The sequence below is a fragment of the Polyodon spathula genome, chromosome 8, assembly GCF_017654505.1.
Source record: "Polyodon spathula isolate WHYD16114869_AA chromosome 8, ASM1765450v1, whole genome shotgun sequence".
NCBI lineage: Eukaryota > Metazoa > Chordata > Actinopteri > Acipenseriformes > Polyodontidae > Polyodon > Polyodon spathula.
In genome coordinates, this window is record NC_054541.1 from 38,555,598 (window position 1) to 38,627,686 (window position 72,089).

Sequence of the window (72,089 nt, forward strand, 5' to 3'; positions counted from 1 at the left end):
TGGCATCCTGGGAATATACAAGTTAGTTAAACAATGAAACAAAGATTTAAAACAACACTGTCAAACTGTATGTATTTTTGGCAACAAAATACATTTGGCAGATATACAAAAAAAAAAAAAAAACAGCTCTTAGTTAAACTTTAATTAACAATACAAAAATAAAAAAAGCCTTTCAGATGTTGACAACTGCTTTGTGAAAAAGAAGACAATCTCTCTATTTGTACATGTAGCAGGAGCTCGGTGCATTGTGGGAGCTGTAGTTCCAAAACAGAGACTTATGACCTAGTACTGTAAGCAAAGAAGCACAAACTATCTTTGCAGCAAAACAGACTAAGGCTGGGACCAAATTTTTTGTAAGGAACTTATTTGTTCTACTCATAAAATGAAAACACTATTAAATTCAGTTTTGTTAAGTGTGATTAATGGGTTGTCAAAGTTTTGATTTGGTCCCAGCCTAGGTTTCCTCTATGATGAGCATATTTCTAAAGATTTCTACTGTATATAAAACATTTTTTACTTTCTACTACTATTTTTTATACATATATATATATATATATATATATCAAAGAGCAGATATATATATATATATATATATATATATATATATATATATATATATATATATATATATATATATATACATATATAGATATTCAATATATATTCAGATACTTCAAAGAAGATCTAAGGTCCACATTTTTACCTAATTCTACCAATAACATTTCTATACGTTGCATGTGGGCCAATTTCTGTAGGTTTCTATGAAAATCAATATATTTCTACATATTTAGTTTTTATTAGGAGAATATGACATCCACACAAACTACAAAAACTGAATATAGTATTATGTGACAATTCAAATACAGTTATTTGTTGCTGTAGAGTTTTTGTTAATATAAAAAATAACATAATAGATTTGAAAATAGTGCATGTTATGACAGTTCAGCTTGGTCTGTACAAATCAATTTGTCAGTGCAAAGGCAGTAATTATTATACTCTACACGAACAACTGTTTCTTCCTGCATTACACATACTTTTGAACTCATGACCAGAGGCAACTTTCAATATTAAGCAATCAACAACTCAATTTAAGTTCACAAAAGGAAATGAAAAAACACAACATTTACTTGTGACTTCTGAGACCTGCAAACACCTGTGTTTAAAGTAAGTAGTGGTATGTCAAACTAACACAGTATCAACAGACTCAAAGCATCCATTAAGGATTTTATGACAGGGTAATAGTGCTTCAACTGTGATGAGTTAATCACAGGATTAGGGTGAAAAAAAAAAGAATTATAGAAAAAGGAGAGCATATGCTTTTAAATTATATTAAATTTAATTCTAATTACATAAAAGTTATTGGAGATTATTATTATTATTATTATTATTATTATTATTATTATTATTATTATTATTATTATTATTATTATTTCTCAAGTTGTGCCTATGTTTAACCCATTGATTCAATGCCCCATTGGGATTCTAAAAAGTCCAACATTGTTCCTAAAGCTATACTGTTGTTAATTTGAAATAAACGTGAAGAGATGTACTATAGTGTGAGGTGTACATGGGCTTGTTATTAGTCAGATATGGTCTTGTTAAATGGAATTAGTTGGTTACTTATTGGGATTTCTTTGGATTTGTCACAAGAGACACATGTGAATGGGTTAGATCTGATTGTGAAGTTTGCTTTTCAAGCACTGTGCCCTGAGAGAAATAACATTTAGACTCTACAAACTCATTGATAATGCTGTAAAATCTAATATGTTATGGATGTCACTCATTGTAGTAATGTGCATATGGTCACATGAAATATATCAACGTTGATGTGTACGTAAATCAGAGGATAAACGGTCCTGCTCAGGTGTACAACTCTCATTCCAATATGAGCACATGTTTATGAAATCCTAAGCTTCCCTTTCTCATTAAACCAATCACATCAAATTACAAATGTCAGCCAAACTTCCTTGAAGTCTACAGGGTTCCTTCAATTCCATCCTGCCATTGAAGTAGGATTATTCCAAGGTTAACTAACAATTTAACATTTGGATGATACAACTCTGCTCTGATATGTTGATCTGCTTAACTAATTCTACATGCACACATAATAAAGCATAATGTAACTACCAGCATAGTGTCTCTAACCTTCACCATGCATGCAGGGGAATGCTGTGTATGTGTAATATTAAATCAAAAAGTGCTGATGGATACACCTCAAAAAGTTTCCCCCTTTGGGACTGAGCCACCATTTGCTCAAATTTAATTTGACATGTTATCCCCAAATGAACATTAAATCACTTATGAAGCACCCCACCAAGAAGCTTTAGAAACCTCAGGAGGTTGTGGCCAAACCAAGGAGCCTAACATCCTGGTGTCCTCTTTGCCTGCTGCTCCTTGTGTCAATAATCCTTTGCTATACTAAACTGTTACAGTCTACCCTTAGCATTGCCATCACATCCATTCATTATCTGTTTAATCAATGCAAAATATAAATAGAATCTTAGATTCTAATGCTATACAGTTCGTCAGACACAATGCAGACCTCAAGTTTACATTAATGTAACCTGAAGATTACAATTAATTCCAATTGTACCTCTTTTCACTGACACGATAGACTCAGAGAGGTTTTGCCTTTTTAGGTATGGCAACAATTGATCACATAAAGAAAAAAAAAGAAAAAAAGAACCAGCTGCATACTTTGAGTCCGCATTATGCCTCTTTAAATGTTTCATCAGCACCACCGATAATTAAAGCATGTGTACAATGCAGATGCTTGGATTCTTATTCATGTGACCGACCTTAGCCACATTTATGTTGGGAAGGCGTGGTACCAATGTGCAGTATAATTATATTCCAAATATGAAAATAAAAATTGGCATCTTGTATAATTGCTTTTCTATTAACCTGTTAGGTGAAAGTGTTTATAATCATGAGAGAGCGCATGCAATATGTGATAATTAATTATAGGGATTGGATTCTACAGATGTTGAACTTTGTTTTTATTAAAACCCTAATTCAACGTGCCATAAACATTACAGAACTTCTTTATGCCAACCAATTAATTCAGTATTTGGATAATTAAAGTAAAGGGTCCTCCCTGCACTTACGTCATTTAAAACTATAACATTAGACTAGGCCACAGTGTCTGTTGATTTGCCCCAGTGAGAAAGTAAAACCCAAATCTGTAGGCGATGAAAGCATGCCAAGAACAGAAAAAAAACCTCTATTAAATCATAGGGTTATTAAATTATGACAGTATGCGGTTGAAATTAACATCTTTAAAAATATTTTTGTTTCCATATAATACGTAAGATAAAAGGTGAACCAATTAATTGTATTTGGTTTTAAATCATTTTATTTATTTTTAGTTGAGGATTAACTTGCATTTGAATTTATTTTGTTATTGCTGTCATTGTATGTGTATTTTGATATGGTAACCTTTAGCCAGTTAGCCAGTTTGTTATCTTAGCTGTGTACCTAATGTTAGTTTTACACTGAAAACTATAGGCCTCTTATGTGCAATAATGTTTGTGTCATATATTATGTTTCAGAAACTTTGACCTGGTAAAAACATACAGTACATGGTAATATAGGGAGATCATAGATGCACTTTCCTAGGGTTTACATAGAAGCTTTTCAAAAGTACCAAATAGCAAAACAAACAACATTATATACAGTATTAGCATTTCATCCATAATTATAAAATAATCAATGGTGGTAACAACACTATAAGAAACGTATACAGTTCAACAATAATTGTTTGATCAAATAACCAGCTCCAACTTCCTTACTTGGTGACCTAACCTAAATGATATGGTAAAGTACAGTAGTTGTGTGTTTATACCCAGGAACAGTTCACAAGTTATTGTTCTTAAATACATGAAGACGTAAAATTATTGTTGTATATCACATTGATATTTGTCTTGCTGAAAATGGTAGCATAAAATAAAGCTTAAAACAAAGTGACCTTGGAGACTGCAATTCAATTGTCAGCCTGTGTTAAATGTGCAAATAGGCAAACTGTGTGTATCATAATAAATGTCACCATCTGGATCATGTGAGTTCCTAACTATTGTTTATATAATGATAGTATTATTTATATTTGTTTTCTGAGGCTGTCAAGTTTTCTAGGCTAACTTATGAATAACATTTGCCATAGAACATGGTCTACCTTAATGATGCCTGTGAATGCTTGTAGTTTGAGATAAAAAATGCCTTAAAAAAGGAGAAAAGTTTTACCTCTGTTCTTAATAAACACCTGCTTAACTCTTCCAAAGATCTTTCCTGTCTGTTGCCAGAATGATTATTTCTGTGGATGGTCCTCCCAGTTTGACATCAGGGAGCAATTGGCTAATCCACAACTCCTCTGGCCTTGTTACCGTCCACTCTGGTTTTAGCCTGTCATGCTTCAGAGCCACAAGATTTATTATTTAAGCCTTAACAAGCCAACACATGTAGAAGAGAAATGATGAAAGCTGTCTCATCTGACTAATATACAGAACTCATTTTAAACCTACTCATCATATTTGATCAGCAAAAGATGTGTTTATAAAATCCTCCTGCTATTTCTTAAAAGGTTTCCATGGAGGGTTAAACATTTGAACTACTTATTTGTTTAACCAGATCAACACACACTGACTTTCTTTTCCAAATATAGAATTGACTTTGTTTAGGGAGTTGTGTAATTTAAATGATGTCCTTGTTTATTTCTTGATGGTTTCCAGCACTGCACTTTCAGCGGAAGTTAACATAGGTGTCACAAGAACAATTGACCTATAGAAACTGTAAGCAGTGTGCTCATCCCACTTGTCACACAAATATACACAGCTTGATTAATGTCCATAGCAAACGGTTCACAGTAGAAATGGTAGTAATACATAATTCAGTGTGCTTGTCCTCAAAAGGGACAGATGACACCTTCAGGAAATCTCCATCTGTGGGCTTGTGCATGTATGCACCCCTTTCTGAGAAATGAGAAAAATCAATTTTATTACAACCAGTCAAAGCAAACAGCAGTTTACAATGAAAGGAAATTAGAAAACAAAAACAGCTAAATGATTTCAATATTTCTGTCTTGAGGAGGTCAGAAACGATTTGCTTTCCCTGTCCTAATGTTTTAACTTTTGGAGGAAAAAAAGGAATGAAAAGTATGATGCTTATGATCTGCAGCATTGTGAACCTAGAACAATTTATTCAGTTCTATACTGTTGAATCTAATAACAATAACAGCTTTCTTTACTTCTGTTCTCAGTGGACTGAAGAAGCTGTTAGAGCTCATTACCAAATCAAGTATTGATTCTAGCAACAGTATTGTTTTATAATATTCTACATTTTGAGGTAGACAGCCAGAGATTTCCTCCTGGCTGTTCTTTCCCTGTCATTAGGCCACGTTACATGAGTGTTTGACTTTTTTTTTGTGTCTATTAGAGATACATGGCTATCTTTATTTCTGTAACCCGACGGTGTACTTTTATTTTGTATCACATTTTTATTTCATTAGCTTTTTTATCTCTTTATACCAAATATAGCATCCTCATTTGCGTTGTACTTGTATGACTGCTTCTGCTTAATAAAGAATTGGAATATTGGGTAGTATTGTTGATTCCAAAGAAATAAGTCGTGAAAATTCCACACCACATTTTATTTTGGGAGTGGGTTAAACAATGTTTGTGTTGTGCACTGTATCAAGCTGCCTCATCATATCCTCTTCCCTTATGGATATTTACACCCGAGCCGCTTTATCACTGCAATGGACATAAGTGGAGGATGGACACGGGTTTTGCTCAGAAATAAGTAATTAGGAGAAATTACATTGGAGTATAGTTATACACATTTAAACACAGAACTTAGTAGTACTTTACAAGTTGCTTGACAGTTGTTTGGAAAGCTATTTGCAAGTGTATTCTGAAGTACAGTACCTGTAACCACCTGAATTCCCAAGGCCACAAAGCAGTCTATCAAACATTTTTAATAACTGTTTTAAACAGAAACTTGGTAAATGCAATCTCTATGATACTTTACAAACACATTTATATCCGTGTATGATTAGCATTATGCAAAGTTCTAGGGCAGACAGAGAAAAAAGTGTGGTCATTGCAACATCAATCTGCTAAAGGAAATACTGCAAAAACCCAGAAACAAAACAAAAAAAAAAACATTAAAACCATCTTTGGACCATGGTAACTTACATATTCCATTTGACTTTTATAGAAGTTTTAGGAAAGGACTTGAATGAGCTAATTAACATTTTCACGAGAAAAAGTTTATATGTGCAAGTGGCCATTGATTTCACAAGCTTTTCCTGGAATCTCACAAGAAATTGAGACTTTCACAGTAAAATACTGAGATTGTTTTTTGGGACATTGTAGCTTTCCCTGCCAAGTTTCATGTGCTATCTGATATTTGTAAGTACCATATTTACCTTTAAGTATTTATCAGCAGTTATTAAATAAATCCATTCAAAACAAGAAAATATATCCTTCCCTCACCTTTACAAGAAACTACCAATCAAAGACTACCGATACACACTGTTTGGGAAGTTAATTTTGGTTTTAATAAATCATTGCCACTTTATCTGATTAGTGTCTAAAGATGACTTGGACATCTAAGAAAGAGCTATATTGGTCTATAAACAGATTAACTTAGTTTTTTTGTGTTACAATCATAAAAGCTTCAGGTTGATCGATTTGGCACAAGGAGCTACCAGTAACTTACTACCTAACCTAAGGCCTAGGTTTACCTTTGCATTTGGTCTCATGCAGAATGACTTTGACACACTCCCATTGTCTCTTTTGATTATGGATGGTGTTCTTAAAAGATAATCAGCTACCTGAGCCCATTTATAAAATTGGAGGCTTTTTTTTTATTATTCAAGCAGCTTATTTAATAGTGCTAGTAAAGAAGTTGCCATTTAGTTTTTGAACAAATGGAAATATTTTGATTTTGCCGAAATGAATTAAACATTAAAACATTATGTAGAAAACATCTACAGTTGTGACTAGACAAATGCATCTCCCCAGAGAGTCTGGTAATTGGTTTAACATCTGACCCATTAAATCTTTCCGGATCAAAAAGTTTTAAATGTCCACCTTAACCTCCAGACTTATAACCCTGCAGTGCAGCCACTTAACAGGATAAAGGTACTCTATCTAGCAGAACATGCATCAGATTGAAATGAAAAATAAAAATATATATATTTTCTTTTTGTTTACACCTTTCATTCAGGTCACAAATTAAATGATTTGAGAGGTCTAAACTTAGTCAAAGTGATAAATAGTTGAAATTCCAAAACTTGCATCAGAACTAAATAACTATCTTACCCTTGGAATGAATGCTCCAAACCAGATTAAATGAGGTGCATTTGTATGATCAAGGGGTCAATTTTAATGATCTAAACATTTGCAAATTTGTAAAACTGCTGTATGTAAGACCTCTTTCATCCATGTTTCCCTCTGTATTTAGTGATATTATTAAGGGTATTGATAAATCATACTAATTGACAAAAGAAGAAGTTGAAGGATGCAGTATTTACATGTACTGCAGCTTAGATCTTAAATAGACCCCATATATAATGCACTAATAAGTTACCAGAGGGCTTCCAAACTATGTAGTTATGCATTCTATCACATGTGTATAAATATACATGTGTATATATATATATATATATATATATATATATATATATATATATATATATATATATATATATATATATATTGCAACATGTTAAAAGTGATAGACTATAAAATACTTAAAGCTACAATATATGCATTAACAATATATACATACATTTTGTTTTAAAACAAAATGTATTAGTACCAAAACTCACACAAAAGATTGGAAGAGATACAATGCAATGGTCCTTAGAAAATTATCATAAAGTGTATATATAATATATATATATTATATATATATATATATATATATATAAATTTACAATTAATTAGTAGTATATAAACACAGCATGTTAAAACGCAGTGCCAAGTTTCAAATTCTGTTTTCATAGGCTTTTTTTTTTTTTTTATGTATTCAGTATATATACATATTTGCATGAGACTTCACATCCCCTAAAACTATATAATTATTGACGGTTTGGAGATGTTTTTTTTTTTTTTATGCTATCAAGCTGTGAAACTAAATTTGTCATCTGCTCTCTAGATGGCAAGGAATGACTGGTTTTCTATCATAATCCTCTTCCTCTATCCTCATAAGTAAATGGCTGCTGCAGTAGCACATACAGAATCAACTTGATTCACGTCTGAAGTTTTGAATTTCAACAGTGTTGGCAATCATTATTGGAATAATGTTACCGTACATATGCATATTAAGATAGTCATAGAGACAAGAAATGCATTTTAAGATTTGGGAGACTTGGCCTTGCCTCTTCATAAATGAGATGCCGCTTGGGAGAAATGTACCAGCCTTCCCCAGAGGGATGAGAAACAGTGATAAGGTGGTGGAGGTGCGAAGAGCCATGAAATGAAAGGCAAAGTATAGGGTTTGTTGAAGGAGTGGCTTATCAGTGAGCCTCTCAGAACCCCTGCCAAGCTTTAATGGAATTTACCAAAACATTCTTCATCACATTTTACCATCTGTCAATAACATAGTAAATACCTATGGGATGAAAATAACAGGTGGTGTGATATGCATGATTTTGTTAACAGATGTATTGCCTATTGAACACAATCAGAATGGACTATGCTTCAAATCCCATGATTGGAATCTACCTGGTTTAACCCTTTGAGTAGTGAGTTCTAAAATGCAATTTTTTTTTCTGTCTTCTGCATGCGCTTGATTATTATGAGCATAGCGTACAAACAAGCTGAAAGCTATGTGTTTGTGTGTATGTAATGAATACTGACGAAATACAGATACTATTTATTTATTTATTTTTTAGTCATAGGGAAATGTTTTGACTAAAAAATAACATGTAGGCAATAAACAATAAACAACGGGATGGAACAACCACAACAACATGTCCTAACAAAAAAAAAAAAAAAAAAAAAAAAGGTGAGAGAGACATGAATAAATCATATCTGGGTAAACAGGTTGTTAGGGCGGAGGGAGTGAGAGTGTCTAATGCTTCAGCGTATGATACTCCTTGAAGCATGGAGCAACGCAGAGCTTGGTGCCGCCTCTTCGCTGTCACTTGATATTGATTGTAAATATACTTTGCTTATGTCTTCACTGACACACTCATTGACATCCGACTCAGTGGAAGAATTGTATGTTTTTTAATTTAATTCGGAATCTAAATTCAGTATTATTACCAATATTTCTTTCTCACTGAGCAATTTTCGCCAGTTTACAAACACTGACATTTTTGTGACTGGGTTTATTATACATAATTCAGCCAATATCTGGCAGAGGGCACAAGAGACCAATAAAAGTTGTTACAGAAACCTAGTGTTACAATATTATGTCATCAGGGGTTTTGTATGCTCAGTAATTCAAGTTTAAAGTTGTAGAACATACTGGTATGTTTGTACTCCCTGGGGACCAGACAGCAGCGAACATACCGGTACGTTCGTACTACTCAAAGGGTTAAGTGATCAAGACCAGACATAGCATAACATAGCATTGTGCATAACCTGCCTGACTGGTATTATACCAAATTACATGGTTTCTAGAAAAATCAAGCTGTCTAAATTACTGTAATATATTTCTTATATGTTGATTAATTATAAGTGTTAACCGCTTGGTATTAAAGTATAGGCTGTGTCGCTGAATAAAATGATCCCTACGTTCATTTCATAGAAACAATTCTCTATAGCGCCCTATACTTTATCACTTAATACAATGATATACATACAAATTCATACCACATCTGAAGTGACATTGTTTGCTCTGTATCAGCCATAGCTCTGAATCACAGCCAATGTGCTTCTATGATAAGGCATGGCAGTAGCTAAAAACTCTCTTATGGCTGTTCTTCTATCCTAAAATGTATTTAGTTTTTGTAACTACTACTTACAAAGATCAGATAACATAAGTGTACTGTATATATCTGAATATAATACCATAACTACAAACACCAAGAAAAAAAGAATTAATCAAAAATAGAATTTATCAATCTTCTTTGTAGTTTTCTTTGTAACAGGAAGGCAGCCTACTGTATACAGTATACCAGTGTGACTTGTATACTGATGTGATTGTGTGGCACCATGACCGTTTACAATTTAGAAAATTAAAAAGAACAACTGGTTTTATTAAAAAGTTTCAAAAAAGGTTTATTTAAAATCAACATTGTTTCCTTGCTTGAATTACATTGTTTGTTGTTAACCTTTTGTAGCATACACTCTCATAATCTTTGTGTACATCAAGCAACAGGGATTGAACAGTGCAGTCTAAATAGTATGCAACAAAGGGTTCATATTTCACTTTAGCATGCTCAAAAAAAGTATACATTGAACAGATGCACTTTAAATATAAAACTTATTCTTTTGGCTTATACACAGGTGTGGCTTTTGCATCAGCCACATTACAAGCATTCATAAATGCTTGGTTATTTATATTACATAAATGTTTCTAAACTGTTTCACAACTTTTTGGGGTCAATGTGCAATATAAACTAAACATTAAAAATAGATAAAGCTAAAAACATACGCATTCAGAATGCAGGATTATATAAGAACTTATTTGCATTAATATTAATTATTTTATTTGCTTAATTTAATTAAGTGCAGTATAGTACAAGCCAATGGACAGTGCTATATTGTAGTTACTGCAACGGGTGACAAGCAAGCAGAAAGCAGACTTAAGACTTAGCCTGGTAGTCTAAACATGAAGAGCAGTTACGACAATTAAAGACTCAGAGCAAGATCAGTAACCTTTTTAAACCAGCTCGCTTTGCCTCTGAACAATGCTAATTATGTACAGTATACATTTTGACCATTGTTGGGACATATTTGATTTGTATTACTGTATTGCATTTTTCAAATTTTTGAATAGCGCAGAGATTTCCCAAACAGTAAACTCAATTTCGGTGAATCCATGTTTTTCACTAATCCGGACTCAAATCAGTCCCGATCTACACGGATTAATGAGGGTCTACTGTATAAGTAGTAAACTAGTAAAAAGGGTTATCTAAAACTGTCAACTTCAAGTCATTAATATTATTAAAATTAGGTCAAATTTGTAAAAAAAACACTTTTAAAGATGTAACTGTAGTAATTATTTTCAAATGTGACCATGTTGTATAAAACTATACATGTTTGTATTACAATATAACTTGACTACTTTATTAACAGGAAATGATCTACACTTGTTAGTAAGCTTAATATTAACTAGTAATGAACAATAAAAAAAATCCCATTAAAATAAAGTGTGGCCAGTCTAACAGAAATCACCAGCCAACTTTCTCTAAATATAAGCTAACACCAAACTATTAAAAATACAGCATTTTTGGAGATTTGCCAAGTTATAATGGGAATTTATAAAATCTAGGCATACTGTATAACGTGAGTTTGAAAACGTGATGTGTTTCTGGCCTTGAAATACATCCACACTACCTGTATAAATAATTAATTGTGAACTAATTTGAAGAACACTGGAAATGCACCGTTTTAAAAGACTACTGTGTGGGTTTTAACATTTGATTAGACCAATACTGAAACTGCAGTTGATTGAAGGCATCACCAATTAAATGTATACATAAAAATAGCTGATAAAATTTCTAATTAACTGAATCGTCTTCATTATGTACAGTCAAAATGTGTTTGGTCAGCTGAACGGTTTTTCATTTGTCATACAGTAAATACAAAAACACATTTGCAATATATAGAAAACAATTGCTTATTTTTATTTAAAAAAAAAAGTCTTCTGCATGATAATACTTTCCTTGACCAGCTGCGAAATATCACCTTGAATTTGCACAACAATATTAAAACAAGTTTCATACCAACAAAACAATCTTGTTGGTTACAGTTGAGCTCCAATTGTTAGTCAAAAAAGCACCTGTGAATGCTTGGTCTCACATACCCTTCGAAAAAGTGTGAATATATACAATTACACAGCATGAATACAGACCAAGATGTTAGCCTTTAAATTACAGATGTGTTAAACAAAATAGTTCCTTAGCTTGAAAGACATTCTTCAGGTTGAAGGTCCCTTTAGTTGATGTCCAGTTGAAGCGGACTTATCATACTACAATTTTATCAACTACATATCCTAAGTTTTTCTTCAGGAATGTGCACAAGGTGATACAGTACTGATGTGTATCGTCTTGTTGGGTGATAACAAAATACCTGAGATGCAAATTAATTTATGTGTCAGCATCTTCAGGATTGCGGCTCGGGTGACGAGTGTGGTGTCTTCTGTTTCTGCTTTTCTTTATCTCCTGCATGTGTTTCCATTTGCCAGCTGACCCTCTGTGCTTTTGCCGCCTTCTCTCACGGTGCCACTTTTGCTCACAGTAGTCATCTAAGGTGAAGGTAGGGCTACTTAGCAGCTGGAGATAATCTTTATATCTGTTGCGGGACTCCAGTGTACTATCTCTGGCACGTCCCTCTTCATCTTCTGCCTTCTGTGTGTTCTCCATTTGCTCTTTCTCAATGACCTTTAAATTGAGTTTCACGACTGTGTGGGTGAAGGTGTGCTCTTGGGCAGTGCAGTAATATGTCCCTGTATCCTTTCTGTGCAGCGTTCGGATCAGGAGGCCCAGCTCTGTCTTCATTACTCTTTCATCAGGCTTTATCTAAAACAAAAACACACGATGAATGGGCAAGAGTGTTCAACTCAGAAAAGAGGCACTTCTTTCCCAATACAACAACTTTAAATGGTGTTAAAGTTTCAAAATACAAAATGGCCTACATACATTAAGACTAATTAATTAGTATAATCCACATGTCTTAAGAGGTGTATTGCTACTGAAAATATGACTACATGTTTTTTTTTTGTTTGTTGTAATAAGATCCAACAGGTTCACTATAAAGTTGCTTGCCCTAGAGATTAGGGCTTGGTGGCAGAATACAGATTAATGTTTATGTCACACTCACAGTTTGGGGGACATTTTGACAACCGATAACAGTATAGGGGTGACTATTCACAGGCAAATGAGGTATTCATTTGGTCACAAGCTATTGTTATTGTAGATATAGCTGTTCAAGCCAGGAATCTATATGGAAACAAGCTATGTATTTATCATTTATTTGCAATCTTTCTTTCTCTTGATTTAGAGTGTTAATGAACAATCAAACTGAGCAAGGCAATTGGACTAGCAGGTTAAAGGAGCACAGGCTAACACTGCAAACCAAATGCCTCTACAATAAGATGGCATAAGACAGACAGTGACAGCATCAGGTAAAGGGTCAGCACCTTCTGAACCATTTTTTATGGCCTGTTTAGATAGCTCCCTCTTTACAAATGAATCACACGTCACGGTCCTGTCAGAGCTAAAACAATACAGCTGCCCTGTAGGAAAGAAGAAGCTTCAAAGCATACTTCACCTCAGCCTCGGAGGTGAAAGATGGAACATACAGAAAGTTAGCTGACAAAATTTTTTTTAAAAATGTGCCCTGTAATTTTAAGTTATAGAATTAACCAAATCAGCACTAGCAAGTTTAAGGACTTTCACCTTGAAAGTTAATAGGAAAGTTTCAAATTGAATACTTTGAAATCGATGGTGCATCTTATCCCAGAAAAGAATGGTGTGATTTTTATTAACATTTTTATATGCCACTTCCTCAGCACTGCTAAAATTGACTGCTGGTAGTGTTTACAGTGAACAGTTTGAAGTTTCACCCATGGCTGCAACCTGTCAGTAACCAGCACTGTGGGTTGAAAAAATGTGTGCAGGATATCTCAAGTTCTTGTGTTCCATCCCCAGGGTACAACCACACTCCTCAGTTTCAGACTCTTAGCAGGACTGGAATGTATGGTACGAAACAGGGCTGACACACTAAGAAGCATAGTACTGAAATGTGCCAAGAGCATTACACATATTTTGAAAGAATTCCAAAATACAGATATATAAACTACATGTAGTTTACTAATATTTACTGCTTTCTATAGTTCTCTACGTTATCATTTTTTTTTTAGCTCACATATTACATAATGTAACAAATGAGTCCAGTGAAGCTAAATGTAATGTTATTGTACCTATGTTTGGAATTTAGTATCCAGTATAACTTTCAATTAATACAGTTCATTAAAAACAATACAAAAAAAAAACAATACAAAAAAGAATAGTGTTACTTTTTCCCCTGGAATCACACTACAGAAAAGGGTCACTCCTTCCTTTACATAAATCTTTAAAAACATATTAGATGTCTACAAAACTCCCAATAAACCCAGTAAGTTAAACATTTCACGTGCTGTTCGGAGCAAGTATATTACTAATTATATGTTATATGTTACCCATTTAATTGCTAGGAACTTGGGAGTTTCCAGTCATAACAGCTCTGACAGACTGGGGCACCATCTGCTGGACCGCAGGCAGTAGACCAGTGAAAAATAAATAAACGGTTAGGTCACAGAAAATGCAAAGGCTTTTGGGCCTGCTTTGTTAGAATAAGTCTCCAAAACAACTTCATGACAAAAAATAAGCTGAGAACTATAAGATGGCTAGATATTTGGTTGTGTTTACTAAACAACTGATAATGATGAGAATAGTACACGCACTGTTTGGATCCAATGCTTAAATGGCTATGTGAAGAGGTATATTGTGGTGTAGGAAACAGCAAAATGATCCACTGACAACCTCAATTCCAGTCCAGATCCTGTCTCCTCCCATATGCTATTCAGAGGAGAATTGAGATTCAGAGCCAAGACCTGAAAGGTGACAGGCAGGAGACACCCAACTGAGTCAACTGCTTCCGATCCAGCCCAATGGTTTCCTCCCCTTTCCTTCCCTTAAGGAAAAGTGTCTGTGTTTCATAATCTGATTGTGCAGCAGTTATTCAGGGTGAGACATTGCCCAGAAGATGAGAAATAATTCTTTAAAGTTCCATTCAAGTATGCTCTCTTGGGTTTTCCCACACAGGACTGGATTGTAAATGGGTGGCTTGGGAATGCTAAGTAGGATTATAAGAATTTGTAATCTAGTGTTTTTATTGTGGCACACTTACACCTGTGTTAAGAGACAATTATTTTCTTAGTTTGAAATATCGATGGAATGGGATTTATCATTTTTTACAAAGGCCACACCAATTTGCATATAATTACATATGAAAACTATATAACTCATCTTAAAATGTACTATTATAGAATAATATATATTATTATCTATAATAATATATAATAATAATAATAATAATAATAATAATACACCCTAGACCACTGTTGTCCAATACGTTAGCAATTTCTATTGGACAACACTGACCTAGACGTTTACTTGCTCATAGAGTTTGCAGCTCTGCTTCCATGTTGTGTAAGACAATAGACAATGGGCACTATGATTCCCATATGATATTTGCGTAATTTGAGACGCTCTCAGGATGCCACTTTGGATCTCCAAAAGTTTACATTTGGGCAACACCACGTCAAACTAGAAAGTATAGGAAATAAAAACCTAGATGAACAGTTATTTATGGGCATCCTCAAAAAAATAAAACAGTGAAAAAATAACCTGAGTGATATAGATTAAGAATGTATTTTGTGAAAAAGTGTTAAAGAGATATGTACTCTGCTATACAATTTTATCCTGGTTGAAATCCCTGTGTTTAATTCAATATGACATGCCACTAAATCACAGCAAGGCGCCTTGAAAGTTATAATCACAATCATAAACCATTGAGTTGCTACAAATTAATTTAACAATCAATAACACTGACAACCTTTGCCACTGTAAAAGGTTCAAAACCTTACACAAAGGAAACTGTTAAACCTGGGGGCTATTAATCATGAATGACTGCTAGCCCTCGAGTGCTCTACTACACCTTTTATGTCTGAGGAAGGAAAACTTCATTAAAATATAGAAAGCAATACAACTTAAGACAGATCATCATAAGAAAAAAAGAAGCAGGAGATGTTTTTCTCTTTCAATATAATAGTACAATAAGAAACAGGATAAGGAATAGTTCAGCAATAACATGACAAGTAAAACCAGGGCTGAGTCAGCAAAAACCTTTTTAACAAAATAAATTATCAGCAAAACAGGATGGTTATATTGAACCAAAATGGATTACTGTGTCAATGTTCAGATTCTATATAGCCAGGCTTATTTTACATTAACCATGTATTTTAGATTGCTCAAATTAAATAAAAAAGTTGCCTGCTTGACAACAAGCATTGTATTTTAGGTTTTTTTTTCTTTTTTTTTTTTGAGTACTGTTTGTAAATCTCTAATATACCTTTTGGCATCATTTGAAGTATCAGCAACTGCATTTATTTTGCAAGCCTGTATGAAAATACTTAACCATGAATTCATTCATAAGGCTGTTGTTTCATTAAATGGCATCTTGGACAAAACTACATTATACCTTTCAATACAGTAAAGTACAGCTAGTTGGGTATAATTAAATGCATAGTTAAAAGGAAAGTTTCATTAAAACTGTACCTAATGGCTTGTGATTTGGACACTGTACCACAAATTAACGGTGCTGAAGAGCAGCCTTTAATAAGATTTTAAATACCGAATTCAGCTATGTAGCTGCACCTGAATTTTCACATTTTCAATTTTTAATGGTAATACATTTCCTCTTGTGCATGCATAGAAACAACTGCCGTTTACTGTGAGAAAAAAACTGAAGGCCATAAAAGACCATAACAAAAATAAAATAATTCTGGCTACTTTCCAGCTCCACTCCATCAGGAAGTTTACACAAAAGAATCTGTTATATACCACTTGGAGGTAGCAAAGAATCTGTTATATACCACTTGGAGGAGCAGCAAGAAATAATATATATATATAGTATAATATATATATATATATATAATATATATATAATATATATATTATTATATATATAAATTTACCTATTCCCGATGGGTCAGCCTCAGACCTCTGCAGAAAACCATCTAGATAATATGCCTGCTGAGATTTAGGAAACACATTCTAGGAAGGTAGAGGTAGAGTTATATTCAACACCAAATATTAGCTTCTCTTCAGCAAGTTCATTGCTCATACCTAGGAAAATAAATCAAAATAGCTCTGAAACAAACTTAAAGTTATAAGTGTAAAAAGTTACAGGTGCATTATTTAAACAGTTGAAGCAACTCATGGGGATTTATAACGCTATATTTTTCCGAACCCAGATACTTACTCTTTAAGCAAAACATCTGGGGAAGTAGGGGACACATACCGTGATATTAATCTCCAGATATTACAATACTTTTGGAATAATGAAAGAGCAGTGTGTAAGAATTGGGATGCACATAGAGAGAGACAGAGATTTTGTTTGCGATGCCACTCTGGCACCCAGATTTATTACACACTTTCACAAATGTCAACAGTAAAGTGTTAACCCTTCATAAATTCCAAATCAGGTTTCACCATGTCAATGTTTTTTAGTTTTACCACGACAATACATGGTTATTATACTTTGAACACCGTAAACATATCAATTGTAAAATGGTATCAACTATGTGTACTCTGTAAAATATTAAATCTTCATGAAATATCATTACCTGCATATTTCCACCTTAAACTTCCCTAAATAAAGATGTTGTCATCATGGTAACATGCAGGAGAGCCAGACTGATTTGCACAAGCACTTATAGAGCTTTTCCCCTCATCTCACCTTGCAGACTAATTAAATTGAATGAGTACTGTCCTGCATACCTCTGCAGCATGCAAGTGTTTATTTTTTATCTTACTTTTCAGAACTACCTAAAGTACTTACTGTCCTCCAGATCCCAGCACTGGCTTGAAGGATCCCCGTGTTTTATATCTTGTCTTCTTGCTCTTCTGTAGAAGAAATAGCAGACACGGCTATGTAGGTTTCATTCAGATACTCAGTAGCAACCTGGTTATTTCTTACCAGAATCATCATTTACATTCTTGTTGCAGACAAAAATAACTAAATGCATGGGGTCTAAATTAAGTTAATCAATTTGTTAGAGGGTAATCAAAGAGAAAATCTGAACTATAATTACTTTTGCCTTATACTTATGTTTTTTTTTCCCCATAAAGTTAATGGATGCTGTAGCAGGGAGAGATCTGTGCTGACTCTGCTGGAGTGTTCACAGTACTGCAGGAAGAGGGCGTCAGTCTTCCAACAACCGCCTGTGAGTCATGGCAGTGACATGGGGAGGTGGGAAGGTAGGTGTGTGGACTTTCCCCCTCTCTGAATGGCTGAGAGGCGAGTCTTGGCAGATTGCTAGCCCTATAAAAAATGCTCTGCTGTTTCCTCAGGTCTGCCCACTTAGACGCAACAAGAGTGCGGAAGCTCTGATCCAGGACCGGGAATCAGGCGAAACAAAGAGTTTCACAGCGAGACAGAGAGAGAGTGGGGAACCCTTGGGCAGACCCCAGCGTATTGTAAAAGAGCAGGCTAGTTAGCCTACAGAGTAGGACAGTGATCCGGGTCGTGCGGATAGCGGCAACCAGGATAACGCTGCCGAGTGCAGCACCTTTTATTTGTAGTTTTATTACTGTTTTATTTTCCATTGTTCTTTTCGCCTTCTGTTTTCATTATTATTTCGTTGAGCACCTGCGAGTGCACTTGCTGTTCGCATACCAGCTGTGGTATTTCCGTGGTGCTGTCTATCATCGTTGATAGGAAGCCCACGGTCAACAGTGCCCTCTGCCGGAAAAAGCAAGAACTGTTCTCAAATAAAACTGGGCACCTGGGTGGTGTTTTCAATTACACCTGTCTGTCTCCTAGTCAGTGAATTACCCACACCCCTTCCACAGATGCCCATTCCATAAAGAATTTTTGGTTAATAGGTCTTTCAGATACAGTGCCTTGCAAAAGTATTCAGACCCCAGACATATTCTCTAAAATTACTGAATTACAAATGGTACATTGAAATTTCGTTCTGTTTGATATTTATTTTTTAATAAAAAACACTGAAACTCAAAATCAAGTAATGTAAGGTGACATTGGTTTTATGTTTGGAAATATTTTTAAGAAAAATAAAAAACTGAAATATCTTGTTTGCATAAGTATTCAACCCCTGTGCTGTGGAAGCTCCCAGTTTGCACCGATGAAAGAAATTGCCCTAACGAGGACACAATTACCTTACCATTGGCCTCCACCTGTGAACCATTAAAATTGCTGTCACATTTTCTGGATAAAAACCCCACTGTTGAAGGATCATTGGTAAGGCTGTGAATCTGAAGGAAAATGAAGACCAAACAGCATTCTACAGAAGTTAGAGATAATACAAATGCATAGATTAGGGAAAGGGTACAAAATAATATCTAAGTGTTTGGATTTCCCAGTGAACACAGTTGGATCAATAATCAGGAAGTGGAAGCTGCATCACACCACCCAGGCACTGCCAAGAAAAGGCCATCCCTCAAAACTCAGTGCTCAAACAAGAAGGAAACTTGTGAGAGAAGCCACAGAGAGGCCAACAATCACTTTGAAGGAGCTACAGAGTTCAGTGGCTGCGAGTGGAGTAATGGTGCACCAGTCAACCATATCAAGAGCTCTGCATAACACTGGCCTGTATGGGAGGGTGGCAAGAAAGAAGCCGTTACTCAAAAAGTACCATCTGAAAGCACGTCTGGAGTTTGCCAGAAAGCATGAGAGTGACCCAGCTGCGATGTGGGAAAACGTTTTGTGGTCAGATGAGACCAAGATAGAGCTTTTTTGCCAAAACTCAAAGCGCTAAGTGTGGCGCAAACCTAACACTGCCCATGCCTCCAGACACACCATCCCTACAGTGAAGTATGGTGGTGGCAGCATCATACTGTGGGGATGCTTCTCATCAGCAGGGACTGGGCATCTTGTTACAATTGAAGGAAGAATGGATGGAGCAAAATACAGGAAAATACTGCAAGAGAATCTGCTTCAGTCAACTAAAAAACTGAATCTTGGGAGGAAATTCACCTTTCAGCAGGACAATGATCCCAAGCACAAGGCCAAAGCAACACTGGAGTGGCTCAAGAACAAAAAGGTGAATGTCCTACAGTGGCCCAGTCAAAGTCTTGATCTCAATCCCATTGAGAATCTGTGGCACTATTTGAAAATTGCGGTGCACAAGCGTCATCCAACCAACCTGAACAAATCTGCCAAGAAGAATGGGCCAAAATCACTCTGACACTGTGTGCAAAGCTGGTACATACTTACCCCAAAAGACTTAAAGCTGTTATTGCAGCAAAAGGTGGCTCTACCAAATATTAATGTGTGGGGGTTGAACACTTATGCAAGCAAGATATTTCAGTTTTTTATTTTTCTTAAAAATATTTCCCAACATAAAACCAATGTCACCTTACAATAATTGATTTTGAGTTTCAGTGTTTTAACTGAACAAAATCGAACAGAACAAAATTTCAATGTACCATTTGTAATTCAGTAATATGAGAGAATTGGTCAGGGGTCTGAATACCTTTGCAAGGCACTGTATATGGTTTCTTCAAAATGTCAACGTCTCAGGTCATAGTGTCTTTAATTTGTTATACACTGTTGGACAGTGAAATAGCGCAAATCTACATTTGTATATTTTGGTACCCATTCTTTGACTAAGCCACTATGCCATATGTACAAAACAGACTGAAATGCCTGAAGATTATTACTATAGAAATCTGATAATGTAAATATAATCAAACACAATCTAGATCTGCCATTCCTGAGCTGCTCCCATGGTAAGCATATCTTAACTTTTCATCTGATTGTTAACAATTTCTGAGCTGACAGACACAAACAACGTTCAGAAATCCAGCATACTGGTGTAGTTTCCCTGATACAGTCGCAGTCGCTTGTTCTCAAAGCTCATTAGGAATTCAACTGAAACCAGAAACAGCCCATCCCACATTAATCCACCTTTGTTTATTATTCCACATATCACCTTTTTTTCCAGTAAGTTAAAATACAAATTGGTTAAACTAAATAAAAGTGCATGTATTCCTTTCAATTCTAAACTCCAAAGCATTTATACTACCCAATTATATGTAAGAGTAATGGACTGGTAACTAAACTTGAATCAGGCAGTGAAATGAACTGAGGACCTGGTAGATTTCATTTTGTAAATGAGGTTCTTTGGGTCTACCTTTTTGAAGCAGGGATGTATCTTGAACAGGAATACCCATCCCAGGCACAGTAGGGATCTCTTGCTAGGCAGCACTCAGCACAAACCTTCCCATAGATGTCACAGCGGTGTAGGGACAGCTGGACAAGACCATCCTTGGACCCGACAAATAATTGTTGCTGGAAATCAAAATGCAATTTGGTATGCTGAATCTTATTGAGCTTCAATATACCATACATACTGTTCCTACTTATAGTAGGGGGTCTTCATTTTCAGTTAAGTTCTCAAAATACTGTAATACATCACACAACTTTTAGAGTTACTATATGTATTTATTTTGAACTGAGTCCTTCACTGAAACATTATTAAAAGCTACGAATTGTGCAACACATTGCTTCTTTGCTACTGAATGAGAATAATTTGTGTTTATTTTTTACAGCTGTGAAGCACATCTAACACATGCATTTTTTGACTGCTGAATCTGAAAGACCTGTAGTGGTCCAGTCAGGGCAGCTATAGTCTTAGATTGTCACCAATTTTAAGCTCAAAGCTCTCTTCGTCCTTATTGTACTGTTACCAAAAAGGCAATGTATAGACAAAAGAAAATTAAAACAGTATTTTATTTTAAAACTAAAGCTAAGAACATTTTCTTACAGTCTATATTAAAGATGTGTTAGTTGAATAATAAAAATGTCAACAACTGGGGCTATAATGTGTTTCATTCCTTAACAGTTCAATTGTATATTTTAGTAGCCATTTTGATTCTCTTTACTTTAACAAGGGTTTCGGTTTTTGGTGTTTATTTTTTCCCTTTTGCAGTGTTTATTTTTTAGAAATGTTCGTGCTTTTTGAAGATGGTCAAAAATTGGTGTTTATCTAGGCTTAATCATGTAGTGAATATGTGAATTAACAGTTTTTCTGTTATTAACCAAACTCTCTTGTGGAATTTTAGTGTGTTGAGGCCTTCTTTTTAAAGGTAAACATCGGTTTCATTAGTTTTTGTTGCAGTGTTGTTTATCTGTATTTATGTTAAATCCTATAACCAGGCCCCTTAATTATAACACAGCATAACTATATTACCAACACTCAAGCAAACATATATATATATTATTAAAATTATTTTTTTAATTAAAGATATGTTAATAATTACGCACATTAATATGCAAGCTTACAATAAGCTTACATTTGAAAATGGAACTCAGACAAAGGATGCTAAGTTTTCCATCTAACCGTTTTAGTTTTCTATTATTTACCTGGATATACAGCATATGCCTGCTAATGCATTAAGGTGTAAAACCTACTGCAAAGTTAAAAAGTTTCATAATGTTGCAATGAAGAACTCAGTCTGCTGAAAACCAGTAAACAATACTATACTTTGCACACACATCACCCTGTATAATTAACATTGTTTAGGCTATCCATACACTCATAGTAAACATGAGCTTGCCTTAAATTATAATCACTGCCTGGACACTGTAGCCTGCAGATCCATACAAGTTCTTATAATGTATGCAGCTATCAGAAATTTCATCACAGCAGCTCTCTACCACCACCTGGGGTTCCTACTCATGTTTTTGAGTGGTTCTGGGCTATCCAAGTAAGGACACAGAGATATTTCCTTCATGGAAGCATTGGTTAATGATGTGCATTGTGAAGCACAGGACACGGCTTTAAAGTGTTTGAAGTGGAACAGACAAAGGTCCGTAAAACTGAGTTATCATCAAGTTTGTCTAAAATAGGTGTGATGCTGGTTCAAGTCTACACAAGCAACATGTTAAAATCAACATAAAATCCCTGATGCCTCCTAAAGCACAACACAACTGAAGGTCCTGGCTTAACACCTGGTTGTTACACTATCATGTATTTATTTGTATTTTTATAAAACAGCAATAATTACTCATACAATATATGTATATGCCTTTATCTGCTTGGAAACATCTCTCCATATTTAAAATGTCCAGTTCTTATGGTTAAGAGTCCAGTGAGTTTCACAGCAAGGGAAGTATACAAACACTAAAATTCACATGGTGTAGTTCTGAAGGTACAAATACCTAGAGACAAAAAATCCAGTATTTATTTTTTCACCGGTATAGTTTTCTATTTTAGTCTGAATTTCAGTACATTTTGTAAACAAATGAGCAAGTCCATTCACTCAAGTAATAAATGGCTTGCAGGTGGCAGCTTGCCTTTAACATGCAACATGCCGTACTTATACTTGCCAATGCTCCTGACCTTTAGGTGAACTTCTTTCCTACAAACTCCTACTACAAGCTGTCTATTTCTTAGGTCACCCAGGGTGTGGGGCTACAGGACTGCACCTGGAGATCTTTCAAAACAAGGTCCCCTGCAGTGCACTTTGACAGACCTGTAAGGACAGCAATTTCCCTAAGGGACTTCACAGATGTGGCAACCTACCACTATACCATGCTGGAATAGCCTCAGTTCTACATACCATACTATTATGAAACTAGTCTTTGTTACTAAACTACTGTTAATGGTGGCTTCAGTAGACACATGGGTCCATTAAGGAGTTTCCATATGTCGATCAGGTCATTAAAACATAACGTACATAGCAGTAAAACCTTCTAGCAAAATGCCTTACCTGTTTGGAAGACATTTCCATGTTTAAAATGGGTGAAGGAGCCTAAATAAATAAGACAGAAAAAAAGAAATGGTTTAGAGGGCAAACAAACTTTGCTTTTAAATGTTCATGAATCCTGCATAAGTGATTTAACCACTATATACAAATCTTTTGACTCCTGTATAATTTAACATCCTTGTGTAGTATCCACTCTCTGGAGATCTGTCTCTGAAATTATCTTTGAATATGTCCCTCTAAAAAGTTTATTTCTAATTTTGTAACATTCATAGATATTTATTTCAACAAAAGAAAGTGGAGCAAAAATTGTATGTAATTAATTGCTGTATGTTACATAGAACATCAATTTAATAATGCCTTCCTTGTATGTGTACTTTTAACTTCACATTCAGTATAACATATTGTATTAAACAATTTGACCCAATAGTTTGTCTTCTTTGTGAATTGAAAAAAATAAATATTTAATTTAAATCACATTAAATAACACAAATGCATGGCCAGATTGTTTGAGGGTTTTTTTTTTTTTTTTTGTATGTTTATTTAAACTAAATTAAATTCAGGTTGAACACCACAGGTGAAGTGGCTATTGTCTAAAAGGCTATATTGGGGAGTGGGTAATGGGAAATAAGTATCAGGTTCTAACAGGTCTTCTGCAATATGGGCATCTTTCAATAGCTGCTCTGTATTAATGTGAGGTGTTGACTAGTTTGGCTCTCGTGACCTAGCAAGAGTTGGTCTGGGAATATATGTTCTGTAGTTAAGACAGGGCATTCATAGTTTAGCTCTTTTTGATCTGTCAACTGGTGGCAAGTGAGCTTCTAAATTTTTTATGTAAATGTCTGGTTCAGGTAAAAACCTATAGATTTCTAGAACTCACAAGAACCTTGTTTTGCCATCTGCTAGCACTTGCTAACTTCATTAGCCTTGTGAATAAGCCTCTTCTTATTCATGTCATTATCTCCTGAGACACAGTGTCCTGGTTTAAATTACTTTATTTTATTTTTTTTATACTGGCAAACCTAATCTTTCCATTTGATTTCCTGTTGTTCTACTGCTCACCTTGAACACCTGCAGCTCTTCAAGCACAACCTCTTCTGTTACCCAATTCTCCTTTGTCACGCTCACAACTTTTAAAACAGTACCTACATCTAAAAAAAGGCAGAATGTAGAAATCATGGGTTTACTACTGAACTTACATTCCGGTTCCTAAGACTTTAGCTTCATCAATAGCATTGTCAAATTTAAAATCACATTCATTATTTTATATGGATTCAAACAGTATCAGTTTCTCTAAAATTGTCTGTACATTAGCAGATTTGCAGGGGAATTGCCCCATCTACTGGCTATATATATATATATATATATATATATATATATATATATATATATATATATATATATATATATATATATATATAACACACACACACACACACACACACACACACACACACATACAGTCGACTCCACTTATTTGCATATTGGATAATTGCATAAATCGCTTAATTGCTTAGCATGCAGCTGATCCCATGTTTTAGTGCATCAATTGCTTAACTGCATGAAGCTGCATACTCCCAAAGCCCATTGTGCATTGCATTTTAATTTAGTTAACTGCATAATGCAAACAACGTTCGAGGGTTTAAAAAATTTTTTTTAACAATAGCACTGACCAAGAGAGTTTAGCAACTGCACGACAGCAGGAAAAGCAGGAAAGACACAGAAAACGGTAAAGCGGATCTATTAAACCCAAGCGTCAGCACACGATGAACCTCCATGGAAATGGTTGTCAGGCTTATGACAGTTTTTTTACAGTTGTTTTTCAGCAATCAGCCAAATACTGTGGATACTTCAAACAAATATTGTTTTGCTACATGTAGTCACAAGATCTATAGTAAGGTACTGTACACACCTGTTTCACTTTTATGTTTTACTGTACTGTATTACAATAACTTAGTTTATCTGGGCTGCTGTATTCTGTATATCATTTTACATTATTATACTTTTCATATTGTGTGTTGCTAGAGAATAGTGTTATGTGTATTGAGTGCATAACATATTTCAAGTTGGTTTATTTTTCTGAACTTGTACAGTATTGTGGGTTACTTGAAATTAGTTGTTGCAATAAAATAAATAAAAATAACTTACAATAACGCAGTTATATACATTACTTTAAATTGTTTTGCATTTCTTATTGTGCATTGCCAGAGAATAGTTATTTGCACTGAGCGTATAACGTATTTCAAGTCGGTTTATTTTTCTGCAGTTGTTTAGTATTTTGAGTTATTTGTAATAAAATATAAGTAAAAAATAAAGTTACAAATCTGATCAAAATGAGTCATATATACATGTGCAAGTACATTGTACCCATTGCCCTTGTATCCCATTGTATTCCCTCACTCCTGTTATGTGCATAGTCCAGTTATGTGCATGACCTCACACCTGTCCCGAGCCCATGCAACTATGCGATTACAATGATCCAGAGTGTGTCAAAGGGTATAATTCAATTAAGATTTTGCTGAGGAGAAACATTGATGTGGAGAATATTTTATATTGAAGCGTTATCAATAATGTATAAAACAAATCAATATCAAATACATGTGTCAAATTTGCTCTTTTTAATGTGCGATACTTTCCTAACATGCCCCCAAGTGTGTTTAGACTATTGGTTGATTTTACCGATCGCTACCCACATTCAACGCCTCTCAAGTGTCCACATCTATGTTGAATATTACTCCCGTCTGCTGCACAATCAACACATCTATTTCGATCATCTTTCATAATATGCTATATTTCCCATGATGTCACTGTTTTCTTGAGGGGCATTTTTTTAGACTTGCTTTACCAATTGTATCATATTTGAAACTCAGATTCATACTGCTGAATATTTAGGCTAAACACAGATACATTGTGTTTAACTATATGCGTGGCATAAAATAGCACAACATAACATGATAATGCTGATACACACAAGTCAAAATACCCCCCTAAAAACTATAGAAAATCTCACCTGTGCCTAAAAACATAACATCATACTGTCCATCTTCTGCCCCAACCCGGTCTACTACAATCTGTGTAAGTTGGTAGTCCACATTTACTCTAGTGAACACAGGCTCTGCGGTCATGGGATAGACAGGCTGATACATCATAGGATGGTATTTTATGAAGCTGATGACATCATCAGGAAACTCCTTAGTTGTCTTTATCAATGGATCATAGGTTCTGCTTGGACACTGCAGAATGGAAGCAAATAATAATAATAATAATAATAATAATAATAATAATAATAATAATAATAATAACATTACTTCCAAATTATTAAACTTAGATTCTTAATGCATTTTGTCATATTGTAAGTCTATAACTCCACTGAATAGAAACAATTGCAAAGTAGTGTCTAAATTATGAGCCTACACTAATTGTTATTTAAGTTGTTATGCCTAATAAGCTTTAAAAAGAGAAACAGTTGCCATTGTGCTTTTTTTTTTTAACAAATGGACATATAAAACTAAAGTAAACCTTAATTTCTTGTATTTACTTTATCATCATATCAACGTATGTAGATGTTTTCATAAACATTTTGGTGATGTTTCCCTCTAGTGGTGAGTGAGCAGCAAAAATATACACTTGACATACGTGGAAAACAGTCCTAATTCATTCATTTGTTCAAATAAAACACAATCTATACATTTTGATAACTGCTTAGCTGCTTATTTTTATTTTTAATATTTACACATTTCCCAAACCAATATATTTGTTTCGTGATCTGTTTACATGTAAATATAAATTAAATACAACTTTGCAATGTTTCCATTTTGATGACAGCTTTTGTCAGTGAAAAATGAAGAGATGACACATTACATTCCAGCAGACACTAAGTGCAGACTAAAAATATAGACAAATATACTAATATAATGCATAGAAAACATTTCACTTGATACATTTTATAAGAATCTGCTAATGGTGCCAAATATTAGATCTGTGTTAGTACTGTGTGTAGTACATCATTTTGAAATGTTGACCCCAGCAAACACGAAGACCCAGTACAGTGCACATTTTAAAATGTCACAAAATGACTTTTTATTTGGTTCTATTTTTAATGCTCAAGCCAATCTTTGTTCAGAACACCACAAGAGAAAACAAACAGTTAAAAATGAATTATTATCCCACTTTCATCGTTTTTATTACCCAGGTTGCACTTCATTTTCAATAAGGAAACACTGCTGACTGTTGTCACCTCACGCTTCAGGCCTTTGTATTATTTCAAGGATATATTACCAATACACCTTTTCTCTAAGTTATTTTTTTAGACAAATTCATTATTTTCTTTAGACTCAACAGAATTGGGAAATCTTTCAGCGCGTTCCCTTTAAAGCTGCGATAAGCACCTAGTGCTGACAGCATCACTATTGTGCCGCTCACACACTGTTACAATTAGCTGTGAAATGATAACTTTAAACACTTTGTAACCATAATGGTATAATACATGTTATAGTATCAGGCAAATAGAAGTGATCTTTATTTTTCATATTTTGCACTTCATACACTTATGGAAATACTTACAGTTCCCGGACGTGGGTAAGGTATTTTCCCCTCATATTCTACCCATCGATGGTCTGGGCCTTCTTTATGAGCATACGGACCATTAAAGACAGCTCGTATATCAGCCATTCTGTACATGCAGACTGCAGAACCTTTAAATATAGAACTGAAGAGTATCTGATTTAATACAAATATCCTGTTAACATGGATAAATAAAAAAAAAGCAGGTTGTTCCAATCGGATAGCAACACATGGCAGTCCAGTTTTATTCCTTCTTAAATTTGAACTGTAACTGTTTTAGCATTTTTTACATCTGTTATATTATACAATACATTTACGATGGTTTGCACTATGCTTTCTTTTGTACCATGCTTGCCTACGCTTTGTCATGCATCACCTATGCTTTACTACACTTGCTATGGTTTATCGCATGCCTATTTTAATAAAAGATCATATAAAAAAGGTATATAACCAGAAAAAGTAAATGACATGGAGTGTTTGACGAATCTCTATATATAATTTTGCAAACACTCATGCAGATGTAAGCATGAGTCAAAGGAGCAATAGTAATGATGCTGAGCGTGTGGCCTGCAACTGAAGTGTTTAAAACAATTGTAATGGTGAAGGGCATGGCAGTGACATAAAAGCACAAAACAAGTCACGCCTTACTGTGAGATTTCTAAAAAGAAAACTAATGTACTGGAATGGAAAGGCTGTATAACAGATAATACATACTGTACCTTGTAGTAGTAAATACTCCATAGACAATGGGATTTCTTTCATCTTTTGTTGAAAGCAGGAACATGTCCTCTGCAAGTAAAAGAAGCAAAGATAATGCACTGTATTCCTAATTAAACAATGTGAAAGACATGTGTTTGATCTGGAGCATCACTTACGCAATTCATCAAAATGTGTATCCACACCATCTGGCCCAGGAATGGAGCAAACCAGTCTGGCTTTAAGAAATGTTGTCCACTTATTTGTCAAGCTCCTCAGACCCCCTACATCATTCTGGAATATTAAAAAATAATATTAATGCTGTTAAAAATACATATATGTCATAAAAAAAGTGTATATGTAGACATTGTAAAAGCTAATCCAGTGACAGGGAGTTTGCTGAAAGTTTCCTACTGTTTTAAGTAAAAATTACAAGACCATTGGAAATTGACCAGCAGTGCCAATACCTATATCTTGTACCTCTGGTTAGGATTAAGAAGCCATCAGTACTGCTGGGTTACCTGAAGCAAGTGAAGGACAAGCTGACCAGATGCCCTCTGAGCTGTACAAGATACAGACCCAATCCAGGATTGGTTCGCTCATTATTTCAGATTCACACAAAGGGATCTGAAGTGGTATCAGATCTATCAAATATACCGTGGTCTTGATTTTGTAAACAGCAGTCTTGGAACATGAAACACATATACAATATACTTACTCAATAAAGCATATTACAGTGCATGTTTAAATGTATGGTCAATATACAAGACAGACCCTTAAAGGTGGTGTTTAACACAGGTTTTAATGTAATATCAATTACTAACTATTACCAGAAGAGGGCGCCCAGTGCTCACTAAAGGGTTTTAAGTATTTCTGATTTATGAATTACTCAGAATAAACTTTGACTAAGTCTGTGCATTTCAACTGACTATGTATTAAAAATTAGAAAATTGATACATACATACAAAACAGGGGTGCAGTGAGTATTGTAAAATCATAGCATAGTGTAGGGGTTTCCAGCCCTGGTCCTGAAGAGCTACAGTCTTTTGGCTTTCATTTCAACTGAGCCTATAATTTCAACTGAGCCTGTAATTTCTCAAAAGTTTGGGGAAGAAACTTGAATAATGACCGTGTCTAGATCCTTGTTTTAATGCTGACAGCACAGACGAAACAACCTGTTGTCTGCCAGAGCTGACATATGTGCAGCCTCAATGCCAGTTATAATAAGACTTACAATGGCTATCCATGTTTCAACATGAATCATACCATTATAGTCTGGGCTGTTCATATTTTCAGTCTGTGGAGTTTAAAATGCCACAAACTGTGTTTCCCAGTTAAACAGCACACTATCATTGCTAAAAACTACATTCCTGCAGACATAAGTACTTGCAAGAATGTGTCCTGTATTCTTTTTGTCCACAAAAGATTCAAGACAACTTTGAAAAATGTACTTAATAGTTTTTTTTTTTAGAAATTTGGCACATTGGATGTTGTAATTAATGTGTTTTATGTGTCATGTGGCAGGGCAGAGGCCCTGCACACTTATGGGTTCTGTGGCTGGCAGCCATCATGGCTCAGGTGTAGAACAACAACCTGGGGCTAATATGGCCATCTTTGCACAGCAACATAGTATACATCAAGTTTGGCGTTTTGTTTAATAAGAAAAAGTGTGAAATGTGGCCAGGTGTTAATTGATTTATTAATTGGCAATTAACCTCTGACCACATACTATATAAAGACAAAATAAAAGTCTGTTTGGAGCATATAGCAGATAAATGGTTCAGTGAAGACGCTTCCCCAAGAGGGAGGGAGGGAGGGAGGGAGAGGAGAGAGAGAGAGAGAGAGAGAGAGAGAGAGAGAGAGAGAGAGAGAGAGAGAGAGAGAGAGGAGATTGTGATTGTGCTCTGATTATCTAAGGCCCCGGGATAGCCCAAGTTTGGGTGCTGATTTGACGTGTTTGATTTGTAGTGTTTCGAAGTCTTAAGTTTGAATGTAGGAAGCTACAAACACGGCGAGATATGAACAGCCCATCCTGACATATAACCCAAAAAGTAAACTAAAACAGACTAATGACTAGTTAATAGAAAATGGAAAGGGAGAGTAAGGGCTGGGAATGTTTTCTGCCCTAGAAGATACATTTAGGAAGGAACATATTTTTACTTTATTTAATAATTTCATGTTTAAACCAATTAGGAATATTAGAAATGATTAAAAAAGTAAAGGCATATAAATGGCACATGTACTAAAATGGGTTTGGAAAAATAGCCACTGAGAGTGGTTTAAGACAGTGATCATACTGGATTGAATATACATATCTTAAACCTGGGATCTTACCTTGCACACTCGAGCTACTCTTGAAAGGACAGTTTTGTCAAAGACACTGCCCTCTCTAGAAGTTTCTCGAAAGAAGAAGTAGATCTTATCATCATCAGGATTGTAGGTGTCTGGAATAGGATGAGCTGCAATAAACTTCGCCTCTGAAATAAATAAATAATAATAATACATTTATCATAAAAAGAACTAGCATTACTTTCTCGTAGGGTTATAGCATAGGCATCAAATACTAGTAGTTACCACAATTGAGTACAGAGGGTGCAGCTTCTGAATTACAAGATACGATATATAACTAAGATACACTGGCTGCGGCTATTATTTACTTTTGGCAACATCTGATATCTGCTGCTCATTTGCTGCTATGTACCAGTAGCAAAATTGAAGGTTCCGGGGGCATTCTAAATAGAATAAAAAAATGTCAACATTTCACAGGCTGGACTGACGAGTATAGAATTGAGGAGACACTTTTGTAAATTAAGCTTCATTCTCAACTGTTTTTTTTTTTTTTGGTTGTTTGTTTTTTTTTTTTTTTTTTTTTTTTTTCACAGTTACAAGACTTAACTTCTACATGCTTATACAGGAAACAAAATTACTTTGGTGACGTTAATAAATGCAGCCCCTTCAGATCTGGTGTGAATGAGTTGAACAATATAAAACATGTACAGTATAATGGATATAAGGAATACATTATTATTTTTTACGTAAATAATTTGAAATCAAAGAACCAAAAACAAGTACAGTATTCACAAAAGAGTAAGTATTCTACTGGATCTGACATCATCCATCGTTATTTCCTACTATGGAAGATAAATAGCAGTGTCCATGAAAAGGATGTTGAATCATGTTCTGGAACATGTGCTAGCCCAGGGGATCATTTGGAAGCAAGTATAAGCGATCTGACGAATTAAAAATGGTTGTTGTTATTCATACTATTTGAGAGATGTTTGCAAATGTTCTATTACAAACGAAACAAATACAAAATAATGCGCAGGGGAAAACATCCTTTAAGCTTGGCATTCTGTGACTTGGCATTTGGAAAGCATATGCAAACACTTAATGCATACAGAGGTTATGAAGTACATTAGTGGTGAGCCTATTGGCTATAAAAAATAAAATACACAATGAGAAGACCGGCTTATAAACTATGGAAAAAGAGTAGATACAAGGATATGTGTTCTCTTTCATCCTATCTGGTCTTATGTGAAGAACTAAATCAAGCTCTGACTCTGTTAAAATGAAACCTCCTGGGTCAGTGGGAGGTACATATGGTACTGTGGTTGTTTATACAATCAGATGAACATTTGAGATCAACTGCAGAACAAGGTATAGAGCTTCAGATAGGTAGAGAGACACTTACAATTCCTGAGTGTATGATCAACCGACCTAGGCTTTACAGCAAAAACAACACATACTACAGTGATTAAAGTCAAAAGGATCATGATAATGCCCTTCATCAATGGTATGGCCGGGAAACTGGAATTGAACCAACAACCAGTAACTGGAAATCAGAGGAGTGAGCTTTACATTCACACATTAAAACATAATATGAACCTTATTATTATTATTTTTTTTTTGTGAGTGACTAATATAGTATTTAAAATTTACCATTTATCCAATAGTGTTCAGAAATATCAGTTCTTAAGTAATGTCGATCATGTGGCGGTCCCAGAGAACGAGTGAACGCTGTGTCCTTGCCAAGAAAATCTGATGCCGTCCCAGCATAAAGGTACTCATCTGTAAATATGAAAACAAGCAGAGGTTTAATTGAACAGGGTGTGCAATGAGAGAAGTAACAGCTTCAGTTTCAAATATAAATTGAAAAAACTTAGCAGTGCCCACAAAATGCAGTTAAACTAGAATCCATGTAACAGCTGTTCTCCTTTCTATTCACATTTGCATAATTTGTTGCCTCACAATTTGGGGTATGTTAATTAGTTTGATTAGCCAAGGCTTTGGAGATTAACACTAGCAGTATCCTGTCCCTCAGTGTTCAGTTGTAGACAGTCCTAGTTATTTTTAGCCATTGCTTAAGTCATTCCAGTTAAAATATCTCTGAGCAAGGGCTTCCTTCAGAAACATAACAATGTTACTGGAGGAGGTGAGACTTTAATCACAGAAAGACTTGTCTGAGCAGGTCTTACACCCATACTCATCAATTACAAAGCCATACCCATGCATTTAAGAAACCTGAACTTGAGTGACAGCTTTGCATAAGGCTTCAGATGATGATAGCTGCACATTATAAAAGTGTCAGATCCTTGTCATCAGTAAACATTGGAAAAGGGCTTGAAACTGGTTTTCATTTGTCAATGCCAGATGAAGAAGCAACTAATACTGAGACTAATAGTGGGGTCACCGAACTATACCAAAGCTGTAACAGATACGTGGCTATAGAACATGTAGTTCTGCTATTCCTAATAACATTGAAATGCATAATACTTAACATTGGCACACAAAAATACCATTTTATATTGCACAGTTTTGCCCTGATATGCAATACACATATCAAAGCATTAAAATAACTTTTGCACTCTACTTGGCTGCATACAGGATCTGTCCAAACATTTCTATAAAGAAACACTATAATACAGTGGAAATACTGCTTCAGTATGTCTTGTTCTGGCTCTTCTCAGGTAAAAGATGTTCCATGTTCCAACAATGCACCTTTAACCAAACAATACAGGGGATTCATAGCCATTGTCGCTATCAATCCTTTCAGTCAGGCTTTACAGCAAGTGTTTATATCGACATCAATCAGGAAACCAGTCTCCTCTTCAGAGAAGCAACAATAGCATGTTCAGAAAGCTACATGTCATGATGAGGAATGGGTGATAGAATTAGTGTTTGCCTAGCTGACAGAAAGGCAATGACCACGGCCCATCCAGAGGTAACCTTTACTAACAGACCCTAAACGTCCTCTTTCAGAAATTATACACTCCAGCAAATTCCTTTCCACTTGCTACAACTTGCACAAAAAATACAGGTTGTCACTTCTGCCAAACTCAACGAACTTTATTGTATATCAAGAACATTAGTCTGGCATTCTTTTAACTCTAGTACTGTACTTTAAATAGTATGGGACTGTCAACATAGAAGATGAATATGGCTAACGATTCGCATGGTCAGTCACAAGGAGTAAGATTTATTGAAAAAAGGCAGCAATACAATCTTATGTTCTTACTGTTGAAAAAAAAAAAACCTTAATAATGATAACATATCTTTTTTTGCCATATGTCTGGGAGACTCCTGTGGTCTTTGTCAGATTTAATAAAGCTTCAGATCAATGAAAACTTGAGTGCCAAAATAAATAAATAAACAAATAAATAAATAAAATCTAACATCCATGAAGAAGCTGTTATAACTGCTCAAATCTGTATTACAGAATAAATAACCATCTACAGAGCAATGATCACAAATCATGATTCACATTATAAAGGGATAAATAGCAGGACACTTCTCTTAATAACCCAGACAAGGACCCCCCACTCCAAAGTGAAGGCTTTTATGTAATTTACCATGAATGGTGAAGATGTGATGATTAAATGGCATTCAACACCCATACATTCCTTTATATACAGGTCAAACGAAAGCTCACAGCATGCATAAATAATACAACTGACAGATCAATGATGATGGATAAAGATGATAATTGTCTATTTTTTTGCAGACTTGTTTTTTTCCAAATGCAGTATATTTCCATATATTTTTCTGTTAATACATTTTTGAAAAAATCAATTTTTATCCCCATGATATTAAGAAAGAAGGGGCATTTGTACTGTATAGTTAAAACATGCAAAATGAAGAGATAACAAGAGGGCACACAATGGGTATGAGGAGATAAGAACACTTGACCCATCCCACAGTTATAACTATTAAGCGTTTTGATCTTTCCTTTTATAAGTTCCTGGATTTTAATTATTTTAAAACTCAGTTATGTGTCGCTTCCGCTCTGAGTCTGACTTCAAAAGAATTACTCATTCAGTTTCACACACGCTGCTGTCCCCTTTGTGACATTTGTTTTTTCAAACTGGCTTGTTTTATAGCAGGACTTGGAATCCCAATGAAAGTGCATAGCAGAGAGATTCCTATTATAAGATAACACATTTGTCCCGAACCCAATATTTTGTCAGGGTTCTGTGTCGCTGTCAGCATTCCCCATAACGGTTCTATAGATGTCATCATGTGGTTTATTTTCTATATCTCAAATACTGATTACACATTTTGGGATATTTATCCACACAAACCAGCACACTTAATTAGCCATGATTATCAGTTAAGGATTTGCAATCCTGCCTTACCAGTATGTTTATTTTTCTTTTTGTGGTTAGCATAGCATATATTTTACATTTGTGCATTTCAATTATCATATAATTTCAAAAAGAAAACTTCACTTTTTCTTCCTCACCTGTTAAAACAGAAGCAAATGGCTGCCAAGGATCAAAGGGGCATTTCAGTCTTCCAGACTCCAAACTCTGTTTATTCAGATGAAATGTGGTTTCCTGTTGTGACAAAAAAGTTGAATTATATTATTAATAATGTAAGCCTTTTTAAAAATAACATGCATATTCCCATTATGCAAATGAATAATACAAAGGCGTAGAATATAACATATTTCTTGAGAGTGTAACTTAACTTGAGCGAAATAACACCAGCTAGTACACTTTTACTTATTGTTGTTAACTTGCCATAGAACATTGTGATGCTTGCTAACAGGAAAACTTTACCACTATATGTAAACGTATAAAATATATAAATATATATTTCCATCAATTACACACAGTAAAAACAATCACTAACAACATGTAAGAATATGGAAAAGAGGTTTTAGAGTGTGTTACTGACCTTTTCAAGTACTGTATTTAAAATGTAACAGCAGAGACTGGAACGGAAAGTCTCAAAGTAATCAGACAGGTCAAGTTGACAGCTACATTTCTCTTTTTAATATGAACAGCCTAGTTTCTTTACTTGAATTTTTCTACCTCTCTCATGCCTAACAGTTTGCCTCATTACCACATGTTGCCATAGCTGTAATAACTGATGACAAAATAAACTGTTTTTGATAGATGAATATCCGTCTATTTCCTGCCCCGTTGTGTCAGTGACTAGGATTACTTTACCTCGCCACGGCCTCCAGTTTCAATAAATCCACACACAGGGTGGAAGGCTCCTGTGCCACAGGCATACACATGAGTCTTGTTATAGCCGTGAAGAATCCTGATGAAATTTGCACACTCTGTCTGTATGGGAAAAAGCAAAAAAAGCTTTAAGTTAGCTAAATCATTCTTTTTTTCAATCTCAGCAAGCACTACTAAAGCACAGTTTGACCATATATTTTATTGAAAAATGTAGCAGCTTTTAATTAGATTATCACATAGGAACGTGAGTTGCATAAGTCCACAACTAGATAAGAAGCATTATATATATATATATATATATATATATATATATATATATATATATATATATATATACATACATACACACATACATACATACACACACACACACACTGGCTAACTTCACCATAACTAACTCTTCTTATAACGCACACCTGTTTTTAATGATCCCAACAGCAAGAACCAAATTTTCAGTGCAAATTAGCCTTATTAGAACAATAACGTACAGGATCGCCCCAGATACAACGATCTCAGTACTGACTGACACTGAACTTTCTCCAGTGTCAAGTGTGCTATTCCCTCAGTGAAAATAAAGACCATGGTTGACTAATTCAAAGATAACGCTAATTCAAAGATTATCTATGATAGTACGAATCATGCATGATGAATGCAGTCATTGCCTGCCAGTCATCTTCACACAAAGTGCACCCAGGCAACGGACGTGAGGAGCAATCTATGCTGGATATTTTTTTCAAGAGAAAGGACGTGTAATTACTGTATTCAGCATGTAAGTGTACATTATTTCCTTTTCATTTCTTTACTGTTTTCTTTTAAACATACCACAGAGGGGAATTAGTGTTGGTGTAATTTATATGTGGAAATGGGTTTGTTTTGTGTGCTTTTGGAGTTGTTATGTTTGATCAAATGATTGTTTACAGACGGGCGCTCAATTGAGACTTGCCTGTCTTGTATGTGTCCTCTGTGCATTACCATCGTTGGTTGCTTCTCATGACCCGTTTCTTTACTTTCTGTTTTGTGTTTAATAAATCCTGCATGCCTGTGCCGGTGTTTCAACTCCAATGTGGTTACTCACATATGTTACACAAGTACCTTGTCACAATACCATTTAAATGTTGATCAATGTGAAGGAATCTTCATAAAAGTACTATTTTGATTTTCTTATACAGAAAAATGCCAAACCCTATTATAGTGAACACCCTGATATAACGAACATTTCTCCAGGTCCCACGGGGGTTCATTATAGTGAAGTTAGCACATATATATATATATATATATATATATATATATATATATATATATATATATATATATTATATTATAAGAATATTCAAAATCATTTTATGACAAAACCAGTATGACATGAGTGTATACGTAAAAAAGGTCGATCAAAAATGTTGTAACAAGTTTAGAAAGAAATCTCCGTCCAGCAGTGAATCTGCAAAAAAAAAAAAAAAAAAAAAGTTTGTTTGAAATGCTACTTCAAGTTTTGTGAAGAATTGCAAATGATGACAATACACCCCTTATGTGAATCTCCTTCTCCTTTGGCATTAACAAAGACAAGTCTGTCATCGTAACATGCATATTGTAGCAGGATTAGTTCATAATTGTGTATGTCTTGTTCTAGAACTATTCAATGTGGTCTAGAAATAGAACAAGGCTTGTTAATTATACTACATTGTAAAAAAAAAAAATATCAGAATCTGAAAGTCAAATATTATTGTTACTTAATTTTGTCAATGTGAGAACATAGATGCAGTAGTAGACAATGTCAAACTACTACAAACAAGATGCTGATGCACTCTTCTCAACAAAAACATATTGGGAATATATTTATTTTAAGGCCAGCAGTAAAACAAGTAGTGTGGTTTAGTGGCTCTAGTCACCACAATCAAGTATCTTCCAACTGACTGTATGCTTATACTGTCAACCGGATTTGTATTTTGTCTCGTAATTTGTCAAATCTGTGACAGATCTTTGCTAATTGAATTTCGCAAATATAAGCTTTCTTATTGAGAGTTATTTTAAATTAATCATAAGGGATGCAGACATTTTCAATAGAGTAATGCATTGAGGTTAATGAGGCAACAATGTATGCATTTTTTGTTCTACAACAAAGAGAGAACTGCTGGTTTCAAGCAAATTAACTGTTATTGGATATTTTGGGCTGAGAAGAGGGCCAAAAATATTTCTGACAAAGGCAAACATTAGAGGACTTTCTTGTAACAAATCCAGCAACAGGAATGCAAGCCAATTTAAGAACTGGCTCACAGTTTGCACATATGAACTACCTTCCACATGGCTTGCAGCTCATTTATTTGTCTGGCAATTTCACTCAAACTATGCCAACCCATAAATAGTCGCGTTGACTTTATAAAATGTCATGAAACTGAGCATGAACCCATCATGGCGCTCAACTGAAACATAGTTAACATATTTAGATTAATGTTCAAAGGGCTAGCTAAACCCAAGGTCATACATCAGTGTAACAAGGCAAAACATATTATAAAAGAATATCCTCCTTGCAGTTGATGAGCTAATAATACTGACATCAGCATAAGACCTGTACTTACCTCTCAACCACAGAGCTTGTTCTTTAGTTGAATGGTAAGATGTTCACCAATGAACCATATTGTATGCGGTTCACGTCCAGCCCATGCTTTTCCATTCAATTCAATGGGCTGAGATGCCAATTCATTACAATATTATTCAGCACAAAAGAGGCTTAGTTTGGATCTGACTGGGGATTATCAGTGTGATCAGCAAAGTTATTTTTTAGCAATCTTACAGTTGGATAAGAAACAAAAACAGTCGACATTCTTCACTCACTGTCAGTGCGACACTTGCAAAGTCCTTACAGCCTCTCGCAGCTATCAATGCTAAATTACACACAACTGACTGTCATGATAATGATAATGATTGACAGGATTCTCGGACTTGGGAACTTATATGAACTAATTGGCTGGTTTGGCGGTGTGGGAATCTTGTTTTTAATTCTGTGGGATTTCTAAGGGCTGAGGTACTAGAATGGGAAACAATGGCACTACTATACCCACTATCAGCCTCTGAAGAATAAAGCAGTGTACCTACAGTAAATGAAGCAAAATCACAGTTGTTGAATGTAGTAAATGCTAATGTCCTCCTTCTTGAATGTGTAATGAAAGAACATTGTGCCACATTCAACAGAAATTACAAAAAATTAAAAATGTAATTTAAAAAGCCCACCAAATCCTCAGAACTGAATGAAGAAAAAGCAATCAAGTCCACTAACTGCTGCACAAACAGTTTGAATTGAAAAGATAAAATAGGTAATCCCTGTTAATCCAGCAGTCTTTATATTTTAATTTATATCTTGCAGCAGAAAATTATAGTAAAAAAGTGTCAACACAACTAACCATGAACCCAATATATCCTTGCAACACATATTTGTATGTGGACATTAACAAAGTGATCTGGGTTTGGATTTGGAAGGGATAAAATATTAAGCAACAAATGATCCATAGATGGCGACAGTTTCAAATGTCCTACTGTCTTGGTCCTGTGCCCTTGCTCTTTATGAACCTAGCACACATAAAATTGCAGCAACAACAATTCAGAACCCCTCGGTCCTGACGTGTGTGTTTTATTTTATTTTTTTGTGTAAAATTGGGCTTGATTGGAGCTCACTGGCACATGGCCAAGGCAAACAAAGGAACTGTCTAAATACTACACAGACACAACACCACATTCCGTCACCTAACTGCTACTGCAGATTATCCAACAGAACTGGAGCCTTTATAAATGACTGTGATGTATGTGTATGATTTTATGTCACACTCCATGATGTTAAAAATGAAGCAGAAAACTCACATTTACATACCAGGGCAAAGAGCAATTGAGGTCTGACATTTTAGTTAAATTGCATGCCAAAGAAAATTAGAACTGTTTTTACACAGTGACAATGTCAATTTTTTATTTTATAACCACGTGCAAACAAAGACCGAACCTTTGTGTGATCTGAAAGTAGTAAAGCAGATCTGTATAACTGCCACCAATTATTTTTGGGAGAGTTTTATATTTATGCTTCTAGTTTTAATAACTGGAAGCTGTTACTTGGAGTTTATTAGATGTTCTCATTTTATACTAACACTATAGGGTGGTACATGTTTGTTTCTATTATTTTATACATAACAGCGTAATACTAACAGATGTGCAAGGTTTCTCTGCCAATGATTTTATTAGACTGGTTCCCTGTGAAGGAAACTATGCAAAATAAAGAGACCTACAGTTGTGTGTAAATACAGGGATGTGCACTTAATTTGATATGTTACACATTTTTGCTGGCTTATCCCTTAGATTTTCTTCCCAAACAAAAAAATATTTATCTATCCTGACCACATATCCACTGTCAACTGCTTGGTGTTAAATGTATGACAAATTACTTCCTTTAATAAAGTACCTTTAGATTGCCTAAAACTGTAGACAGCTGAATTATACATGTTTTATGTGTTCAGGGTAAAAGGTCACATTATGAACTTGTTTTGAGAAAATTCACAAATTGTCAATAAGGCCTGTGAAAGCATTACAGAATTTGATGGAAAGTAAATATATGTCAGGGGAAACTGGACCAAAATAAAGGTACAGTACCTTCTGCGGGTTCTTGTTTAAATCATCTAAGCTAAGCAGAAAAATGTGGTCTTTGGCTCCAAGCAGGAGGAGTCCCCTTTCCTCATCCAGCAGCAGGGTTTGGAAATTGAGCCCGTCAGCTGAGCCCAAGAATGGCATGCAACTGTTTGAGAACAGCAGTTCTGTGGAAAAGAGAAGGGATTATTTATGAGAGCAGGGACTGAAAATTACTCACTGTGTTTCTTTTATAAACACACTGGCACAGCTTGATGTTTATACATTAAATCAATAAGATACAAGGGTTCATTCTTAGTTTCGTTTTTTAGAATAAACTTTGACAGGTTAAACAGTTGCACCTTTAACATATAGCTGATTTTCCTGAAATGTCCATAGAAATACATTTTAGTGTTTTATTGCAAAGGGGTTTATTCCATAAAATGGCATTACTGCCAGTAAGTTGTCATTTTGAAGTATCACACTGTGGAATGGTTCAAATTTGACTGATTATTTTTTGCCAGCTACAATAATAAATAATTTGGTAGGCCTATGTGTTGGGTTTCTGGGAAGCCAATGTATTTATTTTTCATATGTATTAAACAACTTAAAATAGCAAAAACAAATGTTGACAAACACTTTGATGTCTTGATAAATGGCTTTATAAGTATTACTGTAATAATCGAAAACTTTCATAAACCAGCCAAGAGTGAACTGCGAAAATTTATTTTGAGTAATGAACCAGTGCATTTAGATTTAGATTTAGTTTTGACAGAAGTAGTGCAGCAGATGGCATGGAAATGCTGTAAAACACAAACATAAGAGCAAAGAGATTTAGGTTTGCACTGGACTGTTCCATCCAAAGGAACAGCTGATTAGCATGTTGCCGTTCATTCAGCAAATTCTTTCCATTACAAAATACACTGTTTCAATGGAATTGGCTGTGCTCAGGTAAACGTTCATTATAATGTGCACATCAATATTTTATAGTCTTCGTTTATCATACACTGTCTATGTCATACACTGTCTAGTTAGGGTATACATAAATGTATGGGAAGTATTATATCAAGGAAACATATTAGGACTATGTTAACAATCTAAAACTAGTGTATCTTAATAGCATCTCATCTTAGTTTCACAGACCCTGATTGGTACTAATCTTGGACTGCCTTAGCTAAAATAAACAAGATTAATAAAGGCCGACGGTATTTAGATCGAACACTGTTTAGATCTTTCAAATTGATCCCTAAAATGACTAAGATCCATTCTAATAGTAAAATTTACTAATAATTTACTAATATACTTCTAAACAAAAATGGCAAGGAACATGTATACACTTTTTTGTTTTGCTTTGTTACAGTAACAAATCTACTTTTCTTACAATAGATTTTTTAAATAAATCTTTAAAAACAACTTGGATCTGTATTCATTTAAATAATGGTCAAACATGGGAGAATATAAAATATCTTCATACTTTTGCTCTCTTAATTTATAAATTACCTTTGTTTAAATTAACCAAAAACAAACAAACAAACAAAAAAGAACAAATTCACTCTTTAAATTATATTTAATTTCGATAATTTTACAAAGAGCTGAAAGATTGGTTCCAGCAAATGACAGTCATCATTCAAAATGGCCAACTTCATTAAAATCATTTCATTGCCTATGGGCACATCTGTCAAAGAAGGGCTCAGAATATAAAATAATCAAAGTTCTGGTCAATACACAGTAGAAACAAACAAATTCATAAATCCTTGCCTTCTGTCTTTGAGATTTTTATGTGACAGACAGACAAATATGTATTCCTTAAGGATAAACCAGTGGGCTTTTCTGTAGACTGAAATTGAAAGATTAATCATTTTAACATCCAAACTTTCTATATGTAGTGGTTGCAAAGCAATAACCTGTTGTAATACAAATCTGTGTTTAGTTTATAAACGTAGTTCAGTAGGATAGTTTAATGAATCTCAGCTCATTCTTTCACCTCCATAATATATTTACAAGCACAGTGCCATAAGCATACATCATTTTTGGTAGTTATTTACGGTAGGCCATTCTTGGTCATAAGAACCATTGACATGAATGAAATAACTGCTGTATACCAAGGTCTGTGTTTTAGGTACACTGCTAATATGTGTAGTTCTTTTCTCCAAAATGAAATAATCTATAGAATGATAATATCTGATACTGTTTTTTTCTTAAACATTTTGCATATAGTTCTATATTTTTTTTTTTAATATATGGATACTAGTCACAGACAAATGGTAAATATAAAAAATAATAGGTTTCTGTCATGTAGTTCACTAGGACACACAGTTGCATCCCTAGTAAAAGACCAACTCATCATAAAAGATCAGCGTAAAAATATGAATTAAACTTTCAGCACATGTGTATGACTTCTTTATAGCTGCCATCAAACACACACCTATATCATCTTATCATCTATCATGTACAACCAAGTATTGATCTCAGGACATGAAATGTTGAAGCTGATGAGTTTGGCACTCATTGTTTTTTCTTTGCTATAGTAAATGTAGTTCACTTCTAATCAGCTTTGTAAACAAAATGTGTAAAGACCAAAATGAAAGACCTATTAAAGGCATTTTCCAGCCAACACTATTTGGAAAGCTACCAAGTGCCATGGTTATTTCAACTAATTCAACAACCCCTTTAATTCAAGCATGAAAGATACAATGATTACATTTATTTGTAAAAGATAACAGGCATCTTGGATCACACTCTCACTAGTCTAATACCACAGTCTTATACAATCAATGGCAGTACAATCAAGATAAGACTATGCTGAGTATCACGATCTCAACCCACTAATTATTCTTGCCAATAAAGTACTTGCATCACATACAGTATCATCACATACAGTTAAATTATTTACATGTTTACAAAAAATAGTTTATACACTACAGAAAGAGACTCATCAACTATATAATTAGCCAAATAAAACCCTTTCTAACATTTGGATTTGCACTAAGGAAAGAACGATTCTATAATGCACTACAATTCCCCAAGTCTTTGGTAACCTTTGCAATCATTACTCAGATGTAGTATGCAAACTAACACCAACTGTGTTTGAGTATATGTTTCGTCAAACTGGCATTGTTCATAAATCATTTTAAACGACCAAATAGCTAAATAAGTCAACTTTAATGTAGCTTTGAGGAACCTGCAAGAATCAGATTGACATATACCAGCAGGGAGTTCTGTAATCTTGGTGCCACAGACTATATTCAGAACGATTGAGTCTCACGGAAAGGACATGTTTAAGTGATGCAGGAAACAACATAGTGAAAGAGGTTCCCACAACATAGTCTAGTATAGAACAGGTGGAGCCAATATAGAGAGATGCAATTCTAGAATGAGGAAATCAAATTGAACTAATTCAAAATACAGGCTAACTTCACTATAATGAACCCCCATGTCTGTTAAATCAGGGTGTTCACTATAATAGGGTTTTGGAAATTATCTGTATCAGAATAATGAAAAAATGGCAAATTTGAAATGAGCATCAATATATAGTACTTTTATTAAGATTCCTTCACATTTATCAACATTTAAACGGTACTGTGACAAGGTACTCGTGGCACATGTGTGGGTAACCTCATTGCAAGACAGAGACACATGGGAGTTGGAGTTGAAATGCAGGCACAGGCGCTCAGGATTATTAAACACAAAACAGAAAGGAAACACACGGGTCATGTGACAATACCAACTATGGTAACGCACAGAGGACACATGGGGTGCATTCACAGAGATCATTCTGCACAGATTCTGTGCCGAAACTGACCATTTTAGCCAATGGGTGCTTTCACGGAAATCATTGCTAGAAGATCATTGGTTAAATTGGTCTGATTCTGCACAGAATCTGCACAGAAAGATCTCTGTGAATCGAGCGCTCCAAAAAAGCAAACAAAACAAACCCAATTCCACATATAAATTACACCAACACTAATTTCTAATTTAGTTTGACAATCATTGCTGCTGTTCATTCACAGAGATTTATTTTCATGTGCTTCTCCTTCAGCTTCAGATTTGGCTTAATTAACAACAAACACTGGTGTATAGTAGCTGATTGAAACACTGTACCCCACTAACCAATCTAAACAGTTGTAGACCTCCCATGTAACACAACTGTAGTGAATAACTGTAGTGAGCATTAAACTACAGTTTAACGTCAATAAATCACTTTACAATGTAAAAGTAATTTTCATTTGTTCACACCATCGTTCTTTCTTCAAGAAGAAAACCATGCTAATGTGATACAACTAGAAGGAAACAGCACAGATAACCTGCCATCACACTTTAATTTAATGAACAAAGGGTTAAATAACGAAACATCATAAGGACATGTTATTGAAGTGTTTGTATGACTATTAATGATGATGCAACATTCTTTACTTTTATATTGGTTTACAGGCTGATGTATTCTTTTTTAAGCCCACTGTCACCCAACATAAATGTTTACTCTGAAGTACCTCGATAACAACACGTTAACGTTAGGTGAGTTTGGTTCTACAGTGTAAAAAATGTAATATATGATGACAGCCTGTCCCATAGCAGTTTTGTTTCTCAGTGGCACTGAAAACCTACATGTTTATTTAATAAATAGATGGCCCAAAAGTTGTCTTTCCACTTGGAATCATCCTAAATTCCATTGTATTTTACAAAACTTTAAACACAAGAAGTGAACACTGGCAGGATGTGAACCTCGGCCAACCTCCAGCTGGTCAAAAACAATAGCTTGTTTCCAGCTGGTCTAGTTCCCACAGAGTGAGAAAAATAAGTACCATTTCACCTAACGTACAATAGCTAAGAGTAATGCATCCACTAACTCCCTAACACCATGTAAATCACTTGCCAATTTATTATCTATACATTTTTTTTTTCTTCCAGAATAACTTGATGTCTAATACAATATGACTGTACCAGGCTTGCAATTTATTTTAAATACGTTATCAATATTATTAAGCTGTTCAAAGATTTAAGTAACTCAAAGTAATCAAAGTAACTGTACCTAAAGCAGGGCCTCCCATCCCTGGTCCGGGGACCCCATGTGTCTTCTGGTTTTCATTCCAACTTAGCTCTCAATTACTTAACTAGACCCTTAATAAACTCATAATTTGCTTTATTAGACCTTTTTAATTGTTCTCCGCTGCTAAAAAGTTGCTAAGTTCCTTATGAAAGTTACTTAAAATGTTATCGGTAACTTTAGTTTAGTTGTCACTGCCATGGTATTCTTATATGAAACTTGCATTGAGTAGTTAGACTTACTCCTCAGCTGTTATATTTGAATGGTTTGTTTTAAATAAATGCTTTGACTGATCAGTGTTTTCTTACATTTCCATTGATTTCAATGGACCTACAATGTAATAGTCTGTTATTTCAAATTAATACGGACCTGTGAACTAGTTCTTTATTGGAAAATTGTGACAATAAGATCAGTCTAAAACAATAAATAATGTTGTATTTGTCTAATTCTCAATTATATATATATATATATATATATATATATATATATATATATATATATATATATATATATATATATATATATTATATATTCGCTGTTGAACTTGTACAAGATATAATTTAGTTTAATATGCATATTTTTTTTTTTTTTTTTTTTTTTTTTTTTTTTAATCTGAAGATAGGCAAAGGGTGTTAGCTATGTTTCCCACCCAGCTCATTTGCTTTCCTAGTCAAATATTTTTCATCCACAGGAAAAACGTACTGTACACTGTAGGTGGAAGTATGCATGTATGTGACAGCAGAGAGCCGCTTATCCAACTGGTATGACAATTGAATCTGGGGGCATATGGAGGGTATATTGGATGGGTCAAATATAACATCAGGAAAGTCACGAAGTAAACTTCATTTTTTTTTTTAATACTGGTACTATAAATACTGCAATTAAGCTGGCATTTATTTGTTTGAGGTTTTACAATGGAAATATCTATAAAAAAGAATAATGAACTGGCTTGCAGTAGCATATGATGCTTAACCCTGGGTTTGATAAGGAGGACCTTGCCATTGGTTCAGCTACACTGCTGCTTAGTGGGCAGGAGGGCTTGCCCAGTAAATCAAGAAGGAAAGCATCCACTCCAGAGGAGAGAATTACTGCACAAAATCCTTCCACTCCAAGATGGTGCTCGTGAAGGCATTGCCTAGCCGAGGCCGTCGGAAGAGACCAGAGTTTCCAGGAGGACGTCGGGATTTGGCTAGGTTATGGCTAAGCTATGGCTATCACGCTGGGCAAGCGCCTTCACTGTACGATACTATTAACCAGCGCTTTTGCAGCCCCGTTAACACTGTAGCTTTGTTTTATTTCAATAACCACATTTACTTTAAACAATATTATTTACAATTATGGAAGATATAAGCATTACTCAGTGAATGTTGTTTTATTTTGGCAATTTCAAGTTATTAATAAAAGATGATTTTAAATTTTTTATTATTATTATTATTATTATTATTATTATTATTATTATTATTATTATTATTATTATTAATAATAATAATAATAATAATAATAATAATAAAACGGCAATGAAAAACATAATTTTAAATGCAGTATGTTGAGAAATAAACTGACTCCATTGTGATTTAGCAGATGGTTCAAACAATTTAACAGCAAATGCCGGATTGTAAATAAATATAAAACTATAAAGAGGGACCAACAAATAGGATCCAGAAATAGGCAATAGGAAAACAAAAACTACTTTTTTTTTTTTTTGAAAACTACGTGTGTTTTTTTTTTTTTTTGGATAATAATAATAATAAATAATAATAATAATAATAATAATAATAATAATAATAGCATCAGTAATAAATAAAAACATGAGATTAATTAAATGAAATGATGGATTAAATATGAGATTAAAACCAAGATTAACTGAGACTAACCATTTTTAATCTCAAGATTAATTGCGATTCATTTTTGTAATCGCTTGACAGCCCTACTCTTGTCATAAGTATATAGTTTTATTCTTTCTGTATGGTGGCCTCAAGTTGCCACTCTATTACTTATGGTTTAGCACATTTGTATGGAACTACCACAAAAAGTATATAACACTGAATGCTCAGTTTTCATAAAAAGACAATCGCTTGGTTATTCAAAAGTCTGAAATGCTTATGTTTGACAGTATAATTGTAATCAAATAAAATATAACAACAGTACATAAAAATAAAAAAATGTACATATTCAAGTTAACACAAGAAAACAAAAAACTCCAAACCACGGTTATTTGTAAAGCCTAGGTTTCAGTTTGTTCATGTATGTATGCATATATCCAGCATTTTCTTCATCTCTATGTACTTACTTTGTAATGTGTGCTCATACGCATGAAACTCAAAAGTTCACCAGATTTCAAACATTAGATTAGAACAATAAAAAGAAAGGAACAAGGTGGCCATTCTGCTCAAAGGCTTGCCCTTTTGCAAGCACACCGATAGCCCTAAGGCAGACAGTCTAATAGTTTCTTGAATGACCCCAGTAAAGTATTCCATCAAGTTTATTAGTATCTGAGTGAAACATGCTTCCGTTCTTCTGTTCTGTAAATGCTTGCCCTCAACTTTATACCCAGAATGTGACTTGGGCTGACCTTATCATACCCCTTTGTTGACTAGTACTTTCAAACTATTCAAAATCATAGATAACTAGGTCATTACATAATCTTACCATAGAAATCTTGTATTCCACATTGTTAGCTATATACCCAAACATATCTCTTGTCTTTTTTTTTTTAAATTGCCCTTTCACTTTGTTGAAACACTGTTGACTTGCATACATACATGTGTACTACAAAACTAACCTTGTCAGACAAATTGAAGGGGTGGAAATTATTGCGTTTTTGATTAGCTGACCTGATAGACATGTTATTAATGGATACATTAGTCAAAAACTAAAAAAAAAAAGCACAGAGCATAAGCTATACATACATCTTACCTGATTGTAATTAGACATGCACCTGTGTTTCATTTAATATGCAATTATATAATGCCTTTTTTGAAATGCTCACAAATATGGCCCTGCTTCCTGACCCCTTTGAACCTCAGTCATAAATCAAATTGTGGGGGGTCAATAAACTAAGGTTCTCCCAACTGTTTAGTACCTACATGTAGTTATTCAGGGAATAGACTGTACTTCCCTTTGGCATCTCTGTTGCGCCTTCTGTTATTATTATTATTATTATTATTATTATTATTATTATTATTATTATTAACTAATCATACAACCCAATTTAGTGCACAATACATGTGCATTTGAATATTTGTATTCAGTTAATAACATGGGTTGCCATATGATTATTAAACTTGAATAATCACATCTACCTTAGAAAATAAAAGAAAACCTTAACTATGCATCATTTTAGGAAAACACATTCAATAACTCCTATAGTTCAAGGGCAACATCTGAATGTACAGTGCCAAGAAAAAGTTTGTGAACCCCAATGATAATTATGGATATTCCTTATTTTTCTTAAATATACAATAGGGTTTATATTAACCAATTCCATGTCTTTTGAAAGAAAATGATGTATGAATTAGACAAACAATGAGTAATTAAGATTCAGGATATGTGAAAAAGTAAGTGAACCCCTGGTTTTATCAATTCAATTAAGGAGATAATTAGAATCAGGTGTTTACATAATTAGGTAGATCTTCAGGGGTGAGTTTTGGAGGTCCCACCCTATTCAAAGATCAGAAACTTTGTGAGTTTGGTCTTCACCATACAGGTGTGTGGAAACACGTCATGCCACAGTGAAAAGAAATCTCTGAGGACCTCAGAAAAACAGTTACTGATGCTCATCAGTCTAGAGTTACAAAACCATTTCTAAGGATTTGGAGTGCCACCAATCCACTGTCAGACAAATAGTCAATAATCAAATGGAGAAAGTTCAAGACGACACTCTACCCAGGAGCGGTAGTCCTACCAAAATCTCTCTAAGAACAAACCATAAAATCATCAAGGAAATCACAAAGAACCCCAGAGTAACATCCAAGGATCTGCAGGCCACTCTCGCCTTGGCTTTGCTCATCTCAAGTTTGCCAAAGAGCACATAAATGATCCACAAGAATTCTGGAACAATGTTCTCTGGACAGACGAGTCAAAGGTAGAACTTTTTGGCCTCAATGAGAAACGTTATGTTTGTCGAAAACCAAACACTCTATTCGAACAGAAGAACCTCATCCCAACCATAAAGCATGGTGGTGGGAGTGTGATGGTTTGGGACTGCTTTGCTGCCTCAGGACCTGGACGGCTTGCCATCATTGACACAACCATGAATTCTAGCGGAGAATGTCAGGCCAAAGTCCGGACCTAAACCCCATTGAAATGTTGTGGCAGGTCCTGAATCAAGCTGTCGATGCAAGGATGCCCTCAAATATCAACAAGTTGAAGCAGTTCTGTAAGGAGCAATGGGCCAAAATTCCTAAAAACCGATGTGATAGACTAACCAACACTTAGTTGAAGTCATTGCTGCTCAAGGGGGTGCCACCAGTTACTGAATCTAAAGGTTCACATACATTTTCACACATGGACATTGAATGTTGAATCATTTGTGGATAAATAAATGTTGAAAAAGTATCATGTTTTTGTGTCATTTGTTTAATCAGGTTATCTTTATCTATTATTAGGACTTAGATTTAGATCTAATAACATTTTAGGTTTGACATATGTGAAAAATGTGAAAATCCTAAGGGGTTCACAAACTTTTTCTCGGCACTGTACCTATGAATTAGATTTTGACAATTCGTCATAAAATATTTAAATTAACAGCACATACAAATGGAAAAATACATATATATGGTTACCTTTATATGACAGCTTGAGTCTTGGTATGTTCTGCTTGAAGGTGTCGACATGCAGGGAGATCAGCAGCAGCAATCCAAACAGATGCTGGACAAGTTGAAATGGACTGACATGCGCTCGTCTTCCAATGCTCTTGTTATCATCTATTGCCAAATCCATGATGGAATATCTGCTTCTGATATAAGCCAGTCAGCACTTTCTCTGTAAGAACAAAATCCAATCTTATGGTTAGAGTTGGGTAACAACTCTCTGTGGGAGGAGGGGCAGCCTTGTGTTGACCACCAAGAAACAGAAGCCAGAAAATTCAGGCTTTAAATCCCTGCTTAGCCAATGACGTACCCTGGGGCATGTCACCTTACTTTAATTTGCCTCACATTCCTACTAGCTCAAAAAGCTAGATATGAGTTTTCCTTAAAAAAAATATATTGTCACTTACTCCACTACATGATGTTAGAAAACAATGAACAAAGAACTGGCAAAAAAGAAAATATGAACTATTGCACAGGCTTGCCTGCTATTAACCCAATTATTAGAAATAAATGGTTCTATGATCTCGGGATGGGCTGGTGTAACATGTACATGGTATGCTAAATGTCAAAAAAGAGTACACAATGCAAATTATAAAATGAAGGCTTACAAATAATGGAGAAATAATACAGTAAATTACTTAAATTCACAACAATCACACTTACTTTCACGGAAGCTTCCAATGTTGTTACTCATTATTAATACAAATGTGAAGTTTGTACAAAAAAGATTTCTTCACTTACCTAAAAAAGTTTGAACACTGCAAATAAGCTGTTTAAACAAAACAGCTTTGAGAATAAGTAGGCTATCCCACTGCAGTCACTTGCCTTTGAGAATTGAGACACTGAAACTTCTATTCTGTGACGTTGACAGTTTCCTTCAATAGCAGTTCAAAATACAGCGTCAGTTCACGAAAAGATCTTACTCAGACACTTTGGTTAATATGTAATGTTTTTCTCAATAAAAAGCTTTTTTCCCTTTAAAAGTGTAGCATATGGTGTGTAGATAAATGGAAGAAATCCTTAGTGTACTCAAGTGTACTCAAACTTTTGACTGGTTCTATATATATATATATATATATATATATATATATATATATATATATATATATATATATATATATATAAAGTAGTATTAAGTGTTTTGAAGTGATGCAAAATCTTGTCATCCATGTTGTCAACTGTATAATATGCATCTCTGCAGTATTTTTAAAGAAAGTTCATTATGTTTGTACAGACTTGCAGGCATTATTGTTTCCATTACCCTTGTACAGATAAACCTATACCTTGTTTCCATGGACACCCAACTCAAATCAACTCGAGTGAGCCCAAATTAGTCTGAATTCTCCCAGAACTCAAGTTGATGGACAACTCGAGTTGGTGAAAAGGGAGGCGTTCCATGCTTTTCCAAGTTACCACGTGAGTTGGGCAGGAAATACTTGCGAGTTAAAGGTCAAGATGTGCATTCAGTGCAGATGGTAATACAGTGAAATTGTCAATGATTTCACAGATAAATCCATCTAGATATTCTTTCGCATTTGTTTCATGCAGTATATATACCTCTGGCAGACTGGTATGCAGAACAGGGAAAGAAGCGCCGGACAAGGGAAATAATGGGTAAGATGTTAAAGTGGATATGAGGATGTCAGTGATGAAGCCAATTTGCTTGCGAAAACATTAAAAGTGGACCGGACATTTCCATCAATAGATTTAAAAAATCTAGAATTGATCTGATGCGATCAGAAACCCAGAGGCATTGTAAATTGTGCCTGCTACTGTAGTAGGACTGTTCTATGTTAAGCATTTGTCCTGTTCTTTTTTTTTTTTTTTTACATGGGTTTAAATAAGTTACAGCCAAAATTGTTTGTGCCAGATTTGTTAGAAAGTCTGTAACAAAATGGTTGATTGCTACTGTCGATATGTTCGATATTACTAAAAGACACCCACCGTGCAGGTATCAGAACATGCATAAACAAAATAAAACATTAAAATAAATGAGTTCTGCACCATATAAAACTGAGCTGATTTTACCAGTGCTTGATGGTCTAACTGATCAGAAGGCTAGAAGGCCTTCTTTGTTTTTCTCCAAGTTCCTGTATATTATAACAAGATATTATAAATTAGATACTGTTTTAGAAGACATATTTAAATAAGTAAACATTTATTTGAATATTTTGGGAATTAAAAGTATCACGCAAAACTGCGTTGCATTTTTCTTTGTGCACGTGCTCAGTGAACAACGGCAATCCAAAAACTGTCCAAATCCGTTGAATTTAATACCAGCCAAAATGTACCTACAACATTTTTGCTTGACATTTAGTGATATCATTTTCTCCCAGTCCATATTCAGACTTCAGAATTCAGGCCAGCACGAGGAGTGAAATCAGACAAGAGAATTCAGGCTTTCGTCCGAATTGGGAGCCAACTCGAGTAATTTAAAAACATGGAAACAGAGGTGTGGGGGGACAACTCCAGCACGTTCTCGAGTTCTGTGGTTCATGGAAACATGGTATTACAATGATCCATTAGATTTCCCAGTTGTTGCCAGAAGAACACAGAATGTATGCTGGCTGTCGTGAAGCACAACCCTCTATGCACTACAGTGCAGTAAACTGAGATTCTGTGATATCAAAATGACTTTTACAATCAGTGTTGGATCCAAAATGGAAAATTAAAACAGTGAAAATGCAGAATTACACAGAAGCAAATACCTCAAGGCTTTTAAAAGAGGGGGACAACATTAATGATCATACATAACTCCAAAACAATAGTCGTATAGTGAATTAAACGTACAGCAGCAGTTACAGTGCTATTATTCACTTTCTTGTTTTACTAAAAGCTATTTTGGTGTTTATTTCTTTGACGTTTTAAGTCCTCAGCAGTATATTATGTACTCCCTTGAGACAAGCTGTATGCCAAACTAAAATGTTTAATAGATAATAATACACTTCAAACAGACAGTTACTGACTATGAACTTTATAAACATATTTCCAGTTCAAACTTGTTTTATGGCAACTTTCCACATCAACTTCTCAAAACTTGGACAAGTGCATCTTCTAAAAATGATCATCCAGTCTGTGATACCCTTAGACTTTTATTGTCAATCACTAGAAACATTGACATAAAATTGTGTTACAGGGCTTTATAAACAAGATTACTATTACTTACTGATTTTAACACTGTTTTAAAGGCCTCTGTACGATTTGCCCAAAAGGCATCTTTAAGATTTCATTCTATTCTTTTTATATTTAACGATGGTGTGACTGAACGTTGCTCTCTTTGTTTAAATAGTATGTGTCTTATGCTTTATTACTTCCAAATGAGAAGAAAAATAATGAATGTATCAGGTATTGTACATTGCATAGCTTCAGGGAGAAAAAAAAAACTACAATTGTAAGTTAATTCATCTCTTTACAATGTGTAAGTGTCTCATTTAATGGAACTGGGTGGTCTTTTATATCTGTGAGAAACCATTTAAACCAAGGTCTTCCATCACTTGAGGCTCAACGAAGGCAAAACCAAAAGGAAAAAGTCCCTTTGGCCAACCAGTTCCAATATCAATATAATAGTTTTCCTTAAGAGCAGCAAACAAAATCACCAAAGGGATGTATCAAAGTCTTAAATATGGCAGGCACACTTTTGAGTCTTTAAACGGACCTTCTGAATAGTGTGTGACATGTTTTGAAGACATTGCTGTGAATAGTAAACACATAGGGTATTAAATAGCAAAAGCAATTGCATTGCACTAATTGAGCCTTGACATGTATGGTTATTTCTTTATAGAATATATATGAAAAGAACAGTGAAGTTCTAATGCCCTTAAACTGTTAATTCTTCTGTAGCTTTAGTTTAAATTAGCAGAAGGCATATTAAGTGCTGCCATATTATGCTTCTAAATCCTGTAATTACTGAAAAGTTTAATGCATTGCCAGATCCATTTAAGCAGTTTAAATATTTCCTTGTACTTTTATTGTTGACTTCTTCAAAAAAAATGTTTTATTTTTTGTATTTCTTAATAAGAAAATAATATAGTAATGATAATATTCCCTGGTTAAACAAAAGAACCACGGGCTAAATTTAAAGTAAGACAGAGCTGTAATAAAATTGATTCATTTTGTATTAATACACTCAAGGGACTCTCCAAGTTCAGTACAACACTGGATAGGATAAATAAACATTTTGGCTTCCTCAGTGAAAAAGTTGTTTACAGACAGTTAATAGTTTTTAAAACAAACCTACTGCCTTTTCCTTTTCTTTCTGTGTGTCCATGCTTCATAACATTGTACAAACTATTTAATTAACTAATATTACCTACACTTGAATCACCTAATTCTAAGCAGTAAGCCTAATTAAATGTATTTGCGATTGCAAATCTGCCAGATGCATTTATTTATTAGAATTTATTTACAAGTTATTATTGTGATTGGTGTGGGGATGCTTGTGTAAGGTACTGTGACAAAGTGCCCTCCCCTGTGTATATTATCTGTTATATGTTGCGTGTGGTGTGTTAAATGTTGGTGTATAGTCACTGGTACACGGGATATAAACAGGTCTGTGTAACACAAGTGTTTAAAATGTATATTTGTATTTAGGCACGAGGATTGCACAGCACTTCACATGCAAGTAAAAAGTAATAATATGTGAGCACAGGGAATTGCACTTTATTAATTCACGTGCAGTTGTACCGAGGCTCCAACTGAATGCTTGATTAGCAATCGAGTCTTGGTACAGCTGCATAAAAGCAGTATGTTTTCACCCACTCGCGGTTGGGTGTTCGGTGAGTGGAGAACGGGATAGGAGACGGAGGTAGTAATTGTGATAAGTATAGTAGTTAAATATGGCTCACCCTGTTTGTCTGTATAGTCCGTTTTGTTTGTCTTTTTGTTTTGGCGACGAGTGCCATGTCCTTTGTTTTTGTTTGTTCCAACCGTTATTTTCTGTGTCTGTTCATTCATTAAATGCTGAGCGAGACCATTTGCTCAGCTCCACCAAACCCCACCTCTCTGTCATTTATTTCCTCGCTCTGGTCTGACTCCACCCACTCCGGCCGTCTTTGTGACAGGTACATAGTAAAGTATGATGAGATCAGTGGTCATGTACCATCAAGTACAAGCCTCCTCTCGATCTTGTACTTTTCTTCTTCTTCAAAATACACGCTGGTAGACGCATTTCCAGTGTTTCTGAAGTGCATCAGAAAAACTAGCAAGTAGGGATACTCACTTACCTAGTGCCTAGCCTTATTCAATGACAAGGCTCAGAAAGACTGATTTGATTGTCCCTCGGCTTATTATTGTCATGAGACACCCCCCGGAAGAGAGATTGCTTTGTCGGTGCTTAGGCACCAAAATAAGAGTGGTCTGACAGATCAGGATTAAACAATGCTATCTCACACTAAGCTTTAAATAACATCAAACTACTTACCAAAACTGGACTATACACGTTCTATAATTACAGTGTAAATCTAGACTTTAGAAGATTAACATAACGATTTAAATCTGTGACAGCAGAGCCTTCTAAACATTCCGAAGCACTCATAAGGATTTTCTTTATTATCACTAAATGTACTTCCAGTGTTCTGTCATTATGTATGAGATACCACTTAAGAGCATAGCTCCAGTTTTAAATATGTCTGTGTACACCATATTCTAAATGACACAGGCATCAGTATGGATGCATCATTGCCTTTTACTTGTTAAACTTTAATTAAATAATTTTCTATTAGATATCCCAACCAGTGATTGTACCAAAGTGGTTATACATATTGACTGAATCCAATGAAAGAGAAAGTAGCTATTATGTGACACTGTATAGGACTTTATGACAATTGCAATCTTTTTTAATGATTCTGTGTTCTGTTGCTCCAATATTAAAATGTTATATTAACTTTTTCCCCCAGTCTCTCTTTACCTCTCTTAGAGCTTGCCCTGAGCTTCACTGGACACCTTAAGTACCTGCACTGAACACTCTGAGCTTCACTGGACACCCTAAGTACCTGCACTGAACAGCCTACGCATTACATTCAAGTCAAATGACACTGTGGACGTTCAGCTCTGCCAGGCCTGCCTACTCTACATGTATATAAAGAGACAGAGAGAGAGAGGCTGGTAGAGTTTAAATAGCATTTAATGCAGTGAGACAGGCTGTTCTGCCCAGGCACCACCAAGGTAAAGGCAGATAAAGATAAAAATGTGAAAAAAAACTGAATATAAATCAAAAAGGATAATCTGCAGATTCAAAATTAGAGTTATCACTATGATGAAAAATGTGATGACCATGACATATATCAACAATATGTACAGAACAGAATTTGAGATTAAATTAATAATCACAATTTAATAAGCAATATTGCAGCTACAGTATATACACAAATGTATGAGTAACATAAGGACAAATGGATGAATGGACAGACAAAAAACCTCCGTAGATCCCCAGAAACTGACACTCTGATACTCAATAACTTTACAAAATAATGTTAATACCAAGTTTTGTAACCATTAGATAAGCAGTTTGCCAGAGCTGTGCAAAAAAGTAAGTGTGACATATAACAGAACAAATGTACAGACAGACAGACACCCCCATATATCCCCTAGAATCTGCTACTCTGAATAACTTCAGATAAATAATATTAATTCCATGTTTTACAAAAATTGGATAAGCTTTTCTCAAGATACATGCAAAAACTACTGACGGGCGTACGACTGCCTCCCTATATCTCCAGAGGGGTATAATAATAATCTTTATTGCTGTAATTTTGTATTTGGAATTAGTCTAGGAAATATTTAATATATCAAATTGTTATATGACTGTTTCTCCATATGGTCCTGAATTCCTCTACCAATACCACTGAAGGTCTGCATGACACAAATATTTGTTCTTAATAATATATAGTTCCTATCCAAACTGGATGATACATCCTTTTATAAGGAGTTATCCCTATCCCCTTAACACTTCGAACTAGAAACCATCAATCAGTGCTTGAAATTGGGGGGGCAAGTTAGAGAGTAAAACTGAATGCATCCTGGGTATCACAGTGCAACAGTATACAGTAACAAATAAACAGATGATTAATACCATATACCTATACACTTGGGAAATACAACTCCTCAGGAGCTTTACGTTCCAAGCATGCAGCATCAACTTCCAAAAATCTCTATATGCATTACAAATTATATATTCCTGACTATAAGAAGTGCCGGTGCACAAGTCTTTGGAATATAGAGGTGGCGGTACTGCTTACTGGCATGTGCTGGCCCTTTTCAAGCACTGATCAAGACCTCAGATTTAAAACTGAAATCCAGAAAGTCTAATGTGAGCAAGGGTTGATTCTAGTTCAAAATGGTATGTGCTTCCCAGCTGAAAAAAACAGCACTCATACAGAAGTTTTGTAATCTATTAATTTGTTAAATATCTTAATATATCTGCATGCCAAACTCTGCAAATTGTCTTATGACCCATTGGTCAACCTGCCCAGTCACAGTACTAATTGTATATGTATTTATAGGAAAAGTCATACCAGCCAGGTATTTAAAGACACCACCCATGCCAAAAGCAGATCCACTATCAGTCAAATGTGTATGAATGAGTCATCTCCAGAATGAGGAAAAACAGAAACAACAACAACAAAAACAACAAAAAACAGCAGCGTGACTTCTATAACTCCTATTTGTGGTTGAAATATGAGTTTAACTTATCCATACTTGACAGTGGCATCACCAATGAACTTGTACAAACCTGAAATAAACAGGCCAGCTAGCAAGGGCACTTAATTGAAAACATGTATGGAAAATGCAGTTGCTGTCACAGAACTGGGAAATAACGCAGGTTGTGAATCAACAAAAAAAGTTACCAACACTGAAAAACGCCAAACTTCTTAAAACATTCTTATACAGCAGAATCCAAAAGAAGAAGACAGAATCCAAAGTTGTAAGGTCTTAAACTCACAACATGCTTTGCACAAAGTTATTATGCGCTTGAAAGCATCCATGGATGTCAAATGAAGGGTTAAAAGGGGTTTCTGCAGTGGTAGATCAGTCTTGGAGTCACCATTGCAGTGCCCACTTTGTGGATACCTATCCCATCCAGTCCTTCTGCACTGGCAGTAGTACAATACTTGGAGTACATCTAACATTGTGGGGTGTCTTGTTCAATAAAATCATTTGCAAAAGTGCAGACATTATCTATTCAGGAAAAATATATTTATAAAGCAGTCTGAGTGAGGTAAAATGGGCAGCAAATGCAGACCCATACCATACCATAGCATCCATGTGCAAATGATGAACGACTGCCTGGAAATTAAATCTCTACATCAATAACATTGACGATCAACATTTTGTTATCTAAAATGTACTCTAAAAGGGAGTAAAAAGGCTCATTATTAAAGGCATTATATAATTAACCTTTCTGATACGGGTAAGTATTGTGTGTGTATTACAGAGCTTGTAAAATACATCTGGCAAAACAACTACTAGAAACAAAAACAAAAAGAAACAAAATAAAAACTATTTTAATATTTAAACGCGGTGCTGCGCAAAAGGACTCACACAAGACGTATCCACAAGGGCAGACACACATTAGACTTCAAGTTCAACTTGCCCATATTAAAAAAACAAATAACTAAATAAATAAATAAATAAATAAATAAAAAGCCGTCTAGATGAATAGCATAGAGAAAATATTTTTTCTGTACCAAATTAAGGACATAATACGAAGACGTGATATTTATCTTATGACATCTATCTTACTCGTAAGTGTCTGAATACTTTAAGTGCATTCTAGAGGTAAGTTAATAATAAAGCTGAATTTAAATATGTAAACCACGTCGTTAATTTAAAAAGTCAATCTTTCAGAGAAGTGATACATCACATATAGCAAATACACGTGTAAAAACATTTTAAAAAGTAAACACAGTACCTGTTCAGTATGTTATCTTCCGTCAATAAAGGTGGCTCCTGCCACGCGATAAGAAACTCCGTAGATAAGAGATCTTAAGCCTCAAGCAGTCACTTAAACTACTTCCCGACAGGTTTAATAGAGGGCGCTCCACATTTTTGAGAAAAAAAAAAAAAAAAAAAAAGTTTCACTATATTTTCACCACCACTTAATTTTACGATTAAGCAATGTAGAATATGCTTGTCCCAGTAAAAAATAAATAAATAAGTAAAGAATCATTTCTATACCACACGAAACCTGTGAACAGAACTACTGTATCTCTCTTGGTTTATGTCAACAAACTTCAGCCAGCCCTGGGAATCTCTATGAACCTATAATCAGTGCTAAATGTTCTGCAGGCTGGGGAGTGGTTAGACAGAGAAGAGTCAGTCCAAGGAAACAGGATTCATTCTCACTCGAGCTTCTTGGCAAAGTGGCCCATCCGTTGCCAGATCCAAAAAATAAATGTTCAATGCACCTTTCAACTAAAAAACCCAAATCACAATAGCTGAAGCTTTTTAATAATGCCCACAATAGCATTTCAATTTTGAAATAAAAAGTGTAATGAACTTTGATGCTGTTGGAAAATATAATGTTTATTGATAGTTGGGCAAATACTGTATGCAATGTGCTGCTTTTACACAATCATACTACTATGACTATTATTATTATTATTATTATTATTATTATTATTATTATTATTATTATTATTATTATTATTATTATACAGATGAAAATATTGTTATAATATGTATTACTTTTTAAAAAGGCTTTATTCTTATTATGCAAAAATGTTAAAGGCCTAACTTGTGTTATTGGTAATATATACAAGTTTGTACCTATCACATCTATAGCTCAGTGGTACCCATATATCTTTTAATTATACTTATTTATTCTCATTGTCAATATTTGTCTTCATTTTGAAATTGAAAGTGTTATTATTTTCTATAAATCCCACAGTGGTTTGTAGCAATGTTTGCTGTCTAGTTGCTACATTTTATAACACACAAATGAAATGACAGTCCTTGACATTAACATGGATGAATGTCAAAGAAACTAATATTTCCCCTTAACCAACATTCTTACAGAAATGTCATTACCAATTAGCTGAACAATCCAAAAATAATCTAATTAATATGAAATAAAAAAAAAAAACTAAATGCTAAAAACAAATGTGCCCTTTCTAGGATTGTAAAAGCCATATTCTACCTTCCATTAACTTTAGTAATTATAACTGCCATTCTGTTCTGAGATAGTAGTACATCAGTAAAATAAAAAAAAAAATAAAAAAAACATTTAATGTCTAATGCAATGGCAGTAAGTTATGGGGTTTTATTAGTTAAGAATAGATTGCTTTGTGAAACGATTAGCAATGTATTTAATATGTACCTGTATTTATTGAAGATTGTGCATTCAGTTTCATCTTTTTGGTTTTACTTATGAGTTAAATGAGAAAATATTACTTATCGAAAGAGGTCGTGAAAATAAGCAATGCTTGTCACACTTTCCATTTAAGAAACCTCGGTAAACATACATACATGTCAAAAAGAGTTTTGTGGAATTTAATCACAGTAATCTTCCTTCATACAATTCAGTAGCTATGTTTAAGAAATAATGCCAATGGTATTCCAAGGGCTGAAAGTTAAAACCAGATATCCTAGACATTCTGCAGTTAATAGCTTCAAGGCCCATCATTGAAATAATTGGAGTATATTTTTCTCCTAGTCTACTCTTGGGAAGACATGGGATCTTTAAAGATCCATGACAATGAATGTAATTATGCTATTCACCAGGCCATTCCTGTGGATGATGGCTAGTTCAATATTTACAAGACTAGCTAATTTCTTCCCAAGACCAGCATGTTTTGCTGAAGTTTATTTTATAGCTATAGCCTCTGTTTTATTAATTTCAATTTATTCTGGTACGTTTATAAAGATTTTATTGCTTAAACGAACCCAGATGTGGTGATGAAGGTTTTATAAGACCTGTAAAGCTAACAGAGAAAAATACCAACACTACAATTCACATGGAAAAACTGTTTTTATTTCAGTCTGGATGTAGTCTATAATACTCAGACAGGGGTCTTCATGGTATAGTTTTCTCATATTTCCACAACCCATAAATTAAGAAATACAAGAATGAGTGGTTTGTGGGTTTACTTAGAAGAGAAATGTATAGTTTTTTGGTTATTTAAATGGGTGATTTAATGTATGATTTGAATGTATTTTGTTTATTTAAAATACAATGTTTTGTTATTGATATTTATGTATAATGTGACAGCATGGATGCCCCATCCCCATCCTAACAAAAACCCGTGCAGAAGGTGACCATCTCCTGAGTTAATTAATTGGTTAATTTGTTGCTAATCAGGAGATGGTCACCAGTACAAAAGCCTGCAACTCTCCCTGTTGGGGTGGGCGTTCGAGAGGAGCGAACCAGAGCTAGAGAGAACAAAATGAAAGTAAAAAGATAAATTAAGGGTACATAGGATCAGTGAAAGCAACTGCCTAGCCTGACCTAAGTATTGGTTTGTTTTTGTGCTCAAAACTTTTGTATTGTCTGAATATTTATTCACTGTGAGCAGTGGTTTTTTTTGTTCAGATATTTTGACTTATTTTTGTTTGTCAATAAAAACAGCACCACAGTGCACTTTGCACCCGAGTACCTTGCCTGTGTGAAGTTCTTGCTTTTACAATCAAAAGACATTTTATGCATTATGTTTTTTTTATTATGTCTTTTTTTTATTGATGACATGTTATGCCTATCACATGCAGATCTTTCAAAAAAGGACATAAATGACACACTACAGGTGTTTCCGGTTCCCTGAAAACTCACGTCACCATTACCTTCAGTACTTGGACAGCATGTTGTGTGATATCAAATTTGAGGTGCCTATGCATATTCAGCAAGTATATCATAAACAGAGTGTACATCGCCTGCCACGGCTGCAAATTCAAAATTAGAGCTCTCAGTATGATGAAAAGTGTACAGCCATGACATATATCAAGAGTATGCACAGAATAGTATAGAGTAAAATAATGGCTATGAAATGTGTAATCACAATTTCAAAAGCTGTTCTCCAGATACAAAGATGTAGGTGAGACATACAGACTGAAGGGTGTACGGCCAGACAGTCACCTCTGTAATTGAGAGGACAGGTGGGACCCAGGATCTGGGCTTTTGTAAAGAAAGGAGCCACCCTCCGATAAGGGTGTCGACCCACAAAAGGGAGCTGCAGCTGCAAAAAAGGAACCTTCACGACAGACTGAACGTGGTAATAAGACCCAACTTTAAGCTATTGGGGTAAACCACTAAGGGAAAGAAATACAAGTGTAAATGGGATATGCACCTGTTAAAGGTACACAAGGACAAATAGACATATCAGGCCAATTTATTTGTATTTATTTATTTTAGCTTTGGAATAAAAAAGCTTTGAAATCATCCCTATAGCCTGCTCCAGCCAATCAGGTGTCAGTACCATGAAAAAGTTTCTATTTTCACACTATACAGTAAGCACGCTATTGTGCATTATCTTTATTAAAAACACATTTACACATGGCCTGGAATTCTTGTTTCTGAATATAATTTGTGGCGATCAAATAAATATTCTCATGGAGAATACATACGGTATATTCCAAATGGCATATTAAAGATATTATTTGCATGTAGCGTACTGTAAAATTTTCTTCAGTCATAGACGTAATACACATCTTCTTATCTCCAACAACTCAATGTTTTAATCGCCCTAGTGTTCTTCTTTTCCGACTGATTTAAATAATAGTGCAGTCTATAATAATAACAATACTAATGATAGTAATACTGCATACCATACCTGTAAATGTTTTCCTGAGAATGTCCACCCACAGAAGGTTTGTTTCAATGGATACAAACAATAAATTTCAGTGATACAACGAATTTACTTAAAATCAACATAAATCAAAGTTACTGTACGTGGCTAAGTTTGGCTGTCATCCTTTCTCTTACAGTTGGTTAACAGTTAAATGTATTCTTCCATGGAACATCATTGAAACCATATGTGTCAACGTGAAAACATTTAGCTTTCAACACTGATTATGCTGGTAGTATTGTGATGTGGCTACCACAGCTTGAAACTACTCATTGACAATAACCCCCCCCCCCCAAAAGAAAATAAAAACATTAATTTAATGTCTTTGGGGATTTCAACACCTCAACTATGATTTGAGAGAATATGTAAAATAGTTCAAATTACATTTTGTTTGAGTTAATTTGTTTCCATTGATTAGAACATTAGCAAAGTCATTATCACCACTACAGCAGAACTGTTCATTTCAGTTTACAAGTGGTTACTATATTTGCCAATGAAACATTCAATAAATATTGATTAGGATTATTGTGATTACACGTTTTAACACTGGAGGGGAACATCAAGGTTCTTGGTCATTGACTGAAACCACAATGTGTAAAGATTCCACTGTATGTATATCCACATATGTATCAACTGTATCTGTTTTTGTGTTTTATTCTAAAACATCAACTAAATTTTAAGTAAGTAATGCACAGCATGTGGCAGTTACTATTAAAAAGTAAAATTATACAGAATATAAATACATTTATAAACAACGTCAGCAAAGCCACACATTTTTGGAACAGTCACAGTGGTTATCTATAGAGCTTCAGTGGTAACCCCAAACAACCACCAGGTCTATAAAAGCTCTTGAAATGTTCAATTAAAACGCAAAGCAACCATCATGGCTGGGTTACTTCTTTAATTATATTTACATGTAATGAAGGGTGTGTTTCGTTACATAAAACCTTTCAGATATTCATTATGATGTCCATGTATTTCCCTAAAATACAATCCCCAAAGAAGATGTGTCATTAAGGCTTTTGTGGCCTGTAGTTTAGTAGTACTATGCAGGGAAACATTTGTGTAGGTCCCAAACCATTGGATGTAAATATAGCAACAATGCTTGCATCAACAAAACCACTTTAAAAAAATGAATTAAAAAATACCTTCTGTGACTACATGGGTTTAGACAAATACAAAATGTACAAGGTTCTTGTTAAAGCCCATACGTGCATGGTGAGTGCGTTTCTCAAATTAATTTTTCTTTAAGTAATGTACCAAAAAGGGAGAGATTAGTGATGCAAATAGTGGTAGAAAAAAAATGCTTTATTTAATTGGATATTTGTTTATCTTTGGTATTTTCTGAACATCATTAGCTAATCACCATGGTCAGTCCCCCAGAATGACAGATGATTTTAATGGTAGATAATGCATCCCACTTGCAATAGTAAGTACTAAATACATAAAGTACCTGGTATTTCAGACCAGAATGAAGACAACAACTCCCATTGTTTGCTCCTGTGCTGGTTAATTGCAATTCTGTGCAGTAAGCATTTTTGATCTTCAAAAGCTTATTTTTATTGAATACTATTTCATTGTGGGAAGCGAGTTATTCACTCACAAGATTGCTGAATGAAGAGCCGACTTCATGGGTTTCCCTTTTTTTATTAGAAGTATTTTTTTTTGTTCCTCATTTCAGTATTTATATTATAACTGGCTGTTCTCAACCATCAATGTATTTTTTATTTATTTATTTTTTTGCTTCTTATAAAGACAGACGTTTCATCAAAGACCTTCCATGTGTCCCAAATGTTTTTTCTTCACTCCCCGTCACATCCAGCGAATGTGTGAAATGCAGGGTGAGCCAGAGAATTCCCTTTTGAAATGCACAGTTCATTGATTTCCAACTGGTGCACTGATTAGCTAGCACTACTAGTCAACCGAGAGAAGGGCCATGCAATGAGAATGGAAGATCTGTAACGCTGGATAACTCATCAATATCTGTAAGACTTTTTTGATAATCAAGCATCAGTGTTTTAGGATAGACCCCATCAGGATAACTTACTATGACTTATATAATATCAGTGTAGGAAGCATACCATTTTCAAAGAATGGGTCAGTTGCTTTAAGCACAAACTTAAAGCCTATAAGAATATAATGTGTCAAGGGATTGCCCTGTGTTGCAAGCTGTAGCTCTACTGCACACTTATAGTTCTTACTATTAAAGGCATGCATAGCCTGTAATAAGTCAGTACAGGGTGCATAACTTCAAATTTGTAAAGTTATTCAGGTACAGGTGCAGGAATAATCCTTCTGTTAACACAGCCACTGGACTTTCAAAAATATGCATTTCATTTTTGCAGTCACCAGTTTAATACTATTGATCACAGGATTATGATACAAAATGTCAGTGCTACCTACAGTATAGTCCAAGCAGAACAAGCAGACAAGTCAAGTGATGTTATTACATTATATACTGTAAATATCTGATGTATGTCACAGTGGGTGTGAAAAAGATCAAAAAGGTTAGACCTACTTTACAAACCGACTATTGCTGTGTGTTTCAAAACTGTTTGACTTTATAAGGTTTTAGTGTTGTATAGTACTTAAAGTACTTAAAGCATGTTTTCAATTACTAAGTTTTTTTTTCTGTTTTAGTCACTTATTTAAGAGTACATTTACTGCTAATAATGACAGAACTTTAAACATAAACAGCACTCTTTGTTTTCATAAATATCAACTTTGCTGTCTAGAGAAATTACAAGTTCAGCAGTTAACTTGAGAACAACCATAACATTAAGTCCTTAAGCTTTTCAATGAAGAAGAAACATATCCTGGCTCTAGAACCAATAAACTTAGAGTTTGTATGTTTTCAAATTACTGAGTCACATTTTCTGTATCTTGTAACTTAGCATTCTCAAAACAATACAGCTTAGACTATTATATTTTGAAATATGCTATTAAAAATAAAATACATTTAATAGGTGTGCACTTACAGAATCCATATCTATGGGTTCAATAGGCACAATAATGTACCCTGGTGAGCTGAAACGTTTAAAAAAAAAAAAAAAAACATATTTAACATGTGGAATGGCCTAAAATAATACCGCCTTTTAGAAATGATATTGCCCTCCATGGATGTGATCATGCATATGAATGATGTACTCATTGGTACTGGAAAAATAAATAATACAATAAAAAGAACAGTGGTGACAGTGTCTACATTTAATGTGTTCATTTCCAACTCTATCACAAAAACATTTAAACATATTTTTGTGTCACAAATCATGCATCACCTAATATTTAAAAAGTATTTGTTCTAGAATTTCAAAAGCTGTCTTTTTTTCCCTTTGGTAGCGTAACACAGATAACAAACCAAAGGGTTCAAGCATGGTGGCATTCTACACTTGAACAGCAGCAAACTTGATACATTAGTGACTCCATGTAACAATTCCTTTCCAGGGGATCAGAAGTTTGGTGATATATATGGCACCATTCTCATTAGTGTTTGTGTATTTGCTTTTCAAATGAGCAACTGATTGCAGTTCACTTTTTAAATACACCGAGTTGGAGATTTAAACAGTAAACAACTTGCCTAAAACAAAACATGCATTCTGAGGGAACAATTCCCCAAGTAATCTGAAGGATAAACAGTGAAGATTGAGCATGTAATCTAGAAAAGAAACACACATGCATAAGCAAACCTGGCAACGAGCATTCTGCATTGCTACGTCTCGCTTTATAACATTAACATTCATTTTTAATAATAGTGCTAAGTATAATAGTTAGTAACAATGAGATGGCATTTGTATATTTAGTCTTACAACACATTTTTTCTGCCTTTTGATATGGTATGTTATGGTATAGTTTATTTTATACCCTATGCTATTTTTTTGAATGTTTGACAAATAAAAGGATTACAGGAAAGCAATTTGAAGTGTGCAGTAACATTTGATCTTGCTGTATGTGCACCCCCAGCTAACTGCCGATTGTGCATGTTCTTTTGCTTTTTTCTTTGTGGTATGCGATATAACACACATATAACATTGTTCAATGGTGAATAGACTTTTATTACCTTTAAAAGTATTTTAATATAGTTGAAAAACCAAAGTTCTGCACAGAAGGCCAGACACAATCTCCAAAGGGAGATCAAGATCACTTTCAGAACTCTTTTTGTTAATTTTTCAGCTTTGGGAATCAAATCAGTGTGATGTTTATAGTATACATGAAAATATACAGGGGAACAGAGAGGCCTGAAAACAGTGGCTTAAATTACAGTTTATTTGTTAAAGGCTGTTCAACTATATCTGGTAATTGGTAAAGTACGCAGACTTCAGAACTTTATTGCACCAACGTAAACACAGACCAGCAGCAGTAGAATGTTAGAAAATGTTTAACAGATGAGAAAATGTCAGTTTTAACATATTCAACTACAAAATGTATAGTCATTGTTCCTTTAAACATCATATGTTTGTCATTTAAGTACTATGCAGATTCTTACAAATTTTCAGTGAATTAATTAATTTATCCAGACAGCATGATAAAAATCAATATAAAATATAAGCATCCAACCATATACAAATATTCATGCATAAGCTTTTTGAACAGTGGGTGCACCAAGAGAGAAAGGAAGTCATTTAAATTTGTACATAACGGTAGCAATTAACATTACTGTAATTAATGTTTTTTTTGTATTCTAAACAATCATCCTCTTGATTTTATCAAATTGCTGTTTCTGTCACATGCCATATACATAGGTTGTAATAGGGCATCCCCCAATTATAAGGTTATGAAGCAGAAGTGTATGCAATAGGTATTATGACTATACGTACAAAGTCAGAAAATGCTCAGGTTTCTCTGCCTTTAATAAACAATAGCTATAATTGTGTAACTCATGAATCTCTCAAGGACTTTGTTGGTTGAATCAAAAGTAATTTTTCCAGCAAATCTAAAAAGCATAACAGTACTTTCCTTGAACTGTGTTCTCTAGAGACAAAATAATCAATTTGATTATGTTATTAGTCTAATCTGCACAATGGTATGATTTTCATGTTTAAAACATAGGCTGTAAAAACAATGTTGCAATAGTTTATAGGTGATTTGTGCTTACACTTTCTCAGGGGGGATTCTGGTCCACGTGAACAGGGAATGCGTGTACGCTTTTATTTTGTAAACAATGTTTATGAAAGGTCCTTATGTTGTATGGAGAAGCATTTGATACATTGGCAAATTAAATTACTAATTGTTTCTGAGGTAATAAATAAATAAATACATAAATAAAATGACTAACACTAAATACTTCATGTTTGCCATCTTGTCAAATAAAACATTATTTTTCAAAAGGCCTACTGATAATTAATTACCCCTTGGAAAAAATGTTTTTACTAAGTGCCACGAGCAGCTGTTTCAGCTCCCTCACAGATCCAGATACTTTTATTATAATAGTCTGTGAACAAATTGCTTGCCCTTTCAAGCATGTTTTCACCCCCTTTATGTACAACCCATTCAGTGCACCTCATTTCTCACAGCGGTCTCTCATTGCCATTTAACAGTTTGCAGACATTGTATATCCTGTAATGGCTTCAGAAATTCCTCAAGGATTGAGTTAATTTTTTTCAACACTTTTTGAAGAGACAATACCTTGAAGACTTAAGGAATGGGAACCAGGGCTTAAAAGGCTTGTTAGCAGCCAACATTATCTCTCCACTTTTCTTGTGTTGAACATCTTACATGTCTGTGACTGACACCCCTATTCTTATTCACTAGTATTTGCCATTTCCCTTTCAATCCAATTGATTTTATTTTTCATTACTCCTCTTTTACAGCAAGTTGCTATATACACTATATGCATTACACGCTCTGTATGCCTGTTGATTTTAACATGCAGTACAATCTGAATAATTCTTAACTAATTTAAATAAATGACATGGTGTTGTGTTACCATTATTTACACTTAAAAAAAAAAATAGTTATACATGACACATACTCTTAATATCATGCTTTATTTATACAGGTGCTTTTCCAAATCCTTGATTTGGTAAACTTACTTTCTAATCACCCTGTACTTCTAACATTTCTCACTTCCTTTTAAATCCTCTTAAGAATGTTCTTGTATTTTTTCCATTTCTTCAATTCAATATTCTTATGTTTCAAAACTTGTCATTTAAGTGGCCATAAACTGAGTACAATGTGATACCCCTTCTGACTTCCTGCAAGCTGTGGATTCAGAGTGCTGGGTCACTAATGTTCAGTCACCCCACTGCCATGCTCAGGATGCAACAACATTGAATTTCTGTTCAGGTACATCCCTCACAGTTTCCACATCCAGTGATACAAATAACATCTATCAGGCAGTCAAATATACTATTGTTTGAAGAACAGACAGCTCAAAAGCTAAAATAATAATATATGGCTCTGGGGATGGGTTTAAATATCTAATTCATGCCAGTGCTACCGGATTCTGAAACATTCCTCTCAGCTTTCCATATTTATGTTATGAAATGCATCGCAGTCATCTGCCTACTTAGGTTTTTTCTTACATTTTAAAAAAATGTTTTCATTCTTTTGTGGAACACTGATACATCCGCCACTTTTAATCTGTTTCTGGGTCAAAGTCAGTGTCGCTGTTGACACTCCGAAACTCACCACTGGAACTCATAAACATTCTACAGAACACTTCACACTTATTTCATCTGCTTGGATTATGTGTAAAGTGGAATGGACAGGGCTGTGTGATGCACTTCCATTACAGATTCTAACCCCTGCATCTTCCATGTTACAACAGCTATGATAATAGTACTATTTCCAAAACCTTTATTGATGTCATGACATTACTACCATTTTAAACATACTGCCTATAATTCCAACAATATTAGAACACAATAACTTATGTATCTGTTGTGGGCACGTCTGCTGTTTCCACTTCATTACACTTCATTGGTGCTTTGTTTACCCAAATAGAAGAAGAATATACTGGTTACAATATAGTTGAACAATATATGGTGGTGAACCTGGTCCAAGGTGTTTCTACTACAGTATTTGAGACTTGTCACGTTAAAGACCACATGTTTAATTATTCGCTGCAGGAATCGAATTGCCACTGGTTCTTCTAAATCTTTGCAAGGTTTCTCAGCCATATGGTAAAGAGCAAAAACAATGTAGACGTCCCTACATGTGTGACATGACTCCAAATTAATTCTTCCTAAGTGCTAACGTGGTGAGTGTGTCAGGTATCCAGTGAAACCTGTGAATCATTTAAAACTGTATTCATCAGACGTGGAAAGGCAAGCATTTCTCCTAATAGTCTGCCAGTGCATTTCATCTAGGGAACACTTAAGATTTGTACTCCACTTAGAAAAATACCGTTTCATTGGGAGGGGTATGAATGAAATAGGCAATCATATTATTAGTTAATCTAGTATGCCAAAAAGTTCTCAGCCTTACATTAATCAGCATCAGTTGGTCAGATCAGTTGAAGGTAAGTGCTTGCCCAATAAATACTGCTAGAAGCTAATCATATCCAGAAGTTTCCAATGCATGATGCATGCAGCATCAGGTTGAAAGAACTGGTAAATCTATTTTGTTTATATTTGAGTTGCACAATTTAAAAGACAAAACTTTTATTTTATGAACCATGTCAAATATTGCTGCCCATACTAATTGTAAACCCAGTGTAATCTTATACCCTTTTCACACAGATGAGTTATGACGGCTCAGAACCGGCACTGATGGTCTGTGTGAATTGCCGATACTGTCACAGAGCCGTCATACTTTATGCTGTCTCTGAACCACCTCGCGAGGCGGTGCAGAGATGGCACTCAAACGTCTTAACTGTCTGCTTGAAATGCTATGTTGGTACTAAAGCGCTATAGTGGATGTGTATTGAAAGTCAACACGTGACTGTACACCGGACGTGTCGTAGGTGTTACACTCTTTCATTTTTGTCAACTACAACGGCTGATCAACAACGAGGTGTAATTGGAGTCCAGAAGAAGTTAAGGAACTGTTTACTTTACAGGCTGATGAGGAGGTGAATTCACAAATAGAAGGGTCTCTGATTTTGCCTGAGGAGTCGGACTCTCTTTCTTTTAAATATATTGTATCACCTTCTTTGAAATAAAATACTCAACCTATATTGTGCCTGAAGCGCCTGCAATTTGACACTTGACAGGTTGTTACATTGCATAATATAACTGAAAATTAAACGCAAGCAAAAGCTATTATGATGTTTTGTGATTTTGTTTGGTTTCCCGTTGCCATGAAAACGATCTGTTGACTGACAGATTTATAAGTTGTACTCACATGATCCCTTTTGCTGTGTGCAAGGGTTATGACGATATTATACCGGCATATATTGTGCAATTTCGTGCTGTGTGGATGGATATTTTAAATAAACGCCTCTAGAGACAGCTCAGTAGTGGCATTTGTTTGTGAAAGGGGTACGGGATGTCTTTAGTCTGTACTTGAAAATCTTTATTTTAT

At 34.6% G+C, this 72,089-nt stretch overlaps 1 protein-coding gene across 1 annotated transcript; it reads right to left on the reverse strand.

Moving 5' to 3' along the window:
- Positions 1-10,221: 10,221 nt before the first annotated feature.
- On the reverse strand, positions 10,222-60,086 carry LOC121319131 (semaphorin-3D-like). Its single transcript, XM_041256313.1, has 17 exons — positions 59,762-60,086; positions 50,827-51,025; positions 41,026-41,186; positions 36,382-36,501; positions 35,670-35,763; positions 32,870-32,998; positions 31,265-31,407; positions 29,110-29,224; positions 28,954-29,023; positions 28,235-28,379; positions 26,682-26,904; positions 24,734-24,822; positions 23,678-23,719; positions 21,097-21,254; positions 17,781-17,845; positions 16,989-17,065; positions 10,222-12,694 (listed from the first exon to the last, which is right to left on the reverse strand). The coding sequence occupies exons 2-17, from the start codon at positions 50,981-50,983 to the stop codon at positions 12,263-12,265; spliced, it is 2,220 nt and encodes a 739-aa protein (XP_041112247.1). The 5' UTR covers positions 50,984-51,025; positions 59,762-60,086; the 3' UTR covers positions 10,222-12,262.
- Positions 60,087-72,089: the final 12,003 nt, after the last annotated feature.

Coding starts and splice junctions, on each gene's coding strand:
- LOC121319131 (XM_041256313.1), bottom strand. CDS start 50,983: ATGGATTTGGCAATAGATGATAACAAGAGCATTGGAAGACGAGCGCAT. Junction 31,408..32,869: donor TGAACACTATTGGATAAATG/GTAAATTTTAAA, acceptor TATTTATTTCAG/AGGCGAAGTTTATTGCAGCT. Junction 24,823..26,681: donor TGTTATGTTTTTAGGCACAG/GTGAGATTTTCT, acceptor GCCTTTTTTTAG/ATGTAGGTACTGTTTTAAAA.